Genomic DNA, 68,307 nt, shown 5'->3' on the forward strand with positions numbered 1-68,307 from the left:
ATCATCATCATCAATTTTTTTTTTTTTAAATGACGAATGATAAGCGGCGAGGATTGAACAGCAAAAGGTGAATTGTAGAGGTTGAGACAGTTTAGTGTGGAGAAGGAAGAGACAATAAGTGAAAACGCGAAGACAAATATTTCAACGAGCCGTGCTTAAACCACGGTCTTCAAGAGAAAAGAGCACAACATCGCCTTGATTACATGGCTAGGCTGAATATCACGATCATTTAATATCCCGAGAAACTCGGCAGTAAAGGGGAGGCATAGTAACTGTATAAAGCGATATATTGGGCTGCTGTCCCTTAAACTCTAGGGATTGACTCTCGATTTCGCGGCTACCGACAACGATGTAAGTAGCCGAGACTTTGAGGATATAATGTCAGCAACGGATTGAATAGATGCATCGTGAGGTAGCGTTCAAAAATAGTCCGATTACTGAATTCGCAATTATAATTTCTCGCCACACCACTAAGTGATAGCGGAAACATGATGACAGGGACCGTGGTACGTCGCCGCTAAAAAAGGTGGTTCGAGAGCTGAGGAGAGGAGAACGAACCCATCCGACCATGGTAAATTTCCGGTTCACCATATAATCACCATAGGGTGGTGCGAGTACCCGATGGTTCTTAACGGCGGCGTGGCATACCCCCATTCTTCAAGCTCTGGAGAGCAAGCGATGCGCCGCCCACGGGGCCCCCGATAGGGTTTTCGGTAAGTGTTTTTCGCCGTTTTGTGCTCGTAACTAACCTCGCAATGTTGGCTGTCGGCTCGGGAAGTTTCCTCTTGATCGTCATCGTCCCTGGAACGCTTACCGGAACCGTTCAAACCCGAAGACGGGTAGACAGACGCCGAGTTTGACGAAGCAGAGTAAGTATCTCCCCCAGGACCGTTTGCGGGAGTGCTCCTTGTATCACTGACAACATTATATAGGCTGCTGGGCGGTCCGAGGCGTGGAGTTGAGTAACCGGGTGTCCACTGGCTCTGTGCACTTGGCCTTGAACCTATCCTATCAGTCCCATTTGTGCTGGACGCCGAGTTCGTAATATCGGAGGATAAATGGGTAGGCTCTCCATGCAAATTGCTGCTAGAATGACCAGTGCTGTAATTGTAAGATCCACGATTGCCGCTATAGGGACCGTTGGTGTCGTTGATATATTCACTCTCATGCTCTTGTCCTCCCTCTCCTACTGCTGTACCATGGGTCACTTGCCCATTTCCCTGGCTGTGTAGATATTTGTTAGTATGCCGTAGGTCCGAATCATTTCCGGTAGTCATAGCTCGTTCAAAAGTCGTCGAGCCTTGTCTCACATACCTGGACATATTCTGGGTAGCGGTTGGCTGTTGTGAGGTAAAGGGGGGCTGGCTGGAGGGGCGGAAGGGTAATATGATTTGGAGTCATATGTCTGCTGGCTTTGGTACGATTGCATGCTTTGCAAGTTGGAGCTTGGAGGTGTTGTTGCGGGAGTGGTTGGCATCGACCTCGAATTACCCAATCCCGTCTCAATTGATAACGCATGCGAATTATGGACATTTCCAGCCCAATCATAAGAGCTGCCCTGATTTGTCACGCCCACCAGACTAGAGGCACTCGCAGGAGGAGTCGGAAATGTGTGGGCACGTTCAAAACTTGGTCGACCGGCAGGAATGAGAGCCTGGCTGGAAGGTTGGGTAACTTGTGAAGTAACAGGTTGTGCATGGAGTGATGGTGGTGCACGGTGGTGGTTGCGGTCCTTGGACAGAGCGACTCTGTTGCTGGTTTGCCTCAATCCGTCTTCGTTCAGTGGCTGCAACAATCGAGTTCGGCCTCGTTTGATTCGATGGATGGTACAAAAGACCTCCAATGTTATGAACAAACAGCGGGTAAAGCAAGTCTGTAATTTTCTCTTTATTGGCAAATTCAAGGGCACGCTCAAAGGGAATCCTGAAATTCGATCAGCTAAGTATTCATAAATCGTTGCAATCCCAAGAGACTCACCAGACACCCTTGAGATGCATGGGCCCGATTTTAACCACATGCCGGACCTTTTCACTCTTAAGAATACCATCCCTCCTTCCTCTGGTCATCCCAGCAACATTTAACAATTAGTACCATTGATCATGTGGTTATCTGCGGAGAACATCAGTCAATTCAAATTAAAACTAATTGCAAAAGTTAGCGCGAACGAACCTTCTCTACGAGCGACACAGACGCCCTTCGCTTCCACTTGAAAACATAGAGTACCCTCATCTTCCCAAAGTGTGGCAGTCACTCTTGGTTTCATTCCTGGAGGCGCTACCTGGCCGGTAGTGTCAAAAGTATGAGGCACATTATAAGGCGGAGTATGGGTATTAGATCCAGCATATCCGTGGGGATTTGGAGTAGTCGTCATAGCTATGATATTGATTAGCAAACGGCCCATGCTTTATTCATAGATTCTCCCCGCACTTGAAGATACCTACCAGGTAAAGGTAAATCTGAGCAGGAGCATGTGGAGCGAGGGAATTTGTCACTGGTTGGCTGCTTGACTGAGGGGAGGTAACAGGGTTCGAATAACCATACGGGTATGCGCTGGTCGTTGGTGCATAAGCGGTGGGTCCAGGCTGTAAAAGAGGAGGCTGTTGATACGGATAGTGTGATAGTGTTTCAACAGCCCCGGGTTGGGACGTATATGCCTGCGCCGAAGGTAAATGTGACGAATGTACGTCCATATATGACTGAGTTTGGTTCATGGTTCCCAAATTCGTTGAACTCTGGAGATAACTCTCCCCTGCGCCCACGTAATCTGTCTGGCGCGTGGATTCCAAAGGAGGCCTGTGATTGACCCCTCCAGTCCTCTCAGCCAATGATGACTGAGATACTTTCGGCTCAGATAGAGGCGGAGAGTGGCTTGAAAGCTCAGATCCTGGACCACCAGGATGTGTTGCTGCGGGAATTGACGTAGGTGACCCAGAAACGTCGTGCTTTAAGCCCGAGATTGATGGGTTTCCTCCCAGGACCGTCAGCTGCGGGTCAGGAAGACACAGAGATCGCAACCTGTCAGCACCAAAGAGAGGTCTTTGAGACGCGTGATGATTGTAAAACGGGATATCAACGGGGTTGCGGGTGTGAACTTGGGATATCGACGGCAGCTCCAGCTTTCCGGTCCGAAACGAAATTTTTTTGGACAGAAATTGGTAATGGATAGCAGGTCCTTCAAACGAGCGGTGGTCGCGAAGGAAAAATTAGGGCGAAGCGAGGATCGTATATGGATCGTGAGTCTCGTACGCGTCGAATATCAACTGGCTCTTCAGCAATGCCACTCAAAGTAGCAACGTGTCGCGTTCTTCGGAGCTCATTCAATATAACAGCAACAAAAGTCTAGGTCAAATGATCTAACCCGGCGTCGTCAATAACGTGAAAGCATACACAACGCTCAGAAAAATTCAAATGCAATCGTAGGTAATTGTACACGGAAGCACTTGTTTGGTATCCTTGTCCTTTTTCGTGTCAGAAAACAACGTCCGCAAAAGGAGGTACAACCGGTCAAGGTCAAGAAATGGGGCTGCCCACAGTGGACTGCGAGAACTGCGTCTCGCCGTGGATCACTCGCGGAGCCTGCTCAAGCATGGAAGGGGAGAAATAAATTAAAAGAGAGCAAACCGTACAAGGAGCGGTCAGTCAAGTCGCGTCTTGGTATTTCCCAGAAATGTCAAACGAGACCGGAAGAGCTTTCGATGTTTGGTACTTGGTGGACTGAGTACATTGACTGCGGGTCGAGAGATTAGGCGACGAGAACGCAACAACGCAACCAAGCATGAAATATCATTCGTAGCAGTCGTGACGAGTCGTAGGAGATTCACGCTTTCTTTTTTTTTCCTTTTATTTTACTTCTTTTTGATCTCTTGATTTGCTGTGCTTTTTGGCTGAATCTGAATCGCAAAAGGAACGACGTAGTGACAAGATATCAGTCAAATGTGCGGCGAGTTGGAGGTTGAGAAGCAGCAGAGCCGGAGCATGCAGGAAGTACGAAACGTATGCAAGAAGCAGCAGCAGCAGCAGCGAAAAGGCACAGGAAATGGAAAATGGAGCTAATGTAAAATAGAAAAAAATAAAAATAAAAATCCAAGGGCAGTGGCAAGGGTCATACAATCATAAACAGAATGATTGGGTATATGGGACGAAACCATAAGTGGGGGACGGGAAAAAAAAGGCAAAGGGAGAAGGAAAGTGAGAAATGGGAGAAGGTACAGAAAGAGGATAGTTAAAAAAGAGGGAACAAACAAGAACGAAAGAGATGGTGATCACATTACCTGCGCTGGTCCGATAATACTTTGCTGTAAGTTCAGGCAGCGTGAACGACTGTGGGCTCAAGCAAAAATGTGGAGGCTGGGGGAGGGCGTGTGTGGTGGTGGGTGGGCGGCCGGCGCGGCGGCGGCGGCGGCGGCGGGCGGTGGAGGGAAGGGTGTTGGGATGTTTCCTTTTGGTGCTGGCGAGAAACAGCAAACGCTAGTCAGAGAGCCACTCGCGCCGTTCAACCGTGGAAGATGGCCCGGTGGATACACCTGGGTGACGCTCCCGCACGCACCCTTGGACGCTCTGCGGATTATGATTCGCCTTCTGACCCCTTCTTCTTCAACGGATATTGACTGTCCCTCGCGTCTCGTCAGCCAAGCAGAGTCGACTTTGGCGCGAAAAATAAAATAAGAATATAAATCTAGGAGCGTGGTGTTCAGCGGAGGTGTGAAAGGATCCCTAAATTCTTGCAGACGAGAAGGAATTGACCATGTACCACCGCGTCCAATCCAGGGAGGCTAGCACCAAGCGACAATTTAATCAAGTCGAAGGAGGGTCAGGAACAGCACGCAAGAATGAATCAACACATGGCCCTGCAGTGTGGGTACAACGGCCTTTTTCGATGTCCAAGATTAAGAGCGTACAGTACGGAGTACATACGACCTGACATACATCTAGAGTCCTGCTATTTGTTAGATCGGGTCCGCGGCTGCGCGATATTTATATGTGCCTGTAAAGACGCTCCTTCGCCATGATTTACGTCCGGCGCAAGGAATATACATAGTAAGTATGTATGTCTGTCCATACTTTCGTACCTAAGAAGTGACTTCACAACACGTCTGTGCTCTGGAGCCATAAAGGAACTTGGTCGTCAAAGGCTGTTCCGCTCAAAGAAGTTTAATCGAGAGTCCCAAGGTTTTCTCTGGAGCTCGCTGGGCGAGAAAGTCTCAGCGAAACCCGCTTCTCGATTACTCGCGCCGTCAGGGCGATACAGCCCGAAAGCAACACGGACAAATAACATGTTGGCAATGTTGGTTTTGAGTGTATTTTTCGCCCACTGGCCTAGATCCCGCAAGCCCTGATGACTTGTCCGTACCGATTGGTACTGGGCCGAAACGTATCATACACGAAAAGGTGCGTAAATGACCATACATTACTAGCCCCAGATGACCGCTTCACAACGCCAGCCCTGATCACTGCCTCTCAGCCAATCTGTCGACTAAGCGAATCTCTCTCTCTCTCTCTGTGTTTCGCTCGAATTGGACCCTGATGGCGGAATATCACATCCGAGTAATAATGGATGAATCTTACTCCAGAGTTAGTGACCTCTGCTCTGCCCGTTTGGATTATTATTGACCCTGTCCAAGCTCGAAGCCAGTGTGGATCTTTTGACAACTCAGAACCCAAACGGGATTCGTGGGGTTCAAGCTAGCACAAGGACGAAGCGGTTATGCAATGTGTGATCGACTTCCGTGCAACCTGCCAGAACGATAAGCCCATCGAGAAAGAGAGGCATGGAAAAAAGTACCGTTGGCCTGTACGGAGTACGAATGTTACCACCAGACGCTCTGTCCTGACCAGGTCTTATTGGCCAATAATATGGATAACATCGTCACAAGACGTTCCGACTTCGCATTCTCAAAGCCCGCCTCGCGCTCCAACCTCTCTGTGGATTCCGAACCGACAAGGGTCCCGACGGACTTAAGATCAAAGAAAGTTTAGTTGCCTTTCCTGGCTCCCTCGCCCAATGTGTTGAGGTTTTGAGAACGTGCTCTGCTCAGGGCGAAGCAAGCTCCTGAAATAGCTAATCCGTTTCAGCTGTTGAGCATCGACTGAAAGGTGGAGCAAAAGCTTGATCTGCCATTTTGGCGACCTTCCCAAACGGTCCTTTGGAAACAAAGACATCAACTCTGCGTCACAGGAAGATTCAGGTTGTCCCTTCACAGATCAGCCATCACATCGTGAGCTGCAGGTTGTGATCCACAGGATCTCGTGTGCAGCTCTGGAGTCCTCCTTGTCAGAATCCATTGATGTGCCTCGCCCAACCCCAGCCACATTCCCAGGAATCGGAGATCAAAAGAAGAAACAACCACAGCCCAGCGAAATCACGTTCGAAGAATGGACAATTTGCCTCGCAAAGCTTTGTATTATTCACAATTTGAGGCTTTCACTTGTTGAGTGCTTGGGTTTGCGTCCAGTTGGGAGAACAGAGGATGCGCAATTGGAAACCCCTCTTTCAATTTCTGCATTCGAGGTCGTACCGCCTGAACCTGGTGTATTCTTTCCATCTTTCGAGAAGTCCAAAAGAATATCACAGCCGCGCCATCAACAGCTTTTGGTTCCAAATCGTAAAAATGCATTAATGCAAAGTTTCCTAGCACTCGGAGTAATAGACTCCAGCTGGATGGACTTCTCTTCCAGCCCATACGTCCCTGTCTCTTTCTCGAAGCTCCTTTTTTTGTTATCTATCGCTTCGGTGTAATTCCACACAAATTCGAGAAGGCGCTTCCAAGTCGAGATTTGCAAACACGCTATTGAACAGGGTTTTACGGAGCATACGAGACTCCTCCGTAGAATGATTCTTGTAACGCCGTTATGCACTCCCACAGCACATCCCGGCATACTTCTACCCCCTCCAAAACACAATGTCGACTCTGCTAATTCGAGGTTGCTGCTCGTTGGATCATACATCCAAGTCCTTGTTCGTCGAGAGATGCATCACATCAATCAAGAACTATACCAAAGTATGGTCAAGGGAAACAGCCTCCTTAGCCCTGCGCCTCCTTGCTGTGAAACCCACATATACTCCCCATGCGTGTGCAATATAGCTATCCCAAAGCTCTTTATACGAACACCATCACCTTCTGCAGCCAGGTGAAGCGAGAGCGGCGCAGTTGTTTGTTGGATAAGAGTTTCAAGATGATTTAATCCGCAACCTTGGGGAATTAGCGCGGTTACTGCCCTCTCAAGGTTTTACAGGTGGTTTTACTTACATGACCGAAGGATGTAACATACCCTTTTGTAAAAATACCAAACACCCCAAAAAAAAAAAAAAAAAAGAAAAAGGAAAAAAAGGAAAAAAGGTTTCGCGTGTGACAAGAAAATACGTGCATCTGGATTCTCCTCCTCAGTCTTGCACCAGCGATCCTGGTTGATGATGTGCAGTTGCAGCGGGAAGGAGATGGGTTGGCAAACTAAATTTTTGAAGCCCAAATCAAGCAGCCGTCACTAGCACCCAATCGCGGGGCATTCTTCAAGCGCATTCTCCGTATTCTGGTCGTGGGTTTATCCTCCGTGGGAGAATTCGCCGGTGAATATTCTTGCTTTGACCAAAAAAAGGGAGTCAAGCTCTCTCTGAGGTGGCAATAGTACGGAGCATGTCGTGTGAACATGGCCAATGCATGGCTACACAAAAAGAGAGAGTAGAGAGGCTCCATTCCTGTGGTATTCCCGACATCTCAAAATCTGGGAAGCATTTCATGGGCCTCGGGCGGGAGCGATCTTCTCCAACCCTCAAAAAAGAAAACGGATCGAAAAGAAAAAGAAAAGGAGCTGCTTGCCCGTCTGTCCCATGGTAAACATACAAGTCTAATTTTTTTTTTTTTTTTTTTTTTTTTTTTTTTTCTCCCTTTTTGCCCCTTCTTGTGCATGCCAGGACAAGTCCCATACCGTGGAGCGAAAAGAAAGCCACGAATGGGACAACAAAGTTTCCAAAGCCGAAGCTCAGGGACCGTTCCCTTCCCGGACCCAAAAAAAAAAAAATAGGACATGGGTTGTGCCGACAGGAGAGGCGCAGGTCGTGGAAATATCAGTCCCATAGGAGGATCCCGCTCCTATGATTTGTTGGTTTGATTGGTTGTATGTTTTGAAGGGTGGATAATCTCATTTTTGGGATTCGTTTCCATCCTGGTGGTTTTTCATCCCTTTTTTTTTTTTACTTTTTCTATTTTTTCATTTTCATTTTTTTTTTTTTTTTGGCTCCGTGAGTTATTCACATGGGACGGGCTTTAGTCCCTTGGACCCCATTGATTTCACTCCAAATTCGACGAGCGGAATGATTTGACAAGCCAGCAGGTACGGAGTTATGCATCTTCTCATTATTCCGGACTCCGTCATCTTTTCAAATCCCGAGTTCGGACTTGGGGCCTTGGGGCCTGAGAACGGTTGGCCCATTTCAGGTTTGGAGACCGGTTATGGAGCTTCTGCACTGTCTTCAATTCAGCGAGGGGGGCATACCCTGCATTGCCCTCACGGGTGAGAGATTCCATCAATCTTGGACTTTTCGACAACAAGTTCTAGCAATACGGGCTGAAAAATGCACGATGAGAGAGCCCCTCCTTTTGCGCCAATTATGGAATGTTAACCTCGATGGCTGAGGACCTCTCAATCTCACCAGAGCCAACGAAACAACAACTTGCAATAAAAGGTGCTCCGTGTAGCCCTCGATAAACCTTGTCTCGAAAATGCTTTTTCAGTTCCAAGCCCGGTCAGGAGATACTTCTCTGAAGTTACATGGACTATTATCTCCCCAGCAAGGCAAAACCAGAAAACCACACTGATCCCAGTCGTCTAATCTTTCAGCTTCGAACCAACGGGCCTTGAAACATTAAGATTGACTTATTTCGAGGCGTATTCACGTAACTGACCATTGACGAAGTTATATGGAAATGGAAATTGGATTTCCAGGGACATAACTATTGTCAACGTCGGGAATGATGGCGTATATCGGTGGAGAATATTCGCTGTCGGAGAGGGTGCAAAAAATCAAGGCTTTTATAAATAAATTCTCCAAAGCCTTTCCTCCTCTGGAGTGACGAGTTACAAAACCGAACACGCGGTTATTTGGAGTGGATCGACGGCTCATGCCGGGCTCGTAACCGCTAGAAGCGACGCACATCCGCTTGTACGGGGCAATGGAGATTCATTCAAAATCAACATTTTGGGGTATCGAGTACATGGCTATATTATTATGTCGATCTCCTGGAGTTGCTGCCAGCTCTGCCTCACCACTACCTTATCCACAACCCCATCCAGGCCCGCCCACCCTCCCAGGCTTGCTGCATGTACGGAGTATAATAGGCAGCGTATGTACGGAGTGCCGGGTTCCGTACCTGCGTCAGAGATATTGTCAGGGACATATGTATGATAATTTTTGCGACCACAGAAGCGGGAAGCTACCTCAAGGAAAGAATTGTCTGTCTCAATGCTTTCCTGGGTACTACTGCAAGGCACAAGGTTTAGTGCTCCCGCACACGCACACAAAAGAAACACAAGGCAGGCAAGGACAAGAGCATGTATCTGCAATTATGTATTGAGTATGTGCGTATAGAGAAGCATGCAAGGAATCAATTAACCTCACATTGCATCATCCCATCAAATCCCTTGGGGAGCGATGCCGGCTCGGTCCCTACATGAGGGTACATTATGAAAGATGCATCCCCGTTTCATATGCCTGAGACGTCTCGTGTTTGTGCGATGGATGACATTCCGTTGGGCCTTTGCTCTCCTCTTACATTTCTAAGCAACCTTGAATGAAAATCTCCGGTTATGAAATATTGAACATCGGGGAATTCATCGAGGCGAAAGTCATGAAAACCGCCAGTTTCTCTCGCTGTCCGGTTACCTTGGTTAATTCCACAACTTTCAATTCCACCGCCACGGCTATTCGAAAGTGAGGGATATTATGTATTTCAACCCATCGATGAACATCCAGGAAGACGCAACAGGGATGTGCAAAGATCTCACGGAATGACGGAGGAATTTGCAGGGCTTCGATGGACAGAGCTTTGAATAAAGTTTCGTTCCCCGCCCCCCCTGCGACGGTGGTAATGGCGGCTATTCTTAGCACGGGCCAAATTCGCTTAGTAGTCAGGATTCAATCCACGTCCAGAAGCGATGCGGTTGAAGTGACAATGCTCGAGCACATGAATAGTTCTCATGTTGGCAACCTCAGTGTCGGGGATCTCGCTGCCGTCTTAGTCAAATCGCCGAGCGCAATGGTATGACTCGTAAAGTGAATGCCAAATGTCACCCCATTGAAAAAATATTATGTTTCCTTCATCACCACCTAAAATCGGGAGCTGGCCCCAGCGCAGATTTGATTTACAGGTCAGCGAGGCGCGCCCTGTGATGGAAGTGTAGATCTGCTCGTCAAGCCTGCCTTGCGGGTTCGGCATGCTGATATGTTACTTGGCAAAATGGCAGAGTTCAGACTCCACGTTGTGAATTCAACAAACGGTTCCGAATTATTGTCGTGGTTGAACCGCGAAAAAGTGACACTTTGCTTGACGGCACATCACAGTCTGGCGTCTTTGGATTCCTGTTCAGCAAGCAAATGGGACATTGACAGGCATGGAATTGATAATCCCCCCATCCATCCAGGGTTGCCATGGCGGGGCAGACCCTCCGGATTGACAACGCAGAGGTCGACAAGGGATAGTATGCTTGGCATTAAGCCACCCGCGGTCGATGTAGGACGAGAGAGCAGGGATTGGATGCAACAAAGACGGGGAATTCCGTTCTTTGCACAAAGTGCCACCTTCATCCAGTCATGGGGTTGCGCATCAACCGAATGAAAGTCACGAGCGGGCTGCCTTGACAAACCAGATACCAAGAGACTTTGATGGGGACGTTGCGGGTTTTCGCTGCCTTACGCACGCACTCTTGCTTCACCCATTGATCCCCACCGTGATGGAGCGAGCGAACGACGGATCAGGACAGCAACCCAATCATATGCGAAGTGCTGAGGGCGGTCCAGACTCTTTTACCGCCCTGGCTCTCTCATGGGCTGTGACCACCAGCGATGTGCTACGTGGCTGAGATAGCATTTCCTGGCAGAATCCTTTTTTCCAACTTGCGATCTTTCCGCTCCGCGTCACCCAAAGACTGGGACGATCTGTCCTCGTTGGTCAGATCAGCCTTGGGGACTATCCGGCTGAGATTGAACTCCAAACAAAGGGTGAAAGTCGCAAAATAACGCCACTCACGACACGACTCTTGGAAACCAGAACAGATCAAGGCCGGTGAAATTGAGGCCGAGCAGCCTCATGATGGAGTAAGCAAGCGAATTGACTGGTGGTTGCAGCAGCCACGTATGTAAGGCCAAAACAGACGCCGTCGAAGATCCATGAGCGCCAAGACCCGAGCTTGTGAGCAGATTCGGATGTCGTCGTTTCGAATGACCCTCTCTCCTTTCTTTCTTTCTTTCTCCGCACTCACTCACCCACTCACTGAACCCTCACACCTGCTCTCTGCTTCGTATCTCTCGGCTGGTTTCAATGAGTCGTGGTGATTCATCGGCATGGTAGACAGCGTGGAACTCATTAATGGGCTAAAAACTCTCAACCCCATCGAATGGATCCAAAAAGGGAATATTTCAACGAGGAGAGACTAGGAGGCCAGGGTTACCTCAAAGTCCTTCACAACCTTTCGCCCCCATGAGCTTTCAAAAAACCCCCCGGTTACCTATCCGAGGCTAATGCACTGCCCAAAAGCGAACAGGGTTTAGCCCGTTACCCTTGTCACCTCGTTGACACCCCCTCTGCCATGAGATCTCTGGAGATTGGGACGCGCGCATGCACGGACACGCAGGCTTGTCAGAAATTCTCTGGCTTTCTTGCTGAATTTGGAGCACATACAACCGATCATGGGAATTGTCGACGAAATTCTGAGATGACCAGGGGACGCGTGTGGCCTCCGCAACCTCGCCTAACTTGCCGCTCTGATTGAAGACAACCTTGCATTGCGAAGGTTTCCGCCGTTATCGAACCACTCTCCTCCGTGACCTGGTTGGATTATCTTTCCTTGCGGTGGTTCTCTTCCCATGCGAGTCGCCCTTGGTCAATCAAATAATAGATTGTGGAGCCTCTAGTGTGTGGTCATAGCGGTTTCAGCTGCATCCACCCGTGATTGCATATGCGAGTGTTTGTCGACTTCCGAGAAGATCCATGCCACCCGTTTCTAAAGCTGATCGTTGAAGCTCACACCCAGAAGAGTCTTTTCATTGGATGTTCAGCTGAATAACAAAATAATGCATCTCCAGGCTGGCGAGATTTTGCAAGTGAATTTTGATATTCCTCCTGGTACGGGTAAATTCCATTTTTGTGCGACGAGCAGATTGCAGCCTTTTTCCCAAGGATAATGAGGAACTGTGTTGCCAATTTGGAGCAATCATGATCAAATTCACAAATCACAGCCAAGCACGCAAACCAACGACAAAAGGTAAATTAACTCTTGGCCAGCTTTATCTCCATGTTGCTTTTGGTATTCACAGCATAATAAATGCCGACAGAGAGTTACAAGCACAGTTGGAGAAAAGGAATAGACACTCGCTTCATGCGAAAATAATTTCTAGGCCTAGCTAAATATTGCAGTTAATCTAGCCGCGTTTTTCTTTCAAATACCCTACAGCTGGAGTACAAATTAGGCCTTCTCAAAGACCGTCTAGGTGTTGGTACACTTGGGCTCATTTGGTCTTATTCTGACCGCCAACTTGTCCACACCGACATCAAGCACTTTCGTACTCGTGGCCCTCGGGCCCCGGAAGACTTCGAGGTGTAAGTTGTGACGAACCTAGGAGCCAAGTTATCGACGTAGACGGTCTGAGACACACACACCGAGCATCGACTACGGGCCTGCAGCAGTACCAACCCAACATTGATATAAGTGCGATGTGCACCGTTTTCTGAGCCAAACGTATTTTTTCTACACCGCATACCCGCGCCTTGGCCCTCCAATCTTTCCCGGTCTAATATTTTGAGTTCACTGTTAAGGTTATCAGCCCTACTTTGTCTAACTTGCGATGCTCTTTGAATATGTGGCTTATCTTACAACTTATCATAGTATACCTCCTTTGAACAAGATTAGAGTAGGGAGCTATCCAAAAGCAGCCGGCTGACAATTCTCTTTCTCTAGCTTTAAGTGCGAGTGTGTCCACTCAGATCTCATCATGATCAAAAAAGAACCCTTTCCATCATCCTCTTCCCCCTCCTGGATACACAAGCTCCCACTATTTGTCTTCAGATATGTTACACGTGAACTTGTGTTACCTTTGGTTTCTCCCTCTTCACAACTGTGTGCAACTCTGACAAAGGAGGAAAGAATCTCAATGGCCTTAGGCCATCATTCCTTCGAGCACAGTGAGCTCATTACATTATCGAGGGTGACAATAGACAGAAGGAAGCTTAAGAACGCAGGGACTCTCTGTAGCTTCTTTTTCAGCCATTATATTCGATTTAGAATATTACGTTTCAGGCCAGGGCAATGAGAACGAGGATCTTCTAGGTCTCTGATATCAAGTTGGGAGCAGAGCTGAGGTTGCGGCTTGAATCTTCGTCCGGTAATTGAGTCGAGAGACACTGCTGGAAGCTAGAGGCTCGAGTGACTGTGTCCGGGTACCAAAAGAGATAATTCTTATTTTCTTAGGCTTTGACTGTGTATCACTTGAGACTGCGTCTCTTTGCAGATGCCAAAGGTCCACATGGTTAGAAAATCCCCCTGGCATGGCAGTTTTGACTGGAGCCAGCATCAACCGCACCCATACATTGACGCACGAACATCAAGCCTGTAGAGTGCGAAGAGCCCAGATCAAAAGGGTAAAAGTTGCTTGTACGGAGTCGCATACGTATGTACAACAAGAGTGGTGCCACGTAACACTATTAGTGTTTCATTGGTATGACTACAGAGGACAGGAGAAATAATGAAGCTCTGAAAATGTACTGCTATTCCTCTGGTCTGGTTTTTAATGCCTTGACTTTGCAAACGCTTCTTTGGAAAAAATGGAGCTATTCCGACGATAGAAGCACTTCGAAGTATGAGTACCTCTTCAGGTATAACTAAGCTACACTTGCAATGCCTCGACCCAAGATTCCTCTCTGCATTGACGTTTCTTTAGCTGATGGAAGCTCTTGCTAATCTCTTACCTTCAATCGAAGATGCGTTCTGCAGGCTGTCGCATCGTACACATCTAATTTATGTATAGCTATATTTACGGGACATTTTCCCGCCCTGCAGAACCCACGATCGATACCTTCCAAGAGTGCCTGTTGAATTGACGAGTCCATTGGGACCGCATGTCCCGGAAAATACGTCCCCACCGGGAATGCTTTTCGGGTGTTGGTACGGAGTAAACACACATATCGAATAGAGCGGTGCAACACCCCAAGTGAGACTTCTTTCTGTATGTACCCAGATCGAAAACATGAATCTTAAAATAGCAGGTCAAATGATGAAGGTTCTTTGTGGCACTCAAAGCTACCATTGATCCCGACCGTGACGAGGAATCCATGTCTATCAGGGGCTTCCCCCACCCAGCACAGAGAATGCACACTTTCAAGCTTTGCTTCTTTCATCAAGAAATATGTTGGCCAAGGACAAAGAGCTGGCTGAGACACAAAACTTTCTGCATACATATATATGCAGGTAAGTAGGTTATCATCAGAGCTTTCGGGTTGCAGACATGATGTCATCCAATGAGGAATGAGTTGCTATGACTTATCCCCAGAATTTTACTGCTTTTAACGGGGCTGGTAAAGGGTATATCATAGGGATTTACATGTTGGCATGTCCTTTCTGAATCAATTCCGAAGATTTCTACTCTCTGCGCGGGATTACGCAAAATATCTTGTATTGAAAGAGCTAGCGGTCGATGGTATCACAAAGATGGGGGTGATCCCCTCGCCTGCCAGTCCTCCCTTTGTTGTTACACCTTGGCCCAATAACAGGCAAAAAAGGATGCAATATGTTACCAAGATGCACTTTTGGGACCGTATATTTGGACGTCCATTTGTATCGTATAGACCTATGAATGTTCATACCAAACATACAGTGGGACCAATAATGTATCTTGAAGACTTTGCCCGACTCATTTTGTCAGAGATCGAGGAGTCGCTGCATAATCATGTAAGTCAGGTATGTTTGAGGGGTAAATCTATTTTAACTCAGATGCTGTGCTATTGTACTCCACTTTGCCTCTCTTAACCTGCATGGAGTCCTGTGGAGTACAACGGTAACTCTACCGCGTTTTGAAATGTCCAACAAGCGGAATAGACGAAAGACATGAGTGACTCAGCCGTCGGTATATACGTATGTACTATGCAGTGTTCATACTCCGCGTGTGCGGTACATAACCCTCTAGACGGGAAGAGACACCCATACCTTGCAATAACGTGGAATCTATATGGAGTACCTGTTCTTCAGGGCACGCTGCCGAGGCGTGCCTGCGAGAACTCGACCTGGGACGTGATGGGCAACCCCAATAAGAGGGTGAGTGTCAATAAGTTTGCTAAATTTTTGAACCGGGTTTGATTTGACCTATAGGTCCCGCACCGTAGAATGTATAGTTAAGTCGAGATCGAAATGATTGATTTGGATTTTGGAAAGCCAATATAAGCCCATGTAGCGAGGGAGGTCGCATTAGTCCTTCGAATCATGCAAAGGAGCAGAAAAGAGATTTTGCCAAGTATATTTCATCCCTAATGGAATCACATTTTATCTCAAATCACCAAGAAATGGATGTGGGCTGGACACTAGGGAAGTGAAGCCAAGGAATAGCATATTACCTTCTTTGGCTCTTTTCGCTTCTCTTTTCTTTCTGCTGAATGAACACTTGCTGCAAGATATCAAACCAATCCTTCTGATCGATCGTTAAGTCTTTCTTAGGATTTCGGAAGATCTGGGAAATGATATCTCGAATCCTGGTGCTCAAGGCTTTGAGCGCCATCATCGACTTCCAATCTTTCACCGAGAATCTAATGCGATTACCGTCTATTGACACCACCCCAGAATACATCTGCAAAATAAAGGAAAAATAACAAAGAGTGATCAGCTATATCTCAGTGTGAAAGCTAACATAGCGGACCGTTGTAACACATACCTTGAACTCAACATCACCGCAGAGCAACGCAATGGGAAAGTCCTCGACCGCGCTCGTCTCATGCGCGTTGTAGTTCCGATTTCGTGACTGCATTATATGATAATAGGAGAGCCACTTTGTTGAAAGTTCTGCAGTCTTATTTACTGATGTCGTGTGGAGAACCACTGACTGATTGTTTGAAATGTTCCTCCATCCTTTCCCTTGGCGGGTCAAAATCCTAGGGTAGAAACTCCATGCAATAACAGAGTTTACAACCAGGTCATTGCTGCTATTGACATCCAGTCGTTCGGGCACTGTGAAAAACTGGCGTCTGCGTCCAGAAAATCGTGCCCTTTGGCTCACATTAGCATTAGTTTCAGCTAGTGGTAGGTAGGAAATACTAACCTGCTCAAATCAGCTTCTTCGGAAACATCCAGCTTTACCAGGCCTGTATCAACTAGGGAAACTAGCAATTGAGTTTTGACATCTTCTATGTTTAACAGTGCTTGGGGGCTCAAGCAGTTCTTTCGACAGAACGTGAACTCGTTCATTCTTGGTGTCTCACGGCATTTTTTCCACGCACAGTAAGCGTTGTAGACAGACAACAGATCGGAATTCCCTACATTTTTATAAGCACTTATGGAATAGAACCCACGAGGGAAATATGTTCACTCACCTCGATCAAAAGCACGTTTTGCAGCCTGTGTGGCATTGCTCGATGCGGCTGTATGTACAAAAGGGGATTTGCAGGATAAAATGGCCGCGATGCTCACCGTTGAATCTACACATTGAAACAGAGCACCATACAGGATTAACTTGCCTAAGAACACATCCAGTGGCAGTTGAGCGAGTTGCCTGCCTAAGGGTGTCAACACTTCAGTGTTAGTAAGAGCCTTGACTGCTTTGAGTGCCTCTATCGCCCGACGAATATTCTTGGATGATGGAGGATCGAGTGCTTCAGAGAGAGTTTCCTCAATGTCACCGAGATTGCAGATTTTCACTCGAAGGATTAGGTCTTGAAGAGAGAGACGGAGCATTTCAGGGGTTTGTTGATCTGCCATCTGTGATGCAAATTAGACAAGAATACAAAGTTTATTAGGAAAAGACAATGCATACCAGTTTATCGTGGCGATGTTTGGTAAATAAGTGAAAACAGAGGCCTTCTTGAACTCTTCCAGCTCTGCCACGTCGTTGCTTAGCATTGGCACGGGATATAAACGTTTCAACGAGTCTTGATATCTGACGTCGCTCGTCAAACCTTTGAAGGTGTTAGCAAATGCCCTACAATGACAAAGACGCCAACTTACCGCATAACCTTCTCTTTTCCCGTATCTATTACTGCAGTTATATCCGGAATTGTAATCCCTAGGCTCGTTAGAAAGTGGAAGCCACGAAAAAGGTTATCTTCTGCGCTTATCATACCAGTCTCAGCAATATTTGTTGCGATGACAATTTTTCTTGTTCCCTTTTGAGGGACTAAAAATGCCTTTTCCTGCTCCTCACTGGCTATTGAAGAGTGAAGAGAATGCACTATCCAACCGTTTTCAAAAAATGGCTCTGAAAGTATTCCGTCATGCAGCCTGCGTATTTCCGCTAGCCCAGGCATGAAAACCAAGAATGCCTTGCTATATTTCTCTAGCCCGGGTTTAGTCGCTATAGTAAAAATCAAATCTATGATCAGCTTATAATCAAGGCGATATTCGTCAAAAGAACAAACCGCATCGCAGGTTTGTTTGCTATATGCGGACAATGTGGATCGTAGACTCTCGTCAGTTTGAGCCCGTTCAGTGCTGGAGAAATCGCTTTCGTCTGTATAATCTAGCGACTCCTTTTCGTGTGAACAGTGCCTCGTGACCTCGATCGCATCCTCCAGATAATTGGTTTGCACAGCGAATGTCCGACCAGGAATATTCAGGACTGGTGCGCCATCGAGATATGCAGAAAACATCTGCGCATCGACGGTCGCAGACATGAGGACTAATTTAAGGTCTGCTCGTTGATTCAAAAGTCGACGAAGTATAATCAATAAAAAATCGCTATCAAGCGTGCGCTCGTGAACTTCGTCCAAAACCAAATGAGTTATGTCGTTGAAATCATGCGGCCGCTCTAACATCCTGATTACTACTCCCGTTGTCCTAGCCTAAGGAGTCAGCCTGTACAAATGGGCGAAAATGATACCGGGTCACTTACGCATATATCAATCTACTAGATGCCACTACTTTGCTCTCCAGCCTTATTGCGTATCCCACAAGAGATCTAGCTGTTCCAACGGCGTCCCTACCCTCTCCGAGTTCTTCGCTAACTCTTTTTGCGAGTGATATGGCCGAAATCCTTCGTGGTTCGGTCACGTATATCTTGCAATGACGGCCCGCTGTGAGTTCATTTTCGAGGATAAAAGATGGTATTTGCGTGCTCTTGCCACTTCCGGTTTCGCTACAAATGATAAGCGTTTGGTTTGCTGAAATCATTTCTATTATCTGCTCTTTGAATGGCCATATTGGGAGGTTAGTCCGGGTTTTCATCATTTTTGCGAAAAGGTCGGTGGAAGATCGGTCTTTCCATAGGTTTTGGTAGTATTTTGACGGTTGCGAACTTGAAAATTTCGGTTGCAGATTTTCCTCTTGTCTCGCTCTCGCGTTTCCGTTCCGTCGTTTAAAATTTTCGATCAGCACGACATCCTCGTCGGCTTGACTTTTAACTTGTTGAAAAATATCCTGTAAACCCTTAACAACTTCCTTATCGGCAGCCTCCTCGTGTTCCTTTCTGGAGCTAGACAACTCATCCCACACGTCCTTCCACAGCCCAGGTAATTTCATGTACGCTCTATTTTCCCTCGTCGAAGAAGAGAGAATAAATAAGGCAACAACAGAGACGTAGGATTCTGCTTGCAGTGCAGTTGCCGCACTTATGGAATCCATCGAAACCTGTACGAAATGCGGATTCGAGGTGAAATATATGTCGGGGTACGGAATATCCAGAGGTACGTCCTGGGCTTTGGACCAAGTTATCCGAACACTCTTGCGGTGGGAATAAGACGTAGAATCCAAGTCCCTATAAACTATTTTGAAACCCGGGTCTCTAGATCACCATCAGCGTATTAGTATCAAAATTCAACAATTAAAGGCCCGGCATCCAAACCTCGTTCTGCACGCTTCTTCCAAAACGCGACGGGGATTGATCCCAACCGATTTACCAAAATCTCTGAGCTTAGTTGCCACACGCCCGTCGGTGAAGGCATTCGCAGCCGTTCCTATAGGGGAATCGGACTCAATCGCGAACATGCTTCCTAGGATGTTTTCGTCGTCGTCGCTATCGACTAAGTTCGGCTGCCCACCGGTATCGGTTGGTGGGCCCTTCCCATCTCTTCCTGATGCCATTTCCAGGCTAGGTTCTGTAGGTTTTAGTCGTCCACGTAACGACTCAGCGGTATCAGCACGCAATTCACAGAGCCTTTCTTTCCATTCAGCCTCAGCTTTTTCGGAATCAAATAAGATATCCCTTTCGACCACAGCAAGTTTAGTCTTTATTTTTTCTATCTGGGAATCAATTGCAGGGTCCACTACGCTCACAGCAGCCTTTTTGGACCTTGTCTTGGGATGATTGAAAAAACTTGGTTGAAGGGAATAGATACGTGATCGGAGTTCTAGATAACGCGGGATCAATGCGTCTGGATCCAGATCAATATCGGACATGTCAGGGTCTGAGTCCAACGAAGGGCTTGGGTGCGTAGGGCTTTTTGGCTTCGTTGATATATTGTTAACAGGAGTGGTTGTCCCAGAGTTTGGAGGTGTTGCTTCTATTTCATCTATTAAATTGTTAGCGCCACATTTGGTTTATGGGTTAAGTTCTGAATGCATCCACAGAGCAGACCTTTTTGATCGTCCGGCTTTGCTGGGGGTTTCTGCTGCCCGTATATCGGTAGCTCATCTTCGGAGGAGTGCGATGCCAGCCATTCAAGGACCGGGCCTATACTCGACGTGAAATCCTTGTTTGAGGCTTGATCCTGGGAAGAGTGTAAGAGAATTCCTCTCAACGCTTTATCCACCATGGACTTGGAAAACCCAAGTTTAAGCAGGGTCTCCTTGAGTGTCCACATGTTTATACATCGTTCTTCTTCATTTGCCATGAAATCAGCATTTTCGTCAAACCTACTAAAATAGGACGGTAATTTTTCAATTTCTTTGATTTCTTTTTCAATGATCAGGTTGCAGATATCCGGGCTTAACCAATCTCGAGTATTAATGGTCATCCCTTGAGCACGCAGAGTGCGGCGCTCTGTTTCGAGTCTTCCAGCTTGACGAGAAGCCTCGTTTTTGCATTTTCCTGCATACTTGTCTAACAGACTCTGTAGTTCAGCCTCTTCGAGATGTTTCTCGAGCTCCTCTGGCGGCAGGTTTTCCAAAGAATCCTTGGATTTCTCTGGTTGTCCTGCAGTGGCTGGTTTCTGCTCTTCTTTGGTAACAGATGGTTGTTCTGCCTTTGTTAACACTCCAGAGTTTATGACTTGTGATTTAGATGGGATTGAAGTAGTTGTGAATCCTCTTGCTGGGTTGGAAGCAGGCTTCTTCTTCTTGCGACCTGGTGCCATAGCCAAATCTGGCGTGATAGAGTCTATATAGTTTCAAGGAGGCAGGTGAGCTGGCAGAACAAAAATAAATGACTAAAGGAAAGATTTAAGAAGCTATATGACTGCTGACCGTATGCAAAATAGAAAAAATATTAATGCCTTTATGGCTAGTGATGTCTTATCAAGAACAATCAACTAGGCTTGAGAGTTGAGAGAAGTCTAAAAGTGGGTGCGGAAGATCCACCAGTCTTTGTCACCAAAGTTTCAAGCCACCACAGGGCAAGCACACAACATCAAACCCCACTACTTTCATGCTATAGCATGGAGATGCAAGCATGGATGAAATCAAGTGGAACAATGTGCATGATGGCATGCTAGAGTCATTGAAACCGGTTATTTTTTCTGGTTCAACATCTCGGCGTCGTGCTGGCCTTCATGAACTTCATGAGAAAATCCTATGTAAGTCAGCGACTTTTGGTTAGCCTTGCTCAGCACTTGACTGATTGCTCCTGGAAGCACACGAGTTGCCAAAGGAACTAGATAGGCCTCTCCTAGATTTGCTTTTCGGAACATATCCTATTTACGTTGATCGAGATTCTCGCCGAGATGCGCAGCGATGTATTCGCGATATATTTCAAGCTCCGATAGCGTCCGTTGATCTCAAAGATTTCGCGAATAAGCTCCACAAGGAATGTTATAAGCCAGCAATTGCTGCTGCCAATGCCTTCGTCTTGATCGAGTGGTGCACATTGCTTTTGCAGCACCTAAGCCAACGCGAAGCAGAAAACCCTGAAGATGCACCCCAGCTGGCAGTGAACGTTCTATCTGCAAATTCAAAAGCACTGGAAACGTGTCTTCGGTCATCTAAAAAGGAGGGTCTAAAACACTCTGCTATCATAGTGTCTAGACGCGCTTTGCGAACCGTTCTATCAAAGGAGGAAACCGGCGATGAAGTGGTGCGGCGACTTGTTCGTGTGCTTACCAGCGAGACGGGTTCAGGATTTAGAAACGCTCCCTACCTCGGAGTTCTATCTGGAGTTTGCGCGCGACTTCCCAAAAGAAGAGCTGTTTTAGACGATGTGAAGCCTGCCATTTTTCAATTCTATATCAAAGATATCATTGGGTCTCGAACAGTGGTTCCTAGCCACATCGCTGGAAGTTTAGGCGACTTTTTCATCTCATTTGCCTCCGCGGAGGATCTCCAAAAAGAAATCTGGCCATCACTTGAAAAGGCTATGCTTAGGAGCCCTGAAGTGGTTTTCACCGGCATTATTCCCTCTTTTGTGGCTGCAATTCCACGCGAGATTGAACTGTCCGAAGTGGTTTCCACACGACTTAGTAAACCCCTTCTTTCGAGCTTTAAGTCCGCCAGTCAAACAGTCCGGCAAGGGGCAGTCAAAGCTTTCGAGGCTTTGATTGCTAAATGCAAGGAAGAACAGTGGCTTCTGAAAATCATCGATGAAGTCATTCTCCCTTTGAAAACCTCAAGAATTACAAATGTTGAACATCGCGCGCTCCAGGTACAAGTTCTCAGCATCTTTCATTGTTTTCCAGAGCTGTCCCACAGGGTACTGTCGGGCCTTTCGCCTGCCCTTGCACGTGAGAGTAATGAGGCCGCACTCGAGTCAGAGGTACAGGCGTTTTGTCACCACCTGGCATATCTGATCCGTTCTCAATCCACGATTAGCAAGGAAGATTTCTCTGTTGTGGCCAAAGGCTGCGCTGAGAAACGAAGTGCTTTTCGCAAAATTTGGATTTCTAATGTTGGAGAGGTCATATGGAATCTTGACCGTGATTCCTTGTTCTCTTCATCGAGTGTGAAGACCAATTTCCTGAAACCGGTGGTGGAAAAAATTTCAAGTTCATTTGACGAGATAAACGCCAACCCCCTACCTGCAGTTCAAGGTGGAACTATTTCAATAGCCTATGTTCTTCTGGCCCTCTCATGTCAGAATCTTCAAGGAGGAAAGCTAGACGATGGCAGTTTACTCCTTAATACTGATGTCATTGTCGGCCAATCTCTATCATTATCTCTGAAACAATCTTTCTTACTCAATCCCAGGATCTTCACAAAATTGGCCTCAAAAGACGAGCTTGCATGGAATATTCGCGCGTTATCCGGAGTTTCATCAGAGGCTGCCTTTCAAGCCGTAGACCCAACAGTGAGAGATACTTGGGCACAAGCTTTTATTTATGTAATTTCCTCCGCAGCTACACCTGAGAATTTGCGAGAATCTGCGATTTCCCATCTTCGCAACTGTTATCTCAAGAATCCGCAAGTGGTCGGAATGGCCATCATCAGCGCGATGTGGAAGTGGTTGCTCGCCGTTAATACAGGAGATAAGGATTCTGCTGCTCTCAGTGCAGGGACAGGCGGTGATAAACTCCTCCTTGTTGTCAGAGCTATCACTCCCAGTCCCAATGTTGTGGATTCCCTGGTCCTCGATCGTCAATTAATTGAACTCCTGGTGCTATGCCGCCCAGAACTCATCCCCAGAGCTAATTGGATAGAGATTACGCTGAGAGCTGGTGCGGATCCCGGCAAAATTGCCCAAAGCTATCCAAAAGAATGCATAGCACAGGTGCTTCTCGCTACAGAAGTGAGTCGTAGATTTTGGTATTTCAGCCACGCATCGACCTTGCTAACACGATGTTTAATGCAGGACCCAATTCGATCTAAACTATCCAAAGGAAGGACGGCGGCGTGGAATGCTGCTGCTGACCTTGCTTTCGTGGCGCCCGATGTCATGATGCCTATACTTGTGAAACAAATTCAAGAGGATCTCAACATAGACAGGATTACGAGATTTGGGCCCACTGACATTGCAATTGCGCGACATTCGGGAGAAACGCCCTTCATCGACGTCCTCAGTACCAAGACTAAAAGATTACCTGGCAAAGGAGACAAGGATTACGACACTCTTAAATGGGAAGCAGAACTTCGAGCCGAAATGGCTCAGAAACGTGGTCAACACCAGAAGAAGCTAACACCAGAAGAGCAAGTTAAGGTCAAAGCGCAGTTATTAAAGGAAGCAGAAATTCGAAAAAGTATCCAAATTCAGGAGCAAATAATTAGGAGAGGAGCCGGCATCGTCGAAAGTCTCGCTAGAGGGCCCGCCACTGAAGCTGAAGAATGGATAAACCAAGCGGTTAACTGTCTATGTCGGCTTGTCGAAGTTGACGCGGGTGCTTTAGTCGGCAGTAGTATCTCCGAAGCCTATGTTGCGTGTACCAGCCGAATATCCAGTCGCCTGGAAGAAATTAGGCCGTTTATTGGAATTGCTACCCTTCGGTCTCTGGGCAAAACTTACATGCCTTCTGACCTTGAAGTAGAGCCACTAGGAAGTACGTGTTATTTATGCTAAAGTATTTAGGGGAAAGAAGTCTCTAACTTTCTATGTGCAGCCCTCGTGACTCGAATTCTTTATCGCATCCGACTCGCTTCGGAGCAGCGACCATTCGATGTTGTTTCGTTCGGAATTATGCTTCGGCTAATAATTGTCGTTCTTGAAAAGGATGGCGTTAAGGAGGCCGCAGAAAGCCGAGGGGAACAGATCCTTCTGGCGCTTGAATTTCTCACAATTCACGCAAATCTATGTATTAAGCCTTGGCCTAACGACTATTTGCCATTGCTAACGACTTATCTTAGTTTCCGACAGCAGATTGCCGAGAACTGAAGTCCTACGAACATTGATATCTGCGATGCGAATTCATGCAGAGCATTATAAGTTAATGCGAGATCTTCTGATTGATATTTGCCGTTCTGTAACAGACAATGTCCAACCGGATGAACTCACGATCCTACTTCAAGGAGTGATAGTTCCAGAAACATCAGTTCGGACTGCGGTTCTCCAAGCCATCGAGGCTGAGATTGACCTCACTGATCTTGACTTCTCTGAGTACATCTGGCTCGGATGCCATGATCATGTTTCTGAAAATGCGGAAATATCCAAGGCTATATGGGAAGAGAACGGCCTCGAAGTTGATGCGAACTCGCCCGATTTTATTATGGAGTATCTCGGTACGGCCGATTCGCAACTGCGGGGTGCAGCAGCAGTGGCTCTCGCGCATGCTTGCAAGTTCAGCCCTTCTGTATTTACGACTACTTTGGAGAAGCTTGAGACCAAATACCAGGATGAAATTAAACCAAGGGCTCCAGAAACGGACGCATACGGTATGCCCAAGAAGGTAGATACTCCGGACAATTGGCAGCTTCGAAGCGGAATAGCTTTGGCTCTTAAATCTATGGCCCAGGGTTTTCATGGAGATCAAATCGTTGGTTTCTTACAATTTTTAATCAGCGAAGGCCCACTTGTTGATCAAAATGTGTCAGTCCGACGGCAAATGGCAGAAAGTGGGAGTGCGGTCATAGCTTTGCATGGACAAGATAACGTCGAGGAACTAATGCATCTATTCGAGAAGACATTAGAGACGTCCGACAAAGCGACTGAACAATCAGATTGGCTTAACGAGGCCGTTATAATTCTATACGGCTCCCTCGCGCGCCATCTCAAGAGTGGGGATAAGCGGTTGCAGACGGTCATTAAGAAACTCCTTGCTGCCCTTTCCACTCCATCTGAAAGTGTTCAGTATGCTGTTTCGGAGTGCCTGACACCCCTCATTCGGCTCTCTCCTATAGAGACGTCTGTCTATATAGACGAGTTGGTGGATCAGCTTTTGCACTCGAAAAGATACGCTACAAGACGCGGGGCTGCGTATGGTTTGGCAGGTATTGTGCATGGAAGAGGCATATCTGCTTTGCGTGAATTCCGTATCATGCCACGGCTCAAGGAGGCATCCGAAAATAAGAAAGATCCAAATGAGAGACAAGGGTCACTCCTTGCTTTCGAGCTCCTTTCACTAGTCCTCGGCCGAATGTTTGAGCCTTATATCATTCAAATACTACCCCAATTACTAACTGCTTTCGGCGACCCCAGTGTTGATGTTCGTGATGCATGTTTAGATACTGCCAAAGCGTGCTTCGCTAGCCTAAGCTCTTATGGTGTGAAACAAATTTTACCGACTCTTCTCGAAGGCTTGGATGATCCACAGTGGAGGAGTAAGAAGGGCGCCTGCGACCTTCTAGGAGCTATGGCTTATCTCGATCCTCAGCAACTTGCTGTCAGCCTTCCCGACATCATCCCTCCTCTCACCGTCGTCCTCAATGACAGTCATAAGGAGGTTCGCAATTCCGCGAATAGGAGTCTTCAACGTTTTGGAGACGTCATAAGCAATCCTGAAGTAAAAGGTCTTGTTAATATTTTACTAAAGGCCCTTAGCGACCCCACGAAGTATACAGACGAGGCTCTGGATGCTCTGATTAAAATATCATTTATTCACTACCTAGATGCGCCTTCGCTGGCACTCATTGTGAGAATCCTCGAAAGAGGACTTGGTGATCGATCTACAACAAAACGGAAAGCTGCTCAGATCATCGGCAGTCTGGCTCATCTAACCGAACGCAAAGACCTTACCTCGCATCTCCCGATCCTTGTTGCCGGCCTCAAAATCGCAATCGTCGATCCTGTGCCTACTACTCGTGCAACAGCTTCGAAGGCTCTTGGTTCTCTCATTGAGAAACTAGGAGAGGAAGCATTGCCGGACTTGATCCCAAGCTTAATGACTACTCTCAAATCAGATACCGGAGCGGGAGATCGGCTGGGCTCTGCTCAGGCCCTCTCCGAAGTTCTTGCCGGGCTGGGGACATCTCGACTCGAAGAAACCTTGCCATCAATCTTACAAAACGTATCAAGTGCCAAGTCTGCAGTTCGAGAAGGATTCATGTCTTTGTTTATCTTTCTTCCTGCTTGCTTCGGGAATAGCTTTGCTTCATACCTCAACAGAATCATTCCTCCCATATTATCCGGTTTGGCGGATGATGTGGAGGCAATACGAGAGACTTCCCTTCGGGCCGGTCGCTTGTTAGTTAAGAATTTTGCTACTAAATCGATCGATCTCCTGTTGCCTGAGCTTGAACGAGGCCTTGCAGATGATAGCCACCGTATTCGACTTAGCTCTGTTGAATTAGTAGGAGACCTCTTGTTCAACCTCACCGGCATTAATACCAAGGCAGATATAGAAGAAGAGGATGATACCGCCGCTCAAGCTGGCCAATCTTTGCTTGAGGTGCTTGGTGAAGATAAGCGGAATAAGGTCTTGTCTGCACTTTACATATGTCGCTGTGATACCTCAGGGCTTGTTCGAAGTGCTGCAATAAATGTATGGAAGGCTTTGGTTGCCAGCCCTCGAACTCTCAAAGAACTGGTGCCGACATTGACCCAACTCATCATCCGTCGCTTGGGGAGCGCAAATATGGAACAAAAGGTTATTGCTGGAAATGCATTGGGCGAATTGATCAAGAAAGCGGGCGAAGGCGTTCTCTCAACCCTGTTGCCATCACTTGAAGAAGGGCTCCTGGCGTCCACTGAGGTTGACGCAAGGCAGGGAATCTGTATCGCTCTCCGTGAGCTCGTCATCTCCTCTTCTGGGGAATCTCTCGAGGTGTATGAGAAGATTCTTATTTCTACTGTTCGGACAGCGTTGCTTGATTCAAATCAAGATGTCCGCGAAGCAGCCGCAGAGGCTTTCGATGCGCTTCAGCAGGCCCTAGGAAGGCGTATTGTTGATCGCGTATTGCCGGATCTTCTTAATTTGTTGCACACAGACGCAGAGGCAGATCGGGCTCTCGCTGCTCTTCTTACGCTCCTGACTGAAACTACGCGCGCGAACATAATTCTTCCTAATCTTATTCCGAGTCTTCTTGCTAGTCCCATGACGAGCTTCAACGCAAAGGCACTAGCATCGCTGGCTGAAGTCACCGGTGGCGCGCTCACTCGAAGGCTTCCAAATATTCTCAACACCCTCATAGACAATTCTCTTTCGACAAAGAACGAAAAGCTCCGGCCCGAGATTAACAGCGCCTTTGACACAGTCCTTAATTCAGTCGATGAGTGTGATGGATTGAATGCGGCGATGAATGTCATGATTACACTCATGAAACACGAAGACCACCACAAGCGTGCAGCTGCCGCAAACCGCTTGTCATCGTTCTTCGGGAAAACAACTCTCGACATATCTCGTTATTACCCTGAGTTAGTTCGGGTATGCCTTATATCGTTTGATGACTATGATACGAATGTGGTGGCCGCAGCCTGGGAAGCTCTTAGCCAATTAACGTCACATATGCGGAAAGAAGAAATGGAAGTATTGGTGATTCCAACGAGACAAGTCCTCCGGCAGGTCGGCGTTGCAGGTGCCAATCTTCCAGGATTTTGTAGGCCCAAGGGAATCAGCGCAGTCTTCCCCATTTTCCTTCAGGGTTTGCTGAATGGAACTGTTGAGCAACGGGTGCAGTCCGCTTTAGCTATCGGAGATATCATAGATAGGACCAGCACCGAAGCTCTAAAACCGTTTGTGACACAGATCACTGGTCCATTGATCAGAGTGGTTTCAGAACGTTCAGTTGAGATCAAATGTATGGTCCCACTGCCCATATGTGATGAACTACAAATCTAATCGCTAAACATAGGCGCGGTCTTTTTGGCTATCAACAAGTTGCTGGAGAAAATTCCACTCTTCATCAAACCATTCCTCCCTCAGTTGCAAAGAATTTTTGCTCGAGGCCTGGCAGACTCTAGCAGCGAGACATTGCGGTCAAGAGCGGCTAAAGGGTTGGGAATTCTTATCACTTTGACGCCTAGGGTCGATCCCCTTATTTCAGGTAAGAAAGCTTGTAATCTGCTCAATATCACAAAGTCTAACATCTTTATAGAACTGGTCGCTGGTTCCAAAACGTCGGACTCTGGTGTGAAGAGTGCTATGCTCCGCGCCTTGCATGAGGTGGTCGCTAAGGCTGGCAAAAATGAGCGACGCATCCAAACAAGCCATCCTTGAGCTCATTGATGATGAATCGGCTGATCGTGATGGTATGCCTTACCTCAGTTCCATAAAAATGGTGTAGCTAACTCAGTGCAGAGGCAACGAACATCGCCAATGCCCAGCTCGTCGGAGCCCTTATCAAGTCACTTCCAGAGGCTACGGCCGTGCCACTGATTAAGTATGTTCTCTCTAGTACAATTGTTGGATATTGGTGCTAATAATTGGACAGGAACCGCGTTCTCACATCTCACTACACACACCTCTCTGTCCTCGCACTTAATTCTATTTTGGCTGAATCCCCGAGGTCTATAACTGACACATTTCCCGATGAAACCCTATCGACTATATGCGAAGGTATCAAGCATAAGGATGTAAGTGCATGCTTTCTCTCCACGGAGTTGTTTAGAATATTAACTTTGATAATAGGTGTTTATTGCCGACAACAGTGTCCTGGCTGCCGGCAAGTATTTATTAACAACAGATATTGATCGGGATGCCGAAACAGATAGAGTTGTGCTTGAGGCTTTGACATCAGTGATACCACCCGGCAACCCGGCTGATACGCGTCGTGTGGCTTTAGTAGTGCTTCGCACAGTCAGCCGCTTAGAGCCCGGTCTTGTTGGACCACACCTTTCTCTACTCATACCACCCGTATTCTCTAGCGTCAGGGACCTAGTCATCCCCATCAAGCTTGGTGCTGAGGCAACATTCCTCGCCTTACTGCAGGTGGTGGATGCCGGAAGCGTCATTTTGATACATACCTCCAGGGACCGGGGGCGGGCCTCCCAATGACAACAAAGCGAAGCATGCAAGACTATTTTAAGCGCGTTGCTCTGCGTCTTGCAACCCAAGCTCGCGAACGAAGGGATGCAGAAGGCGGTGCTGGAGGCCTCGACTTAGCGAGCGACGAGGCTGACGATGAAAAGGAGCTTTGGAGCGTGGGAAAGGTGGATCTGGGCGATTTCTCTGAGGATTAAGGCAGCTACCTAAGATGTGGCTCAGATGGTAGCTATTAGTATCTAAAAACAATCTGTACACAATCCCTCGTGCTATTTTGCTCCATCCCAACGGACCTTGTCCTCGCCTTGAGGATTGGCGGTAGTTTAGATTTCCTGTTTGGGTAAAGTCGCGCGAAGCCCTAAGTTGTGGAATTTCGTCTCGCTTAGCACATAGTCGCTTAGTAATCGCCTATGACAAACCTTGTTCCACCCACATCCTCACGCACTGCTGTCGACGTCGAGATTCGAACAACCATCCATCGACAAACTCGGCTATCGAATTCAACGGCATCAAGATGTAAGTTAATTATTGTCCCTGCGATAATACCACACCACTCGTCTGCATATTTTACGTGTCCCCCGATGTACCCGAAGTTTTTGGCGTCAACATGAAATTTGAAAGGGATTAGAGCACTACGCAAGGCGAAATTCACGAGTTTTGGCTGACGTTTTGATCTCGTTTTCTGCCAAATAGGGTCAACCTTCGCACTCAGAAGCGCCTGGCCGCTGCTGTTGTCGGCTGCGGCCAGCGCAAGATCTGGCTTGATCCCAACGAAGTCAACGAGATCTCCACCGCCAACTCCCGCCAGACCATCCGGAAACTCATCAGCGATGGCCTGATTATCCACAAACCAGTCACGATGCACTCGCGTGCGAGAGCTCGTGAGCTCGCAGAGGCCCGCAAGATCGGTAGACACCGAGGCTTCGGTAAGCGAAAGGGTACAAAAGATGCTAGAATGCCCAGGTACGTTGCGATCTACCTGATATTCGCCGCATCGCGATGATGTAGCAGCAAGCTCGATGGAGTCCCTTGGTCGGTTGTTGTTACCTTTCTCTATTAACACAATATGTTTCGTTACAGCCAAGTCCTTTGGATGCGCCGGCTGCGTGTCCTTCGCCGTCTCCTCGCCAAGTACCGTGCCTCCGGCAAGATTGACAAGCACCTTTACCACGAGCTGTACCATCTGAGCAAGGGTAACACCTTCAAGCACAAGCGTGCCCTCGTCGAACACGTACGTCCTATAATTCCATTTGACCAAAGTCTACACTATCGCAAAGTTTATGCATCCTTTTCCATTTATACTCTTCTCGCCCCCCGCTTCACCCAAGAAATCGCTTTGGAAATGAATGAACATGCTAATAAATATCTCTATAGATTCACAAGGCCAAAGCCGAGAAACAACGTGAGCGTATGCTTAAGGAAGAGATGGACGCCAAACGTGCCAAGACCAAGGCTGCCCGCGAGCGACGACAAGAGCGTATCGCCGCCAAGAGAAACGCTCTTGCTGGAGAGACTGAGGAGGCCTAATAAATTCATTGTCTTTGATTTAATTTTTCCTTATCAAACATTATGGGTCAATGGCAAGGTTTTTATTTTGATGATTACACAAAAACGAAACATATTATGCATGAAGCATCTGTCTTTTTTTTTTTTTCCATCCATCTCCAGCCATTTTGTCCATCACCCCCCTTATATTTTATTTTTAAGCCGCTTTTCACTTTTGTGCCATATCCCATTCGTATGTGCTATTCCCTCTACACCCATATTCTAGGATATGGCACAAAAGTGAAAAGCGGCTTAGGGGAAAATACCGATAAGGAATTATGAATGAAAAGACTTTGAAATCAATTCTTGCTTTGTTCCTGCCGTTCTTTGCGCTGTGGCGAGTATGGTGATAGGGTTCAAGCCATATGGTTTTGCCCGTCTCGCCTTTCCATTTGGTCCCATGATTGGGATCGCTGGCTGGACTAATTATCACACGAGTCTCCCTGCTCACGGAGCCGTAAGACGGCCAATGGGATAGAAGCGGGGAGGAAGCATCATGGCAGTGTAGACTAAGTGTTTCGATGTGGAATGAAGAGACAGGTTCTGAGCCCGAAGTGTCGTCAATCATGGTACAGTAACTTTGTGCAAGCCATTGCCTCATCCCGACCCGAGCCTTATCGCTAGTCTCTCTTCGCTGGCGTAGGTGATGTTTAAATACTATCTCAAGACGAAAGGCAACAAATCTATATTGAAGTTGGCCTGATTGTAGGAAAGTAAATAATGAATAGTAGTAGAAAATATTCTGACTATATTTCTAGTCAGTATAGAAAAGTAGCTAGAATATATTTTTTTTTCTTGTCAGCAAATCTAGGAAAATTACATCAAATTTTGAAAGAGAATTGGTGTTACATGAAGGATATAGTTCGAACACGTTGGACAATCAGAAACGGTCTTCAATTTGATAGGCATATACATTTTCGGGTATCAAAGTGGCAATATTTCGTAATCTCACAATCCCACACATCTCATCATATAGAGTCCCATCCCCAGCGAGATCAGGTATTGGCCGAATATGATCACACAGATCACTTCCTCGATCTGCGGTCAATTCGACCAGTGTGACGCGCGTTTTTTCCATCGGGATAGCACCGATATTGTGATCTGTAGTGAAGTCTTGGAGGAAAGAATATTGCTCGCACCCTGACCACGAAGTATAATAACACTACTGCTGCAACTCCGCGTGTGTCTAGGATTGTAGCGTGGCGGACTATAAGCAGGACTTTCCAATCCGAACCATCAGGACGATCAAGCGTACCATTTAATACAGATCTATTAATTCTGGGGAGGTAGCCGGAAGAGGATTGGCGAGACTCGGAGGAAGAGGCTTTGAGAAGCTCAGGGAACGCAGTATCAGGGAGGGTGCTACGTGCTTATCTGCGGCGGAGAACTTGGTTAGTTACATTGATCCTGTCAATGGTGCCAAGTACAGAAATGGTGGCAGCGTTCCATGTTCCTCAAAACGGTGCGTAGAGCTTTTCTATGCCATCGAGTTGACTAGGCGCCGATTTTCCCTATGAACCCGCGTGCCGTCGCTCAACAAGGCGCCTGGCAGCTCAACCACTCTGGATCTTAAATAACTTTTTCTTGATGGGAATGAACTCGAATTAAGACCAAAGAGGAGCTCTATCGATGCCTTGTTGCGGGATAATCACTGGTTGTAAATTTTCGGTACATTGTGCATTGAAAATAAGCTCTTCCTCTTTTTTTTGTTTTTTTTTGGCTTTATCCAACTAAGTAAAGTTGGGCCAAGTTGGGGTTCGCAGGCAATCTCGTAAAGATTTCCCAGATACGTCCCCAATGTGGTAGTGTCTACCACTGCTGAAACCTGATTTGCAACTCTATTCTGTTGAGAGAGGATACACAATCCTGGGACAAGAGAGCCCAAAGCGAAAGCTCCAACTGCTACGACAACTCTTAGTGCTAAGCGTTGATTAAATTCTTGCTTTGCAGGAATACTTCTAGCCTCCTGGCGCGGAGAGGAATTGCAAATGAACGCAGGGATAGTCATGGCAGGCACGAAACGGATTTAGTAGACCAAGTGAGAGGCCGTAGATAGTGACGACACAAGTTGTCATATCCCAAAGGATAAGAAATTTTCCGTGGGCCTGGCAGTAAATAAGTAATTCTTGCCTTCCAGGGAGGTCCAGAGATCTTGGGCTCAGAACAAAGGCTCATCGGGTATATTACCAGGGAGATAAAAGTCTGAGATGCTGAAAATCCCAGCGCGGAAGAGAAGCCGTTAAGTGTGAGCATCACGGAGTCATATAAATATCTTATAACGAAAGTTGATGCCCATTGGGATGATGAATGACACGGACAGGCGCAGATCAGCTCCCCCGGGTCTGAAGGGTGAAACACTGGCATCAATGGATGATTCCAGAGTGGTTTTTGCCAAGTAGACCATGCAAAAAAAAAAGCTAGAAAGATGCAATGGCCGTTGGAATAATTCTAACTGGCTCAGGGCCGGATGCAGGAAACATAGGGATCCCTCCCCAAAGTCCAGCTGATGGTCTCGCGGATCAGAAAGTATCTTTATGACGAAAATTTCAGAGGAAAAAAAGGAAAGAAAGGAAGTGAGGAGGGTTGAGGGAGTTAACTCCCACAAAAGAAGTATACAGTTACCCGCACGGCAGCGCGAAATCCGCATAGGTTTTGAATGTGGGCGCGATGATCCCAAAAAAAAAAAAAAAAAAAAAAAAAAAAAAAAAAGGTATCACGGGGGGGAGACCCATCACTAGCTTCCGAAGTGAAAGACCTTCGAGCTTCATATCACCACCCAACAATCATCGAATAACATTCTGGGAAGATTGGGAGCTGAAGAGAGGTTTGCGGCTGCGTTGATTTTCCGGGTCACTGCACTGAATGCTGGCAAACGCCATACTCCGTATATGTACTCCGTACGGAGTAGTTAAATTGTAAGGATGCAGGAAAAGAGCACACGGCGTAGTCAGGCCAAACGCCAGGACGGTTCCGGAAACAGGATGGACTGTCGACCTGTCCGCCACGGGTTTCCCGCCGGCGATACTGGCGTGGCCCGCATCAAACGGCGGATAACCTGGCATTAGTTATGGAGTTAAGCGTGTAGTTAATACCATGATCTGCTGGTGGGTGGGTGTGCGAGGGCTAAATCCTATTCCGCTCGTGAGCACGGCCATCTCACTGACACATGCCAGGAGGCTTCACGTCGTCGCAGCCGTGCCGCTGTTTGCTGGAGGCGCTGAGGCGACGTTCGAAGCGACGAAGTCGATACATACGGCGCAGCACAGCAGCCGGTATGGCACCGGCAAGTAGCTTGCCGGAAGCGGAAAGTGGGTTTGGTTTCTGGCTAGCCTATTCCGGCAAGGCGCGGGGCGGAGTTTCCGGTCCGGATTTAGTCAGCTGGCGCTAGCGCGGTAACTAGTTAGCTTCCCCACGATTACCAATATTTCCAATGATACGCAGCCTGACTGGACAATGGCGGTCGCCAGGACTGTCCAACGGTTCGCTGGCCGTTGTAATTTTACAGCAAGCCCAAGGCGTCACGGCGTCACGGCGGCGCAGCGGGCGAGTTGGTGAGCTCTCCGCTCAATCGACAGCTCATCCGCCATCTGGGAGACTGTGAATGGCCCGGGCTTCGCACAATTCTCGACTGTCAGGTTCACGATCTCGCTCCCATCTCGCTCCCTCCCATTGACCAAGCTACCTGGGAAGCTCTATCAAACCCTCTTCTTCCCGTAAAGTTTGTGGAGCAACCCATAACCTGTTCCGTTCTCGCCCATCCTTGTATCTTAACACGCATCCCACACACCAGCTCCCTTCATCTTGAGAAGCTGTCGGGCCGTCAGTTGGACTCATCCTCTCCCCTCCCTCTGCTCTCTCCCTGCGGCACCGTCTTTCAGGCCCAGGATCACGCCCTTTCTACCGCATTGAACCCACGTTACGCCCAGTGTTTGGTTCTCGCTCCCTTTTCCCATACTCCAGCTTCAGGTGAAACGCTGTTTTGAATATAGCCCCGCCGAATACCAAATCTGGCTTTGGGTTGCTAAGGTATCCGCCTTGGATCTCAACCGAAATTCTAATACCTGCCCGTAACGAGCTCTGTCGTCTGGGAGCTGTGTGTCGATCTATTTCTGTGCAAGTCTTGTGGTGTCTTGTTCCCCCGCAGGTTCTCGCGGGGTTAGGTTCTCTCTCGCAACCGCCATCATGTTTGCATGGGGAGGTGGCATTGGTAAGCCGAACCCTTTCAGTCCAACTCGCGAGATCGCTGGCCCTTGTCAATGCTCTCCGAGGTGCAAATTGCTGCCCATACCCTCATGTCAACCTCTCTACTCCCCGCTATGTGACTCGCTTTGTGCAAAGGTAGTGGCTGCTTCGCCACGCCTAATCGTGTCTTGGCGCCCGCCCATCAAAGTTAGGTTCAGCTAGGCTGGTATTCGGGACCGGGACAGGATCCCATTTCCCATTGAACCTGGTCCCGGTCCCGAATTTAGAAACAGCCGGGATCCCAAATATGAAATCTCAGTCCCATGTCCCATCCCACTCAAGAGCTTGAGGTCCCGTTCCCATCCCTATCCCAGAAATTATTTCCCGGTCCCATCCTCAAATAGAAAATTATGTCCCACATCCCATCCCAGCAGAGATGGTAGACTCCCATTTCCCATCCCGGCCGGGTCCATAGTGGGACCGGGATGGGACCAGGATTCCCGGTCCCATCGTGTCAAATTCATAGGGAAGAGTCAAACTGATCAAATTTTGTGTGGACCGTTACCAAATTTCGTTACTTTTTTGATGAAGGCGGAACCCATAGAAAAATCAATTTGATTGTCAAAAGAAACAAAGTATTAAAACTAACTAATGGCCGAAGCCAGCAAACAAACAGGAACTGCCTAAATGGCAAGTTAATCATCATCGTCATCATCTTCATCATCATCATCGTCCTCCTCCTCCCCCTCCTCCTCCTCCTCCCACTCCTCCTCCTCCTCCTCCTCCTCCTCCTCCTCCTCCTCCTCCTGCTCCTCCAGAACCGGCTTTGTGAACCGGACAGGGGCTCTAATACCCGCCATTTGACGGGCGGAGACCCTGACGGCGCCGGGGGGAGGCAGGGAGGCGGTGGTGGGCGGTGGCGGTGGTGGTGGAGCGGCGGCAGCGGTAGTTGGCGGGGCGGGGGCAGCACGCAGGCGGCGGGTGGTGGCGGCAGGGGCGGGGCGATCAGGCGCATCAATCGGGCCGAAATAGTTCGACCCGATTTTGGCACCGATGCCAAGAACGAGCTTCATATCGTCGGCGTTGACCGTAACGCGCTTACGGTGCGCCATTGCCATAACAGAGCCTATATTACTCAGTATAATTGTTGGTGCCATTGCTAAGGGTGACTTACACTCAAACAGAGCGCACAAGGTTGCTTCAGCCGCCTCCTGAAGTGACTCAATGGCAGTACGTTGCCAGCGATATTCATGTCCTTGGTGACAGGACAAAGTAATTTCCCGAACCAATCGCTGGAACGGGGCCACCGGCAAGATTAGCTCGGTAGAGCTCTGGAAGTGGCGGATTTCCTTGATGGCACCTATTTTCACCAATTAGCATCAAGACCGTTACCAAAAATCGTTACTTTTTGACATACGAGTGCCGGCCTTCCAATTTTGAACGGGGGGGCGGGGGCGGGATTCTCCTGGTCAAAGTTGGCCAGGTCAACATCTTTATTGGCTTTACGCCAATTGCCCTTCTTCAGGGCCCATTCTTTCAATGCGGCCTTGTGCCGCTCCTCTCCAGCTGTGCGAAATGGACGTGCACGGGGAAAACTAACATCTTGTCAGTAAACAATGTGCGCCAGAGCAGTATTCTGCAAGCACTCACCTCTTAACGCGACCCATTTTGTCGCAGTATATGTTCGTTGTACGCGCGGACGTCGAAGCGCAGTAAATAAAAAGGTGGTTGGGGGGAAGGGGGGGAATCGTCAACGTTAGCCCTGAAGAGAAAGAAGAAGAAGAGGAAGAGGAAGAGAAGAGAAGAGAGACTGACCTGATGTTATTATCCTGTAGCCAGCATAGCAACAATGTGTTGATCTTGCCCATAGCAACATGCCTGTAGAATGTAAACAATGTGTATAGTAACCATCCTACAGTACTTGGTCAATACACTCTATAATCCCATTATCCTGTAGCCAGCATAGCAACAACGCGTTGAGCTTGCCCATAGCAACGTGCCTGTAGAATGTAAACAATGAGTATAGTAACCATCCTATGCAAGTACTTGGTCAATATACTCTATAATCTCATTATCCTGTAGCCAGCAATTCAACTCATCGCATACGATCGTGAAGATGGGGCCAAAACAATATTCAATGAGAGAGAAGACCCGTGCGGCACGGGAGCACCGCCAGGCCTTGGAAGGCCATCAAAAAGACATATTCAAGGCAGGAGAGGCGGATCGCAAGGCACGCCATGACGTGCTGAAGAGGATCCGAGCAAAACATGAGTGGTATGCACCCTCAGTGGTTTGCGTTGAATCATATTGACATCCATTGCAGGCAGAATAGCAGCGAGGAGGATCGCAAGATGATTGAAGATAAAGCCATTGAAGAGTTGATGGCCAAGCGATTTGCCAAGGGCAAGTCAAAGGAGTACCATGAGCACCAGCTCATGGTCTCTCAGCAAAAGGAGAGGGAGGAAGAGAAGAAGCGTCGCCGAGAAGAGGCCACAGAGGCCGAGAATGAAGCTCGGCAGAAAAAGAAGGTAGGATCCAAAAGTAACGAAATTTGGTAACGGTCCTGACATATTTAGGCCAAAACAAGCCAGGCGCAGCATCCTATTGCTGCACGTAGGGAGGCCCGATTCTGCCAAATGATAGCCAGGCTTGAGGCCAAGGTCATGGCCCATGGTCATGATTGTCTTGCTGCGGTCGGTGTGTCGAGAGAGGGGGTTGAGGAGGAGATGAGGGGATTCCTGGGCCAATTACAGGGTCCGAGTGAAGACAACAACAGCCCACCTGCCCCAGAGGAGGTGGAGGAAGATGATTTTGAGGTTGTGGTGTCCTCTGATGAGGATGATGAGGAGGACAATGAGGCGGAGGATGATTGGATTATTGATGCCTAGGGGAGGAAGTTAGGTTTTTAGTTCTTTTTTCATATTAATTTGAGAATGGGGTGCCATTAAATTGGCAAAATGTTTTATTTTCCTGAAGAAGAATGTTCCATTTTGTAGAAGAAGAAGATTTTGTAGTTGGTTGCTGTACTTACAGAGTAAAATGAGGCTAACTACCTAGAGATTGTCAAATTTTGCGTGGGCTCTGACCACATTTTGTTACTTTTTTGACTAAGGCAGAACTTAGAGAAAAATCAATTTGATTGTGAAAAAAAAAAAAAAAAAGAAAAACCTAATGGCTGAAGCCAGCAAACAAGCAAAATCTACAGAGGTTCCTTCAGAATTGACCATAGTTCAACATGGAAAAAAACAATTTGTATTGTGGAAGGAGCTGCATCATAAGTTGTTTGTTACTTGGTGGTTGACTACTGAAGCTGCTCAGTTGGTTAATGATAAGAAGCGTGGTGACCCCAACTGGAAGGCAAAGCAACGCCATTCTGATTTTTGGTCAAAATTTGATCAGGTGGCAGAGCATTCTAAGGGCACTCCAGGGGTGATTTGCAAGCATTGCCAAACCTTTCTCAGCCATCCAAGCTTTTCTCGAAACGGTACAAGTGGTCTGAAGAAGCATTTAACGAGCAAAGATTGTACAAAAACTGGTGACGGACAGGGTAACACTCTGGTTAACATGATGGTAGGTCATGGATCCTAATTTCCCAAATGTAACGAATTTTAGTAACGGTCCTGGTGTCTTAGCAACAGTTTCCGAAGCGTCCTCGAACAGATTCAGATCTGCCTGTTCCTGAATGCAATCGAGACAATTTCCTCCGGCAGCTTGTGCAAACATTAATATCCTTGAATCTCTCATTTCGTGCTATTGAGAATCCAGCATTCCGCACATTAATAACCATGCTCAACCCTGCAATGGCTTTACAGATACCCACACGAGGAACATTATATCAGGTCATGAATGATATGTACAATCAGCTATTCCGAAATCTTCTCTTTGACCATGACCCAACAACCAAGGTATCTCTGGCAGTGGATAATTGGACAAGTCCCAATAACCTTGCCTTTATGGCAATTAATGGTTATTACATTACAAAGGATTGGGAGTACCGTGAGCATTTACTGGGTTTTGAAAGTTTAGAGGGTGCTCATACTGGCAAGAATATGGCAGAGATTCTCCAACAATCACTAGCAGCATGGAGGCTTGAGAGCAATCTTCTTGCAATTACAAGTGACAATGCATCAAACAATGGTACCATGCGAGCACATCTTACACATCAGTTGAGGCCAGCATTGCAGCAGTTGAACAAGACAACTGATTGGGATGCAGAGAGTGGGACAATACCCTGTCTTGCTCATGTGATTCAACTTGTGGTTCGAGAGCTGGTTTGCAATCTCAAGATTCAGCCAGACAATGATGCTCTACCCACTACCTTTGATGAGAGCTCAATTACTGATGACCTAGCATCAACAGACACATTTGCAAATACTCTTAGAAAGGTAACGAAATTTGGTAACGGTCTTGATATACTTGAGTTGATTTACTAATCTTTGCTTGACAATAGATTCGTCTTGTTGCCAATGCAACCAATGCCTCCCCCCAACTCGCTGCACGTTTCCGAGAATATCAACAAGAGAACCAGCGCAAGATGATCCAAGATGTTCGCACAAGATGGAATTCCACCTATGAGATGTGTGTTCGTGCCTTGTTGCTTCGACAAGCTGTGGACTTATGGATCCAGGACTCATCACCAAAATACCAAAGGCTTCGCTTATTGGACCATGACTGGAAGCAGCTAGAGTATATGGTTGGACTGTTGCAGCCATTCAGTCGATTTACCAAGGTACTGTCCAAAACAACAGGCCCAACAATTCATCTGGTATGGGCAACGTACAATCATCTTTTCCAGCATTTAGAAAGAGAGGAGGACAAGGCCCAACAGTTGACAACAAGAGAGAACATTCAAGAAGCTATCAAAGCTGCCAACTTGAAATTCCAGAAATACTATGGTGATACTGAGCATCCAAAGGGTGAGCTGCTAGCTGTAGCTGCTGCCCTCCATCCATCACGCCGCATGAGAGCATATGATTCAGAGGATTGGACCAGTGATGAGCGTGAAACATACCGACAATATATTTTGAGGTTTTACAAAAAGCATTATGAGAAATATGAACAGCCAAGAGAAGTAATACTTGATGTGAATGATGTATGTTTGTTATAAGTATTATTCTGATTTCTTCTCTGCTAACTTCTCTAGGATATTGAGCAAATGATTTTTGAGAGACCCCATCAAAGACGAGCAAATTTCCAAAATGAAATGGAGCGATATTTAAATGACGAGAATTTGACATCACCTCGAGCTCCAATTCTGGAACAGTGGAGGATGCTAGAGCCTGATTTTCCAACTGTTGCTCGGATGGCAAGGGACATTCTGGCTATACCTTTGACAGGGGTTGGGGTAGAACGGGTTTTCAATGTTGCTCGGGATACATGTCATTATCGACGATCGCGGCTCCATGCATCTACAATCAAGAAGATCATGCTGCTTAAACATGGAGATAAGGTGCATATGCTGGATGAAGCACTCATATCGCATGAGGAGTTGGCCAAGGAAGTCATCCAAGACAATCAAGATGATCAAGATACCCCAGAGATTGTACGGGAAGAGATTGCAAGCCTGCTAAATCCACTACTCAATCCAGATGAGGAACAGGAAATACGTCAACGTTATCAATAGATGATAGACTCAAGTAGCTAATAGCTTGCAATATGATCCAATTATGCAAAGAGCATTACCAAATTTCGGTACTTTTCCGAAGTTGAATAAATTGATAAAATTATGTTAGGACCGTTACCAAATTTCGTTACTTTTTGACAACACAAATGGACCGGGGTTCCCGGTCCCATCCTACACTTTACTGGTCCCGTCCCATATACAATATTGAAATCCCGGTCCTATCCCATTTTGTCATGTCAGGTCCCGGGCCCGTCCTACTAGCTAGATTTTGATCCCGGTCCCAATGCCATCCCAATCCCAATTCCCACGGAACTGTCCCAATATGCTGTTAAACAACCCGGTCCCATCCCATTAAGCTGAGCTTCAACCTGATCCCGTCCTCGGGACGGGAATTGGGACGGGAATCTGGGACCGGGACGGGAAATCCCGGAACCGGATACCACTCTAGGTTCAGCCTTTTCCCGTGGTTTGGTCTGAAGTCATCGCAATCACTGTTTGCTTTGCTCAAAACAACACCTGCATACATCCCGTTTATCTTGGGCAGTTTCTCGATCAACCATCCAATGACAAAAGCTCCCTTTTTGCTTGATTCAAAATGCGGCTGACTGACTGGCGAATTAGCGGTTCCGACCCTTACTGTCGACACTGAAAAGGAACGAGCTCCTCCTCCTCCTGCCACTCCGCTTGATTTCCCATCCTACGTTCCAGATCTCGAGTCTTGGCCTGAAGACGGACCGACATGTGACAAGCTTCACCAGTTGCTATCCCGACTCAAGAAGCCACAAGACATATCAGCCGAATTCCTCCAGGCCCTGAATCTCAAAGTTGAACCAGACGTTGCTCCTACCGATCTGATCGCCGGAGACACCCTCAAGTCTCTACCTCCGTTCCAATGGCCGGAGAAATCCGAGCAGTCCGAGACCTCGGCAAGCACCCCTGCTGCCGCCGCCAAAAAGCTAATGAGCAATGGCTTCCCCTTTCCCGACAAAGAAAAGTACGACTTGCTACGAGAAGAACTGCTCTTTGACAACGACGATGCTTTTCGAACGCTCTCTCGGCTATCTCCCTTGCCAGGGCGCCAGAAAATACGTCTCACTCATTCTCGCAAGTTTTGGACTGGTTTAGAACACATATCTCAGTACTGGGATACAAGCTTAGACCAATACATTGAGCGTTCAGAGCCTGAGCCCGAGCCCGGGCCCGCCAACGTTGCGGAGACATCCCACGACCAGACTCCAATGAAAGACGATGTGCCTAAAACCCCACCCGGGGATAAAATGGACATTGATAGTGGTAATGTGGATAAAGACGTGGACATGACAAAGTCCGAATCCCAGACAACGTATAAGGGGCGACGTATCGGTACCGGGAAAGATATGCCAGAGTCCATGAGGGAGGACACAATGCGCGGTTTTCTCGAAATGATCGCGTGGTCATTTGGGTGCCAACCTTCGGTGCCAGTCCTACCGCCACGTCTCTTCGTAAAAGGTCTACTCTTTCCGGTACGCCAGAATTTTACGATATCACGTGCCCCCCAGGATAGACAGATTGCAAGAAAAGGCATCCTTGAAGGCCCAATATTGTTTGCCCAGTGTCGCGGTGATACAGAGTTTCATGGCCCGAATGGTAATCCCCAAAGCAGATACGCTGAGATCTGTGACCTTCTTCGGGAAACTGCGGCAATGCTTCTGCTCGCACAAGAGAGAAGCAGAGAGGGAAATACGGAAACTAAGCCTGGAGATGGGAAGTGGTGGGCAACAGAGCCCAGATGGGGTGGTGCCCCAAATGATGGGCCTGTTGGAGACCCAGAAAATAATCAATCGGAAGATAAGGAAAAAGGTTCCGCTCCGGATGCAGACGCGGAGAAAAACGACAACAAACGGCCTAGACATGATCGTTACCCTCTTTCACTGCGCCGCGCGGGACTTGGCCATTCCAAGAAGCGGAGCATGAGCGAGCAATGGAAAATAGTCCAGCCCGGCCCGAGCCTATGGGACAGGAAGATGAGATATATGCAAATAGGAAAACCGAGGGATAGTCCTTTCGACGATGTAGGCTATACCAAACTCCAGTCTAACTTATTTCCCCTGTGGATGCTTTTGTTCTAATGCACAGATCTAGGTCTTCATGGTTTCGTCAATCAATCACCACTTCGCGATACTACGCCTCCGCGTGCATGCCAATTATATAGAGTGGCTCAAAACCGGGAAAACGAACTTCCCAGTTGAAGATGCTGAACAACCTTGGCATAGAATCGTATTACGCCGGACTCGGTGGTTTGACTTCTTCAATCCTGAAGACCGCGTGGCAGGTCTTGATGCGCTGTGGACAATCTTCTCGTACATGATGAGGCCCGAAAACTAGTGCAGTGCATTGCGGTGGATATAAGCCGACAAAATCCATATTCCTTCAGAGAGATAAAAATACACTTGAGAGTTTGACGTCTAGCTGACCATCATTGTTCAACGGGTATCCAATCTTCTACAAGCTCTTTATTTCCTTTCTTGATGCTTTTCATGGATTGGTTTATTTCTTTTTAAGACCCATCATTTCTACATTACTTGAATTTTTTTCTTTTCTCCTTTTCTCTCTTATTTTATATTTGAACCCCCTTTTCAAATGATGATGCGATTTCAGTTTACTTTAAGCTTGGGTTTTGGAAATGACTGGCATACACAATCTACTTCACACGTTTGATGACATGCTTACCAAGCCAGTGGATTTAGAAGAATGACATCCTCCTTTCTCTGTTCAAAAATAGACAACTTTTCAACCTAAGCTAGCTCTCTTATTAAAGGAAGTTTCTACTACTACAGGGAGGAGTTCTATCTCTCGAGCTCTGGCTGGCTTTTCTAGGAATTATACACTATCTAACAAAGTAACATGCAGGCTGCAACCCCCCTTTTTTACTTCATGTGAAGTCCTGAAAAAGAGCCATGATACCAGTCTCCTCCATTTTTGGGGGGGGGGGGGGGTCAAGGCAGATCAAACACTGCAGAGTATGGGAAATTCCAATCGCAGCTCAGTTTGACAGTGACACATGTGTACACCAGTTATTGATGTAGGCTTATGGATTTGAAAAACCATTACCAAGGCCTATCCGATAATCTGCAAGAGGTTTGGTGATGAGGAATTCCCAACCACTCCCCCTCTCTGGGGGATGTGTCCATTGCTCTGAATATCCCGTAACGAATTTTTCTCTCGTAAAAACTCCCTAACCTTTATCCATCTTTCTGGGTCAAAAAACAAACAAGAGGGAAAGAGGGAAAAAAGAAAAAATAAAGATAAAAGAGAGAAGAAGAGAGAGGGGGAAAAGGGGGGGTTAGGAGCTGTCACAAATGAACTTTTGATTGGCCCCATTTTGCAACGCAATAGCCGTGATGAGCATATCATTGTTAGAAGGGCTGGTGGGAGATGTGTCCTGCAGGACACCATGCACGTAAATCCTTCAGCGTCAGAGCACCTTCGGATCAAGGCCGAGAGCACCAGCAGAGACTTGTATGATGTACATCCAATACAATGCGTGCTAAATTTGTTCTTTTGTTGATGAATTCTAAGTTCTCTTTGGAAGGAGGCGCCTCACGATGAGCTTGGACGCGCGACCAGTCCGGGCCCTGATCCCTACCACGAGGGGGTTATGGGAATGTTTGAGGGCAGGGGACATGTGCTGCAAAAAAAAAATGCAATCGTTCTGCCACCTCCGAACATTTGAAAGGGAGAAAAAACGGGATGATGTTTGGAGATAAAATAGAAAAGAATGGAATGGAATGTTTGAGAAGGGCTGAATTGGGTTGAAATTTCTCTTTTGTTGAGATACGGAGTCGATCATAGTCAAAGATACGCATGCAGAACCGGGGCCTTGCATGGGTCAAGAAATCCACACACCAGGGTCGTGGAATCCACATTTCCCTGCTCCTCTCCACGGTCAAGAGACAGTATGCAGACTTGACATTGCCTTGAAATGCAGGTGCTGCAAGGGTTCGGTTATTTCTTGTCCCAGTGGTACTATTCGGAAAATCGACAGGCCCTGACAAGTATAATGGACGCAATAAGAAGCTGCAGACCAGGAGCAATCTGTAATTATTAAGGTCCCTGGATCAGGGGCAGAGAGAATATATCCATACTTGGACAAGGTCCCAGGACGCTTTTGACAGTTTGCCGTGGCATCCAAAGCCGCAATCATTATAGCGTAGCACACTCCGCGAGTTCTCACTGCGCAATGTCTCCCTCGAGCTTTTGAGTCTACTCCTGTGGTAGGAGCAACAGCCTTTTTTTGGGGGGAAATAGACCTCAAGCTTAAATCCGGGGAGCAATGAAGGGCAACTCCGGACCCAGAGAGCCGGAGCTAGGCCTGCGGTCCTTCAGAGATCCACTTTGGGGGGGGGGGAGGAATTCGACCTGCATCGGGGCACCGAGAGTGCGGGCAGCTATCGCCACAGGTCTATGCGGATCGGATACGGAGTATATACATGGGTGAATGACCATGTCCTCCGTATGTTTGTGCGCATCTTTCCTCGGGATTCTGTGACGGTACGCCGAGACAGTCGACGAAGCTTCACCCGGATTGGGTAACAGAACAGGGTGATTGAGAAGCAATTGTTGAGGTAGAGAGCATGCTTCAAGACATTCATCTTGTGAAGGTGAGACGGATTTTCGCGAGGATGTGCAGGATACGGAGACAGTGGGGAATGGAGTATACGTGCTCCGCGAGGACAAGCATGAGCAGGGAGAGGAATTCATCGGCAAGACAAGGAAGTGTGACAATGGCTCCAGTACTTAACTTTAGGTGAAAGCTTAGAATCCAACTCCAAAAAATAAAAGGAAAAGGAAAAGGAAAAAACAGAAAGAGAAAAAAGTAAAGCCGAAGAGAATGTCAGTGTAAAGGGATTCCTTGTTTTTTCAAATCCCGGATTCTTCAGCGGAGGTTGAAGATGTCGCACAAAACACAAGCAATGTGGATAAAATCAACCCTGCGGGCACTGCAGTGACAATAGTGCTTTTTCTTTTGTTATCTTTTCTCTTTCTTTCTTCCTTTTTTTTTTTTTTTTTTTTTTTTTTTTTTTTTTTCCCTGTAAAACTTGGTTAGTTAATCACCTCACTTTGCCCCAATCCAAACATCCCAAACAGCCCCAGAACAGTGACTATTTTCCACCTTGATGGCCAGAGCTCCATTGTCATCAGACGCGCATCAGACTCGGTGCCGACTGCACAATCTACCTGACGAATCACCTATCCTGGTGCCCTGCAGGGAGGTCATGTGCTGAGTTTTGACCAGGACATATCTTGTTCATGAAACGATTCTGCTGCACTGCTTGACGCTCGACCCGTGTACGTCAAATGGGTAAATATCAATGGTATTGATATCCCGCTTGTCCTGCGTTCAGAGGTCGCCGAAGTCCAGAATGCCACTGCGGTAGTTGTGGATACACATCTACGCCTCATTCTCGCAGCCAACGAAGATCAGAGGCTTTCTGGATATCTTCAATACTAACTTTAACCCTGGAATTGCACGATTCATTCAATTCCCGCCCCCTGGTTTTGCTACCAAATATATCGAACCTCTTTACTTTTGTTTTCCCGCTCGCCTAACCCCTGCGTTTGCCTATCGCAGTTATGGCGATCGGCCCTACCCTTGTTCATGAGGCGCCTATGCCATGAAGTATGTCTTGAAGTATGGGAAATCTCCAAGGAACAATACTCAGCACAACCACGCTGCAGGGGAGCATCATGAGGCGCTTGAGCAGGGAGAACCCATTCATTCAACCTGGAAGAGCTGCTTCGGCGGGCACTACTACTGCACGGGATTCATCTGTCCCGTTCCTGCATGAGTAAATATCACAAGGGAATTCCACTCGCTCCACTGCTAATTTTGTGCGTGCGTGTGTGTGTGTGTGAGATTGAGTGAGATAGAGACAGTGAGAAAATGGGACGGGTATATTTCCAGGTTCCTCACCCGCGCCCACCTCCTGACCTTCATGCTCCGTACGGAAGATGTGCAGTCTTACTGGGGGACGGGATGCAAGGGTGGCTTTCGTACTCCGTCTACTTCAGACCTTAGCTAGTCAAGAAGCTAGTGGCCGTCCCGACGCCGTCTTACTGAGAAATTATGATGTTCGGCGAGGGTACTGCCAGCCTCGCGCGTCCCCATAACCGGGGGCGTGGGACATGTATGTGGTTAAGCAGGATGTATAACCTTATATTCTTCTCTCTTCGAGTCTTGACGTTTCGGATGATTTGGCCCGAGAAGGTACAATCAGTATATTGCACATGCACGGAGTACGGAGTATGTAGTGCAGCTCTGTCTTGGACATTTTCGAAGTCTCGATTCATGGGACGAGGTACTGTACATTCCTCATCTCATCATCTTCTCGCCGAACGGCATCGAGAACCATCAAGCGGTGAATTGGCGAAGAATGCGGATCCTTTTTTCTTTTCCTTTCTTTTTTTACTTTTTTGTTTCTCTTCTTCACTGATCCCTCTTTCTTATTGCTTTTTTTCCTCTTATCTTGCTTGATCCCAAACTAACCCCCACGGAGCAGGAAAGAGTGGCAAAGGCGGCGCCAAAGAGCAGAGGAATAATACGTACATACATCCTCCCGTATAAAAGTTCAGCAAATGGTTTCAGTGACCCTTGGCAGAAATCTTCCCCTCCCCATCTCACACAGCCCACAGCCCACAGCCATTTTGAGGAGAATTTTTTTTTTTTTTTTTGGGTGACCCGTGAGGCAGATGGGATTTGCAAGTGGAGCGGTCGTTCAACTAGCGCGTCCATGTCCAACGGTCGGGACGAAGGTTGTGGAGAAGGTTAGTTCTGGAGTCGGTTAACCAACTTAAAGCCAAACTCTCATTCAGTGGCCTTTTGCCAAGGCTAATGCCTGTGGAGTTGACTAACTGCGACTCGAAAAGGAGAGAGGTTGGGGCCGAAGTTTAGGGTGAGTGTCGGCTACGATACCGGGTATTTGTATTGGTGCATGTTTACGCGTGGTGTGTGTGTGTGTGAGAGATAGACGAATGGTGAAAAACTTCCAAGTCGAAGAGAAAAAGAGGACGGCCAGTTTGACTAACTACTCCGTATGTACGTTTGAACTGCTCAAACCTCTCCCGGCAACCCCGTCGCTATCCTCCAGGATGCTGCCCATAAATACATACATGTGGACGTGCCGGACTGTCCTCGGTCCTATATGGCTGAGATGCTGTTTGGGCGAGTGACTCCTTCGCATTAAGACAAGGGCCCCTGTCGTAACTATGGATTGGCAGGCAAAAGCCTGAGCGTGGGTGGACAGGATTATCCAATGCCCGTGTTTCTGGGAGCTTCAGAGCTCTGTACGATGCGATTTTGTGTCAAAATCTGAGGGGTTCCGCCTCGCGCCGCCCTCTTGGCCTTCCGCCGGTTCAAAAGTTAAAAACAAGAAATAAATGAAAATGGAAATGTACATTTTAATGCGCAATACTATTATTAAAATAATAATTAAAAAAAAAAAAAAAAAAAAAAAAAAAAGAAGAAGAAGAGAGGGCCCTTGTTCATTGTCTCAGTCTGTAACAGGTGAAATAACATATCTTCACTGAGATCAACCTCGCGGGGGAGATATATCACAGGTCGAGAGGTGGGTGTGGAAGTGGTCATGGACGCCGAGGTGCGATTGGGCATGGTCTGCGCCGGGGTTGTGGGGTGCAGATACGGAGGAAGTGAGAGAGTGAGAAGCACAGACGCCGACAGAGGGACAGGGGGGGGAGAGAGAGAGAGAGTGTGTGTGTGTGTGTGTGTAACCCGACACTCGACGGTTGGTGGTTCTTCGGCGCAGCCATATTGCTAGACTAGCATTATTAGAGGACAGACGGCCTGCGAGATATTAATACTGGAAACGGTTGGCTAGTAATTAACATCAGAGGGAGTGCTTGGTGGAGAGGTCTCGGACGGGGTTGCAAGCTGGTCGAGAACCGAGGGAGCGGATGGCGCCTCGTCTTCTGCACTCTGGCCTGGGAGTGACAGAGGTTCTCATTGGCCATTTTGGTGCGTGATTCATCATATTGGGCGGAATTATCGACCCTTTTTCGACTGGCCTCCTCGTAAAGCCCGAGAGGTTGCAAGCGGGGTACACGCGCCTTGTCCTTGCTCGCTGGCAGCAAGACGATGGCTGGCTCTGACCGCCAGTTCCATTTACGCAGAGTACGGAGTATGTTCGGAGTACAAAATACATATGTACGGAGTATGTGGTATGATGCTGCTGATGATGATGATGGACGGGATACTCCGAATGCACTTGCAGGCTGTATTCCGTCCCGGTCTACCCACTAGTAACCCCAAGGGCCTGGAGTTACCGAGAGCTAGCCCTAGTGCTCCGGTTTCTAGAAGAAAAGCGTTCGACGGTGAAGGAAGGGAAAAACAAAAAAAAAAAAAAAAAAGGAGGGCGGAGGAACGACCACTAGCTGGCCTGGCTGGCTGGCTGGCTGGCTGGTGAGTTACATGTTACCTTGCCGTGCGAGCCGTGGAGAAGAGAGTAGAGGAGAGGCCCAACCGGCAGCCACGGCGTCCAGACAGGAGGACAGAAACCGTCCATAGCGGGCGGGCCTAACGTTGTTTCGGGCAGTTGCTCGTGGGATCAACTTGGCTTGCTCCGAAGGAATGGTCGCGCCGCTGGGTTGCTGCTGTTCTGCATGGAAGTCTGAAGATGCGCCAGCTGCCCCCGTCTCTCCGATCGAAGCTCTGTGCAGGAGTCGGGCAGTCGGGTATGTAGTGAAGATGGTCAGAGAGTTAGTTGAAGTCGGATACAGCCAGGATGTTCGCCACGGCCTTGGATAAGCGCCCTCTCCGTGCTGTCTGTGCTGTCGTTCGGGGGCTTTTTATTATTTTGTTTTATTTTATTTTAATTTGTAACTGATCAGAAAATCGTCGATGATTCTAGCTGCTCTCCCTTTTGCTTGGTCAGCGGTAGCGAATAGAACACATAGACTCCGGATTTTTTTTCGTGTGTTCTGATCGACCAGCTGCAGCTCCGTTGATCTGACGAGAGAGAGAGTGAGAGCTGTCGGGTTGAACGGCGAATCTGAGTTAGCTAACTAGTCAACAGCACTACATAGTCAATGGTGAATGGATCTGCTCGGCTTCGTATGCCATTCGCTCCCCCTCCCCAGTCACACCACGACAATAGCTTTCTCATATCACCATCACCATCACCATCACCACCACCAGCATCATTGGCTTTTATCATCAGCAGGATAGACTCGATGGAGTAATATGAAACGCGACAAATCCTAGCCAGTACGGAGTAGAGGTGATCATTACACTGTAGTCGGGGAAAAAAGAAAGAAAAAAAAAAAAAAAAAAAGAAAAAGGTAAACAGGTAAAGAAAAAGAAATGCAGAAAGTAAAAATGGCCGAAGCAGAAAAAGTGACGAGTTTGACGCCATTATTTGTCAGAACGCGAGGTGAATGGGCCGAACAAGTTTGGTCTCTACAGCTGAGTTAGGTTTGGGCTAGTCGGCGTTCAGATTGACATCGAAGCCAGCTGTTGTCGCCGTTGTCGTCGTCGTTGGAGTCGTTGGAGTCGTTGGAGACGGTGACGTGACGGGGGGCGGCGACGGGTGATGGATCGTGAAGCTGCCCTTTGCGCACCCTTGCAGCAGATGAAGCAATTGACAGGCGGGTTTTCCAGCAGCGATCGCTTCAGCTGGAGGATTCGGACTGTGGATGGGAACGACGAGCTGCTGCTGCTGGTGGTTATTTTTTTCCCGGCGCAGTCAGGCCAGGCCAGGGTGCCATTCCTGATCAATGCGAGAGTTCGTTGATCTTAGTTCGGTGGATCTCTTCGTAACGGGATTGTCTGAACTCTCTTTTCCGCTCTCTCTCTCTCTCTCTCTCTCTCTCTCGCTCGCTCTCTCACTCCTCTCGTCTCGCCAGAGCCTCTCTCTCACCCTCTCCTTTCCACCACCACCACCTCACTCCTCTGCCTGCTCGCTGGCTGATCTCCCTCTCGTCCGCTGCTCTTCTCTCGCCTCCCGCTCTTCCCCCTCCCTCCCTCCATCCCATCCCCGACTGCAAGGTTTATCCCCGCGAGCGCTCCCCTTGTCCTCCAACCTAATCCGGCGCGCACCGAAACCGCTGGCTCGCGTAAGACCCCTTCAGTTTTCTCTTGGTGTTGCCATCCATCCATCCACCCATACATACATACATACGTACATACATCCACTGCTCGCCAGCAAGCTTTCCGTGTCCTGAAGGATCCCCAGCTGCGGGTGGCCGCATTCCTGGGTCCCACGCACGGAAATCTTAACCCTCTTTTTTTCTTTTTTGCCACTCGTCCCAAGGCCTGGTTCTGGTTGCTTTTTGTTTTTTTGTTGCCATCCCCCGGAAAACTCTCCTGCGGTGCCTGAGCTTGTGTATACCGGGTACCTGACTGCTCCTTTTTTTTTTCCCACCCCCCCCAATATTTTAAAAAAAAAAAAAGAAAAAAGAAAAGAAAAGAAAAGAAAAGAGGAAAATCACCATTGAGTTCAATTCGCCGCAGACCGCCCTGCCGCGTTTGCTTTCGCCCGTTTGTCCCTCCAATCCGGCCGCCACTGCGTGCTCACTCACTCCTTCGACCCTCTCTGGCCTGAGCGGTCGCTCGTCCCATTCGGCCATGATATCGTTGTCGAGGCCCGTCTGCTCCAGGTTCTCGTAGCTGGAACCCCGTCTCCTCTAAACCCACACAACACCCCTTTTTCCCTGACCCGAGGAAATATAATTTTTCAAGCCCGTAACATACATTCTTGTCTTGCTGATGGCCCAACGTGTTTCATCCAATGAAGACGATGGAATCAGCTGCCACGGATGAGAAGCCCAAACAGATAGCTTCGTTCTCTGCTCCACCACCACCACCACCACCACAACCGCCCCCTCCCTCCCAACAACAGAACCAACATCCACAACAGCCTCCGCCGCTGCAACAACCGCAGCAGCAGCAGCAACAACCTCCGGGACCCTCTCGCCCATTGCCTCCGCCGGAGCACTCCCACACCCTCCCGCCTCCCCGCTCCCAGTTTGAGCCTTGGAGCCGTCCGTATCCTCCTTTCGAAGGCGCAAATGCTGATCAGCGCGGCCATCCCGCATTCAACGGTCCACCCCGAGAAGGATCGCATCACCCGCAGGATATGTATTCCCGCCCCCCCAGTATATCTGGGCCCCAAGAACCCACTCCGATCCCTCATTTCGCCCTATAAACGGCAATTCCCACGAGCCTTCTTCCTCCAGTCTCCCGCCCACTCCCACCACCGAATATCGCCCTTCCTTCCCCTATGGCCCTCCCAGCGACGGTCATGGAAACGCCGAGCCACCTCGCGGCCTACAGATGATGCCTCCTCCCCCGCCGACTCCGGACGGTATTCCAATACATCGACCCTACGGGTCTGGCGCGCACATGCCTCCCGGTGCCGCTGCGTACGATGCAGGCTATTACTTCGCGCAGGCCAATGTTCCTTATAGCCAGCGGCAGCGGAGAACTACCAGAGCACAACAGGTTCAGTAATACCCTTAACTTGAAAATTTAGAATCAAAAACCTTTTTTTTTTTTTAAAAAAAAAAAAAAAAAAAAAATTCGTCCTACGGCCATTTTCTAATTCGATCTTAGGCTTGCGATCAATGTCGAGCGCGAAAAGCCAAGTGTGACGAAGGTCGGCCTTCCTGTGGGCATTGTAAAGATAGTAATGTTCAGTGTGTCTATAAAGATGTTCCTCCCATAAGTAAGTGCCATACCTACCGAGACATTGTCGCACGCGGGGAAGACAAACCTGACCAAGTTTTGCTTTTTTTTGCTCTTCCCGTTCACGATGAAGGCACGAGAGATCGACTCAGATATTACTCGAGAGGCTTCAACAGATCGACGATCGATTCGACAAATTTGAGAACATTGAGAAGATCGACGAGGTCGTAAAGCTGCTCAAGGCTCATACCGACAAGCTAGACGCTCTCCTAGGAAGGGCGAACCGAACAAAGCCTTCAAGTTCAATCTCTGATCCGGAGCTGAAACAGCCGGTTCAAAATGCCGCTACTCCTCAGCAGGGAAAGGGTGCCGAGATGGAACCCGTGAAGCTATCCGAAAGCTGGCTAGCGACGCTGTCAAGCAGGAGCAAGGGGACATCCAAGTTGAGGCTGACGACGACGAACTCTCCATCCCGATCGAGCACACAACCGCAGCGCACAAACTGCTTCTGTGGCCATCAATACAGAAGCTTATTCCCGACAGGATCGATGACGACTATGTTATGCGACTGGAGGAGTCGCGCGGTCCCATTCGACCCTATGGTCGCGGCGAGGGAGGCGGCAGCGTTCGCACCAGTGTATATCCCCTCAGCCCCATCGTCAGCTCGTCGAGTCCACGCGATGAAGATATGTTTCAGTTTTGCGGCTCGGGGTGGGGAACAGGCTTTGAGATATTCCAAGGGAACAGTGTGTCCAAGATTCCTAAGGAGCGCCAGATCGGAGGACTCAACAGTGCCGGCGCACTCGATCTCGATGTGGATGGTGTACGCATATCACAAGAGTTATATGGAAAACATGCACATCCTCCATCCGTTCCTCAGGTCCACCGATCTCGCAATCATGGTCAAAGATTTTGTCAATGCATACAGTCCTCCCAAAAGGGGCCATTTTGCTGCTCCTCCCTTCGGCCACATCGTAGCCAACGATTCGATGAACACTTTGAACAGATCTCAAAAACGGAAACGATCTGTCGATGTCGCGTCCGGCTATACCGAACTCGAATCCCCAGGCTCTGACCACAGTATGGGCGCCAGTTGTCCTCCGATTCAACGATCTATGGACAATGCGATTGTCCTTCTCGTCTTGGCCCTCGGTGCCATATGCTCGTGGAAAACGGAGCTGCCAGGTCCCATCCCGGACCCGCCAAGTAAATTACCATACGTGACCTCCGCCGTGTCGCCTGTCACCATGGATTCGGCCATGCCTTCAACAAACGCATTCCGTTCTCCCACGAGTCGCTCTCCGAACAATATCCAGGGCTGGAAACGATCCGGGAGCTATTCCGGCAGCGATCATTCCGACCCTAACCTCAAGAACATGGATGTTATTCCAGGAATGGCATATTATGCTCTTGCGTCTGATATTTTGGGTAACCTCCAGGGTGGAAATGACCTTGCACACGCGCAGGGATGTCTTCTTGCTGCGCTGTACACAGGGCAACTCGCTCACCCTTTTGCCAGCCACGGGTGGATTAGTCAAGCAGCTCGAGCCTGTCAAGTTTTGGTTCGAGCGTGAGTAATAGCTTTTCTTCTGTAACCCTTCCGGAGCTTCGAATAACATTTACTGACTCATTGTGTCAAGGCGGAGCTTTGAGGTGATGCCCGATGGCCCACGGAAGGACTTGATCACTTTTGCGTTCTGGACGTGTCTGCAACTTGAAAGGTAAACACCTCCCAGCCTTTCTTCAGCTAAAGGTCTCTACCTTTTACTCACCGAAACTCCAGTGATATCCTCGCTGAGCTTGACCTCCCTGCCAGTGGCATCAGCCGATTGGAAGGCCGCATGGAGTTTCCCAAGGCAGTCTTCGCCCACTCGATCCCGAATGAGATCGAGGCACCAGATACGCTGATGATGATGTATTACTCGGCCCAGATTCATTTAAGAAAGGTCTTGAATCGTGTGCATACGAATTTGTATAAAACCGAGAGTAAGTTTGTTTTATATATATTATATATATATTATATCTAAATTTCATAATTCTTATTTTGCGGGCAATTGGAGCTCCAATCGAAAACAAACTAACATACACGTCCGTCTAGAAACAGCCAACGGCGAAAAGAGGACGCGATGGACAACTACGATTCAAGAAGCTTTGAGCGACATGCTGGAATATTGGCGGAGTGGTTTGCCAAAAGCCATGCAATGGGACGACTCAGACCCACCAGCGAGGGATATTAATATAGCTCGGATGCGCGGTAAATACTATGGAGCCAGATACATCATTCATCGACCACTGTTGCATCATGCTCTGCACCCCATGATAGCGAAGACCCACAGCACCGGCCCAGCGGAATCGCCTGCGCCCTCAGTCGTGTCGAGCGCAAATTCGCAAATCTCGCCCGCCCTGGCGCATGTGCAACAAGTTGAAAATATCGATCGCTGGTCCGGGGAGATGCCTCCACCACCCCGGATAACCTCCAGCCAGGATCCTCCGCAACCTCCGTTCGAGAAAGATTTGGATCCTAAACTACATGCTGCTTGCGTAGCGTGCATTGAGGCTGCGATGCATAGCACCGTCGCTTTTGATAATGTTGAAGGACGACCTATCGTGACGAATATTTTTGGAACTGCTCACGCGTAAGTCGTACGTGTCATACCATCAAATTTGGCGACATAACTAACTGTTCTTTTTTCCCTTAAAAGGCAATTCGGAAATATTCTCGTCCTTGCCGCAACGTATACATCTCGACTTTCAAATTTGTCGATCGAAAGAGACTCGGCGAACTCATCGATCGGACAATCAAATTTCTTCTTCATAGCAGACACATATCTCCCAGTCTCCGGAAAGACGCAGAGATCCTCACTCAGATCCGCCAGAAGCTCTTCGAACAACACGGCGTCAACAACACCAGCTTTTCATCTAGTGACGGATGAACTATGAACTCATCTTCATTTATCCTTTCTATACTTACCAGTGAACCCCCCCTGGAGAATCTCTATTTGTCCTTTTCCCGTTTGTTTTTTTTTTCCCCTTGCTATTTTTATTTTGTTCGAAGCGTGGCATGCTTTGTATATACTGGCTTCCTCCTCTATCGTCCTGCATATGATACTCACTTGGTCATGCTAGCACCCCTCCAGATGGTAATTTGCATGGGCGGCAATTTGTGAAATTTTCAGAAACCTTTTCTCCATTGAGCCTTGATTTTCTCTTATGCAGAGGCTTTCCATGGCGGCTTTCTTGTTAATTTAATCTCCTTTTTCTTGTTGGTTGTTAGCTTGTGTGGGAGGAAGGGGAGGTTTACTACTCTGGCCCCTTCGATCTATTTTGCATGTATCAAAGCAATGAACTTTTCCCTTCTTTTTTTTTTAGTATGTTTTTCATTCCATTTTCGTTTCTTGTTTCCTTCCTGGGCTTTGCTGTTGGAATTCCCCCAAAGCCCCCAGGAGATAAAACATGGACATAGGCGCCCTGTCGCTTTTTTTTTTAATTTGGTTTGATATATGGACATATATATACACACATATACACTACCTTTCTTTTTCTTTTTTTTTTTTTTTTTTTTTTTTTTAATCTCTGTCTGATTACTTCTTTTTGGAAGTATTTTGATTCCCTTTGGATCTTCAAAGGATTAGCGAGAAGATTTGGGTGTTTTTAAACAGGCCATGTTTAGTTCAAGTCCTGAATTGCATGCCTGAGAGGCTGTTATTGAAGGTAACACATGGAACTGACCCTGTGCATCCCCGTGTGGCTTGGTTCAACAGCTCTGTGTGAGGAGAATTTATGGGGCGAGGACGGAGTATTTGTTTATGGGAAAGTTGCCCAGAGGTACGCAGTACACAATGTATTCACTGGATGATCAATCTCTGCTGCAGTGGTATTTAGATTTTCAACAAAAGCACCAAACCAATTTTAACAGATAATGAAAGCAGCCCATTTTGTAGTGTTTCGCCCGAAAAAAAAAAAAAAAAGGCATAAGCTCCCTATTATTTCTAGTCCAACCCCTCACCAATTTAGTCCACATGTAAAATCTTCACGTAGTTTGAAATTTTAATCTCAACGTATTAGAAATCAATAAATTCCTCTCAAAGTGGATTTAAATCGTGAAGTTAATATTTCTCTTGCTATTGAAGCTCTTGAATCTAGTCAAATTAAATCAGAACGAGCCGCCGCGGCCGTGTATGGCATTCCTCGAAGTACGATCCGCAGTCGAAGAGCAGGACACACAAATCATCAAAAAAAGAGCATCAACGTTCCTGAACAAGAGCAAATTCTAGTTGAATGGATAATGGAGCAGGACCTTCAAGGGTTTCTCTCTCACCCCCGGAGTCCATGGACTGTCAAGCCGAATCCTTCGAATGAACAATATAACAATCCACCGGGTAAAGATTGGGTTAAGAAATTCCTGAAAAAGAAATCTCCGGATATCTTCGGTTGTTGGGAGGCGAATAGAGTCCAAAGAACCCGAGAATACTGAGTGCTCAGCCTGATTTAATACAACAAGTCTCTGACTTTCTTTAGCAAGTGATTTGAATCTGCGATGATTTCTACGTGTGGACCAAATTGCACCGGAAATAGGGTACCGAACTTTATCGCAATATTATTATTTAGACCCTTCTTTGTAACCGCTATGCATGCATGTATGGATGTACAGCACATGTACGAGGTACCTACCTACAACAATCAATATAACATGCTTCTCCCAGAGCATATCAGATATTAATAGTTAATGCATATAAACATTCAGTTTTGGAAAACTACGAGCTATTTAGATGAAAGCCACTCCGTTGCTTGACGACAAACTCGTGGGGCCACGGTTTCTCGAGCCCGCTCGATCTCTATCATCATGGTCTTCGAGAATTTCCTCTTCTACACTGTCCATGTCAGAAGAGATGGACGGCGGAGCGGAGGGAATGGAACGAGGATCAGGCGGCAGTGGAGGAATTGAAATGTTCGGGTTTGTAGTGTAAACATTTGTGGAGGGTCAAAGAGGGATGTTCCATCGGATCGGGTAGTTTCGACGGGTATCGGTGGTAGATCTCGGCCTTGGACGAGTGGTCGCTGGTAGGAGGCGGGCGGGTGAGCGACGTTATCAGTTCCAGCCGTTAAGGAGCGTTCATTGTCCGGATTATGGAGGACGCGTAGTTCAGATATTCCGGCGGGGTTATCTTGGTCTGTAGCTGAGAAAGGATCGGGTGCGGAGGTACGCACGACATTATACAGATGATCGTCTCCTTTAACATATGATGGAATACGGTCGGATGAACGGTGATATTCTGAAGATGACGACGACGACGTAGACGAGGAGCGGCGCGATCGGCTAGGATAGGACATACTACTTTCACCAAACGGCTTCTCATTCATTGATTCAAGGATGGATGGTGTTGGCGATGGGGTACGACTCCGATCATGACGGATCTCCGTGTCCATGGCCCCATCTCTGACAAGTCCAAGTACTTCTTCTTCGGTTGCGTTTTTGTAACTCGTCGCTGCTGTGGAGGCTGACGGTGGGCCCTGAAATTCGAAAACCCAAGAAATCTGTTGTCTCGGCTAGGAGACATTTCGCTGGAGATATCAGCACGAGCGGAAGACCCTTCGCGGTGGAAAAGTCTCTGGAAAGAGAATTGGCGATGTGCTGGCGGGGTGGGTGGCGATCTGCTCCTTTGTCTCTGAGGGCTATCATCGATGGTCTTCACGTCATCCGCAAACCTGACAGATCCTACAGTGCCGCTTCGCATTCGCTTTTGACTCTCGTACTGGAATGGTTCTAAAAGAGTAGTGGCAGGGTAATTTTGACTTCGGTGTATCTATGCTGACCATCGACGTTCTTCCGGGAACGGTCGTGAATCGATTCTAATTCGATAGAGCACATTCGAGTTTCGGTGCTTTGCGAATCCTCGCTCGGCTTCCTCGAAGAGCGACCGCTTGATGTGCGGCTCCGAAAACTGTCCAGAAAACCACCTCCCAGTTCTTGATTTGGGCTCTGAATCTTCGTCGTCTTCTGGAAATCGCGACATCCCCAGAGGTGGACGAGGCGTTTTTGTCCGCCGCGGTGTGGCAGTTGGTCCGGCACTGAGAACGGTTCTTCTTCTTCTGAGGCCATCCCATTCAATTATTTCATTTTCTCCAGGTGACCATGACTCATCGAGCTTCCGTTCGCTTTGATATCGCAGTGCTTCATCCCTTTCCATCTTCTGTCTCGGTGTTGATATGCGGCGGATAATCGCAGCAGTACCTCGAATAGCATCTGCTTTCGGCTCTGACTCGGGTTGCTCCTGCTCAGCAACTTCTCGAACTTGATCCAAGTCGCCTTGAATATGGCGGCATCTGGCACATCTTTGGCAGATTTTGACAGCTGCAGCAACACGACTCCCGTACATATTTGGAGAAAGCCCATGACGACAGTGGTTATACTTATCGGAGAGCCTTTGAAACCTTGGAATAGAACGGCGGATGTAATAATTGTGGCGCTGGTAAATATAACATAGTAAGTCGGAGTAACCAGTGCGGCATTAAAAACATTCAAAGCTTTCTAGTTCGAACGGTCAGTCATTAACTAACGGCCACTGACAAATAGTAGCAGTATTTCCGAGACAGAGCCTTACATTTAAATAGATGATCTCGGTCAATAGGGTTATTATCACAAAACCTAACAGAACGTAAAGGAACCACTCCTTAAATTGCTGCTGTCCAGATATCTGGGCAATAATGGCTGCACCCAAACCTGAGTAGCAACAACACTCAATGCACCAATTAGACTGCAAATAGACAGATACACGAACATGCTTCTTTTCCGTAGCGGGGACCAGCCCAAATCGCCACGACAGTACAGCCAACGATGATGACTCCGGCATAGGTAAGAAATACGGGCCGAATAACGTAGCGTTTCATATCCTGGATGTTTGAAACCGACGACTGCTGTGGTGCATTCATTGCAATCACCACCGATCCGATGATACAGTTGAAACAGCCGACTTTTCCACAAAGCTTAATCGCTCCTTGAGAAAGATAGCTGATAGAATCGTCGTCACCACCACAGACAATGCACCCAATGGTGTCACCAAAATGGCATCCACGAATGCATACGCCACAAAATTGCATATTTCTCCCAGTATCATCAGCGTCATGCCAGCCCACCAGTAAAAATCTTGAGATATCCATAACCCTCCCCGGCCTCCTCATTGTATTTGACATTTGCCCTGAGTAAGCCGACCTTTTTCAGGACGAATGAGACGCCAATAAATAGGCCCGATGCCACGGCCAAGGAGATGCCAACGGCTTTGAAAACGGGTGGTCGACTCCCGACATCGCCTGCCAAACCCCCGGACCGCGCAGCCAGGGATATAGCATCCAACAGCTGCTCAGGCATCGTTGCGCTGGAATTTGGCGCCGGCGGCCTGATCGTAGGCCGTGGCGGCCGTTAGGACGCCGATATACGTTAGAGGGTTCGCCGTGTTCAAACGTTGGATAAGAGGGAGAAGGATAGATATCTCGTCTCAGACGGTGGCTTGTTGGGAGAAATTTTGCGGAGCAAGCAGATCGACAACCTAATCTCATCTCATAGCGGTAACATAAGAATCATATAACTCGTTCTACAGACATCGTGGCTGAAGCAGAAAAACGCTGCGTCCAGCGCTGTCAACATCAGAGAGTTTCTTAAGTAATCCATCTTATCTTATCTAGGTGGCTGGTAGTGGGTCCGGTTGCTATTTTGGGGTGGCTAGGTAGCTCTAGACCACCAGCCACAAGCGCTTGGTCGGTGAAAACAGAAAAACAAAAGAAATGACCAACACGATATGAAAAGGAGGGAGATGATAATATCAAACTCAAGGATAGCGATTCGTACTAATCTCACTGCTAGTTATCAAATCCGACTTTCCCAGGGCTTCAAGCTCACAAGGGCAAAGAAGCCGCTGTCATGTCGGTCGTTTCAGACACCTGGGAAACACTGAATTGATTTTGTGCCTTGCGATGGGCCTTGGGAGACACCTAACTCATTGGGGCGCAAGGCATATCTTACTTCGCTCTACAGATACCAGCTGCTTAGCAGGTTCCGTTCATGATGTTGCCAGTGCTCTATGCTAATTTGTTGAGGTTCAACGCAAATAAAGGGAAAGGGTGTGCAACGACTGCGCTGACAATCCTTGATCTCCTGGCCCCTGGATTGGTCATGTATGCTGTAAAATCGCCCTAGAGAAATGGACATATATCAAACTGCACTGCAGCATCCTTCACAAGGTGTGACAAGAGTGTGGAAGTTCTCAGCTTGCACTCTGCTATCATGCTCGGCGTCGCATAATGAGTTCCCATGGTGATGTCGTCCTTTCACCCCCGCCTGCTTATGTCGTCAACTTCTTTCATTCTCTTTTTTCTCTCCTGCTGTTTTCACTTTTCTAAGTTCTTTCATTCTGCTATGAGCTTGCATGGCAGAGGTTTCCTCATTGCTGCTTGCACATTTGTGATTTTCGTCTCATATACTGCCCTTGTTCAACTCCTGCACTTCAGCTGTTGACATTCTCTATTTCCTCCTGAGGTCCCGATCTTTAGGGCCTTTTTCACTTCATCCAGGTGAGTGAAGATGGATGATGAAACTGAACAAAAGCAAGCTCTTGCCAGGGACATCAACCATTTGGTGACTTTAGCAAGCACTACCAATGTGGAACCACTGAGTGAACGCCATCGGGCTTTTGCCAACTGTCCTGCCGACAAATTTGCAGAAAAGTTCACAGTCCAGGATGCCGTGGCAACAATTTACTGGATGGTCGTCCTGGAGAACTTTATGCAGTTGGTATCCAGCTTGACCAAGATCCCGATGCTTCGAAGCGCGCGGGGTCATATACATATCGACAAACCAGAAAGTCACAGCTTCCAAAACCATCTTTCTCGAGGATATTTGGAACCTCCTGCAAAAACGGGCTAAAGATTATGAGCTCTTCGACATTGAAAAGGAGGAATTTGAGCGTGAACACCCGAGGGAGAGCCGGATGCTCAAAAGGCCAGGCCACCCACCATGCCACAAGACACCTATCATAGTCTGATGCGACTTGTTTACCGTCAGTGTTTCAAGCGGTGGCTTAAGTGGATCCATCAGTCCTACGACGACATGTCGCGGTTTAAGGCTATCATGGTGGACACAGTCGGAGACGAGCTCGAGGACTTCAATCCAAAATTCCACTGGTGGCTTGAGCCTTTGACTTATCTTATCGAGCAATACGACTGGGTGTGCGATTCTGCGAACTTGTTGACCAAGCAAGGCCGTGACCCCGCAAGCATTGTGTTACACCCAGACTTTCCAGCCAAGATGGATCGCTTGGAATCTGCATATCGCGTTTTGAACAAGGGGACGACGCCTTGAAAATAATTGAAGACTGGGGCGCGATGATCCCTGACAAGGTATGTGGTGCTTCCAAGCAATGCGCAGGAAAGAGCCCAACAACTCACACTCCTCTCAATTCACAGAGGAGCCTATTCTCTCGCATCTCCGACACTTCGTCGAGCTCCATATTGCGATCAATACTCTGGAGCGCGTTGCTCAGTCTGGAAAGGCACCTCAGATTTTCAGCAACAAGTCTCTTGAAGTTGTGTACGTTGACGACTTCAACCCGCAGCCCATCCCAACCGCGCTGCCGATCGACACCAATGGCTGGGAGGCCGTCCTCACTCAGGGCCTTGCATACCGCAACTTCGCGATCAAGCCGGAATACGAAGCCGGTGTTCAAGCTCACTTCACTGCTCTGGGCGAAATATCATCCAAGCGAAACAACACTTGTCGGGTCACCCTGCACCCCCCATTCAGCTGCTCCAATTTTTCACGACCCATCGCATCCATCCACACCGTTTACATGTATCGGTTCCTCCCAGCCCATTTGCGCTGCATGTTCCGCCGTCTTCGCAGCCTGGAACACCCTCTACGAATATCCAAGCTTCATTTCGCGCCGGTCAAGCGGAATTTCCCGTTTCGTGGAACGTTCCAACTGAATGGGTCGGTGCAAGGGTTACTAGCGATGTTGAAATCCTAGACGCGATCTACAGAAAAATCGCGGAGAGATTTGGCAGTGCGCTGTTTGAGGCCGGCATGGCTCTTTGGGGGGAAGCAGGATCATCGGCTTCGGGAGAAGTTCTATATGACCGAGACGCGGGACAGGAGGGACACCGAGAAGTCGATGGACAAGAGGCACAGGAGATGAAGAATAGTCCGAATGAACAGGGTTGCCACCAAGTTCAAGAGTTCCTGGAATGCCAGCAATATAAAGGGGGAAACAAGGGCAACGCAGTCGAGAATCGCGCTTGTGACCAGCGGCAGGACTGCCAAGAAGAGCAAATCAATGGCCAGGAACATGAGGGACAGACTAGGGCGAAAGCGGAGAGGAACCAAAGAATTAATATGGATTCATCGAAGGACAACTTCTGAATATGCGCCGCAACGTCTGTTTGCGAGGTGCTTATTCTGAGAGTGATAAAAGTCTAAAACTCAAGGGCGCATATGCGAGGACTTTAGATATGGCGATTTCGAGACCTAGCAAGCACATGATCCGTTCGCCGGGATAACAAAAGAGCCATTAAAAAAAAAGGAGCAAAACACTGACGAAAGAGAAAAAAAAGGGGGGAATGCTTAACATAGATCTGTACAATTTGAGCTTCATTAGGGAGTTCTGAAATTTGAACAGACGAAATTAGCATTATGCAACATAACTCCATAATACCCCAGAGCGCACAGCATGCTCATCTTTTCGAAAGCATTATGGCCTCCCCCGTAAAAAGGAAAAAAAAAAAAAAAAAAAAGAAAAAAGGCAAAAAGAATGAAAAAGGGAATAAAGCCAAAACATCCCATGCTATTCATGCTGTAAAACAAAAATTCATAATATTCCACCTGAAATCAGAAGGAAAGGAGCCATTGCAAGGTGCTAACTCGGTATTTACAACATAAACACTTTGTGTCTTCATGACATTAAACAACCCTGAGTACTGCGTAGGTGGAAAACCAAAAAGAAGTGAAACTATAAAACCGTAGAAAGTCATTAACCTCGTGAATTAGACGTTGGCTTGCGAAACTTATTCACCGGCGGAGGCGGCCCATCGTCGGGTACGGTGGCTTCCATTTATTCGAGTTAGGAGCCGTCGTGCCGATTGGTCTGCTTGCGCCTTGTGTTGGTGAAGGCATAGAGATAATCACGTTCTCGATATATCGTTATTAGGCGTGGTATTATTGACAGTATTTACTGGCCTTGCTGCTTGTGGCATTGGCGTCTTCGGCGGGCGTGGTGGAGCAGCGTCGGAGATAAAGGTATCGCTGCTTACGCGTGGAGAGCTTGTGTGAGATTGATCCATGCTATGTCTACTGCCTGGTGGTGAGACGCTAATGTGGGAGAGGCGCGAGGGATTTTTGGGCTGGCTCGGAGGTGCTGTGAACTGTGAAATGGGAGTTGGATCCGCAGGGAGTTCTATCGCCGGGAGTTCGTAGACCGGCTGTGTATGAGAAGGGTGAGAAGGCCGACGCAACGTTGTGGGTGACTGATTCGGGGAAATTTGCGGAGGATGGGATGGAATTGGAGGAATCGGTCGCTGGGGCGGTGGTGGAGGAGGAGGTAAAGGACGCATCATCAAGGTAGTTTCGCGGGCTTCTGCTGCGGCGATTGCAGCTGCATGGGCCTCAATGCGACGGTGTGTTCGATGTATTCTGGCTAATTTGACCGCTGCATCATGGGTCATCCTCTGAACTTCGTTCTTCGCCAGGTATATTCGCGTATTGGTGCTGATTTCTGCCAGGCGATTCCACTCATTCATTCCGTATTCTCCAACACCGATCTCGACATTTAGACGGCAGTAGTTTTCTTTCGGTACATTTCTTTTCGCGAGATGCTCTTTTAGCATGTATGGTGGATCGTCTCACATCCTTCGATTTTGGAAATCAGGTTTCGCCGCGCTTCTGCAAACTCTACGAAGACATCTTTCCACCACTCATGCGTCCTATTACTTGTCCCGGAAGGCCGTTTGCCCGTACCAACGCTCACAAAAATGCCGACGTCTCGTCCCGGCCATTCATTGACAGTTGCTTCGTCGAGTATTTGCGGGGATGGGTTGAATTTTCCGCCTCCTTCATCAAGGAAGACCTGCTGTCCTATCTGAATAGGTTTGAAATGATGAAGCATTGCGCCCGTCGCACGCCCTGCTTGCCATATCGTACAGTTGAAGTCGGGAGGAGGCTCCTTTCTCGAATCATACGAACGTAGAAGTGTCGCGGGTCCATTTCTGGGTGTTCCTTTGAAATACGCAGTTATAGCTCTGTCAAAAAAAAAAGGGAATCAGTAAAATAAAACAAAACTGACATAATCGACGCTCAAGATCCACAAAAAAGTCTCGCCCATCAATCCCTTTATGACTATTGGGATGGAAAGCTCAAGTCTGGATACTGATAATGGAACGGGGCCACTCACGTTTTCGTCCGATTTTCTCTATTGTCATATAATAAAGCGTCAGGATTTCCCCATCTTGATGACTCATTCATGGTGGAATAAGGCGACCGACTCGTCATGGTCGGCGACAAGAGCGGCGGCGAAGGTGACAGCTGCCCACTACTGGTACTCAAAGTGCGAGATAGATGTGCGCTGGATCGGCTCAGCCGTTTTGGTGGGAGGGCGGATGCGACGCTGGTGGACGACGGGCACGACAAAGCGGTATCCATGTAATTGCTTCCTGAAAGTGACGGCGAGCTTCCATCATTTCCTTCTGATTCAGAGACTGTGTATTCCCGAACGCACTGACGGATTGCTTGTTCCAGCCTTGATGCCTTGAACAATGTTGATCGATACGGAATGCCGGCAATTGTCTTGTCCGTCTCAAAGACATATTTCGTCAGGCGAGGATAGATATTCTTGCATGTTTCTATGTCAAGCCGCAGACGGCCCAGCATCAAAGCGATGAGCCCGCCGGTTCCGGCTCCAGCGATGAGATCGAAGTGGTCGCATGGTTTAGGTATTTGATCACGTCGCGGTGCGGTTCCCTCCGACTCTACGTATGCTCGGTACATCAACTCTTGGAGGATGATTAGCATCGAATATCCACGCACTCCGCCGCCATCTAAAATCGAAGCGCACAGCACACATTAGTTTAGGTTTCTGGCATTGGCAAGCGCAGGAGTCTGGATGTTGCGCCACCTTTGCGGAGCGAATTAACAAGAACGACTCACCGAGGCACAGTATCCGCAGCGGCGGGCCCTTCGTGGTGTCTTTTCGACGTACCGTCGTCGCCGTGACGTTCTCCATGGTGGAAGAGCGAAATGGATGTCAATGTGTGGAAATGAAGCGCTGACCGTCTTTTCAGCCTTACGCCGCTCCTTAGATAAGCTTCCCCACAGTCCGATGGCCGACCTGAGCACAAAAATCTATGACTCTTGTGTCTCTCCTCTCGAACAGGGGTGATAAAGGCTTTGCAGGAAACAGAGAGTTGAAATTCAAGGAAACGGGCTGGAGGGCGGTGGATAAGAATGACAACGAGATTCTAGAAGGAGGGCGAAGTCTGATTTATTTTATTTTGGTAATGGAACGATCTCGTTGGTTGAACGAAAGACGATGGTGGGAGGGAGCCTGCGAAAGGCGAATCACAACACGAAGAAATGGCCTGCATGCAAGCCCAGGAACAAGGTCGGTCGTGACAGGGCGCTTCCAAGCGACGAGGCCGTTACAGCCCAAAACCCTGCCTACATGCCAACGCCATCAAACCACCGGTCAACGACGCGAAGCTTTGATGATATTTGTACATGGAGAATGCTCAAGAACAGCAGGAGCACATACACCGATGATTCATGCAAAAAGCCGGCTAACGGTTAAAGGCGTCCACGGTTTTGGCTGCGCTATGGTTAACCTTGGAAATCTAAACGCAAAAATGCCTGGTGTTTTTGGAAAGGGATACATTGTTCCCTAGAGCTACCACAATCCGCATTGGAAATCAGCTGTCGACACGTATCTTCTTAGTGGAGAGGCAGACCTTCTTTTTTTTCTCCCCTAAAGGCCGAGCAGAACGGTTACCAGCTGCTGCAACTCAAGAGCATGCAGCATCAACATCATGCCGCCTTTTCACTCGCACCAACAATCATGCAAATCAGCCCCGGTTTGTGTGGAAATGCAGTGGATGATGTCATCATGTGGCAGCCTTCATGTTCCAGCCACACACACAGCCATGTGGCGCAGTCATCTGGCCACAACGAGATCACGTGGAGATAAACGTGTGCTGAGTCAGCATTCCCCTGACAGCCAAAGCGACCGGGGAGCGACCCGGTTTCCTAAAAGGGCAATTCAATCCGGAGTTGTCCAGGTCGGGTATTGTGAGGCTGACAAAGCAGCCGATACCCCAGAGCCGCCCTGTCCGGGGCTAGTCGGCCCTGTTGTACCGTGAGCGTTGGCAAAGGTGGGACAGCCCTATATGAAGGCCCCTCTTCGCCCATCAGCCCAACGTCGCCTGATCACAACCCTTGGGTCTCTAAGAACTTACAGCACCCAAAGTATATAGCTCTTAAGTACGCCGCAAGTATGAAGATAAGCCAGGTAAGTAGAATATCATAGCTCCTTGATGTGCCGTTCACACCAATTCTATCTGAATTTACGATCCAATCTATCAATCCCATGTCTAGTAGTTAGGTAGCTGGATGGTCTTGCTTAGATTATGCTCTCCTCCTTCTATAGCTCTACGTCTATCCCATCAAGTCCCTCCGGCCAACTGCCCTCTCCGAATCTGAGCTGACAATTCATGGATTTCCTCACGACCGCCATTTTATGCTCCTTAAAGTGGAAGAGGACGGCCGCCTGGTCAACATGCACGTCCCGAATTTCCCCCGAATGGCGCTGTTTTTAACGGACATTGTCTTCCCCGACGATGCCCAAGGCCAGGATGGAAAGATCATCGTAACATATCGGCAACCCATGAGTCAGAATGACAAGGATTGCATTAAGACGTTGGATATACCCTTGAAGCCTCGTATTGACAACCTGAAAACCTTCAAAGTTGTTATGCACCAAAGTCCGACACATGCCTATGATATGGGAGAGCAATATAACTCTTGGTTCTCTGACTGCTTCGGCTTCAACGTCATCCTTGCCTACATCGGCGACAACAGGAGAACCGTTCTGGGGAATATGTCCCAAATGCGGAACAAGAGAAAACCAGAGTGGCTGGTTATCGCGTGTGGCCGAGAACGTCACTTCTCTTGGTGGTTGGGTCGGAAAAGATACAAATGATCCAGACAGTATCACATTTGCGGATGTGGCACCATATCTCGTGGTCTCCGAGTCCTCTTTGGACAATGTGTCGGCCAGACTGCCGGAAAAAATGGACATAACCAAATTCCGGCCCAATATCGTTATTTCAGGTGCGCCTAAGGAGTTTGAAGAAGATTATTGGCGCGAACTCAAGGTGAAAGATGATATACATTGGTTTTGACGAATAACTGTGCGAGATGTATTAGCATCAACATTGACTTTGACACTGGAGCCCTGGGACTGGAGAGATGGGTGCCGTCTTGAAGAAGCTCATGAAGGATAGGAGGATCGATCAGGGGACAAAATACAGCCCTATATTTGGACGCTACGGATTTCTAGGCAGAGGCTGCGAAGGTTCCCATATCAAAATTGGTGATGAAGTCGAAGTCTCAAAAACAAATTCGGAGCACACCAAACTCGGTGAGTTGACTATAAAAGCTTCTCTTTTGCTACAGCCAGCTAATAAAAGCGTCAGAGTGGCCAGGGTTGACGAATAATAATATCACTATAGTTTAATAATGATGTTTGGAGATACCTCAATTAAACGGAAAAAAAATACTCATCCTTTACATTCCAATCAGCTACGGATCCGTATCCACCTTTTTATCTGTTGCCTTAATGGCTTTTGTTGCTTGCAAAGCGCTGTCCCTTCCCAAAAATACCTACTCTGCTGCAAACGATCCACTAACTCAATCTCCTCCA

The 68,307-nt window shown here is 48.0% G+C and overlaps 16 protein-coding genes across 16 annotated transcripts; 7 read left to right on the top strand and 9 right to left on the bottom strand.

Moving 5' to 3' along the window:
• Positions 1–382: 382 nt before the first annotated feature.
• Positions 383–1,322, bottom strand: D8B26_008395 (uncharacterized protein; the record flags this gene model as incomplete). The annotated part of the gene is made up of 1 exon (XM_066125843.1): positions 383–1,322. The coding sequence occupies one exon, from the start codon at positions 1,320–1,322 to the stop codon at positions 585–587; it is 738 nt and encodes a 245-aa protein (XP_065981927.1). The 3' UTR covers positions 383–584.
• Positions 1,323–1,622: 300 nt separating this feature from the next.
• On the bottom strand, positions 1,623–2,066 carry D8B26_008396 (uncharacterized protein; the record flags this gene model as incomplete). The annotated part of the gene is made up of 2 exons (XM_066125844.1): positions 1,623–1,923; positions 1,978–2,066. 2 exons carry the CDS (start codon positions 2,064–2,066, stop codon positions 1,623–1,625), a joined length of 390 nt encoding a protein of 129 aa, XP_065981928.1.
• An 11-nt stretch (positions 2,067–2,077) lies between these two features.
• D8B26_008397 (uncharacterized protein) lies at positions 2,078–2,711 on the bottom strand (the record flags this gene model as incomplete). The annotated part of the gene is made up of 3 exons (XM_066125845.1): positions 2,078–2,109; positions 2,170–2,373; positions 2,438–2,711. 3 exons carry the CDS (start codon positions 2,709–2,711, stop codon positions 2,078–2,080), a joined length of 510 nt encoding a protein of 169 aa, XP_065981929.1.
• A 12,935-nt stretch (positions 2,712–15,646) lies between these two features.
• On the bottom strand, positions 15,647–20,693 carry D8B26_008398 (uncharacterized protein; the record flags this gene model as incomplete). Its single annotated transcript, XM_066125846.1, has 9 exons — positions 15,647–16,042; positions 16,127–16,457; positions 16,511–16,724; positions 16,782–17,166; positions 17,222–17,363; positions 17,413–18,240; positions 18,296–19,183; positions 19,244–19,910; positions 19,976–20,693. The coding sequence occupies 9 exons, from the start codon at positions 20,691–20,693 to the stop codon at positions 15,809–15,811; spliced, it is 4,407 nt and encodes a 1,468-aa protein (XP_065981930.1). The 3' UTR covers positions 15,647–15,808.
• Positions 20,694–21,007: 314 nt separating this feature from the next.
• Positions 21,008–31,441, top strand: D8B26_008399 (uncharacterized protein; the record flags this gene model as incomplete). The annotated part of the gene is made up of 16 exons (XM_066125847.1): positions 21,008–21,131; positions 21,189–23,272; positions 23,336–24,017; positions 24,078–24,269; positions 24,322–28,146; positions 28,201–28,392; positions 28,444–28,476; positions 28,556–28,597; positions 28,647–28,728; positions 28,780–28,921; positions 28,977–29,294; positions 29,351–29,497; positions 29,677–29,846; positions 30,024–30,293; positions 30,411–30,561; positions 30,705–31,441. The coding sequence occupies 16 exons, from the start codon at positions 21,008–21,010 to the stop codon at positions 30,855–30,857; spliced, it is 8,607 nt and encodes a 2,868-aa protein (XP_065981931.1). The 3' UTR covers positions 30,858–31,441.
• A 9,838-nt stretch (positions 31,442–41,279) lies between these two features.
• Positions 41,280–43,457, top strand: D8B26_008400 (uncharacterized protein). Its single transcript, XM_066125848.1, has 2 exons — positions 41,280–42,731; positions 42,802–43,457. Exons 1-2 carry the CDS (start codon positions 41,640–41,642, stop codon positions 43,042–43,044), a joined length of 1,335 nt encoding a protein of 444 aa, XP_065981932.1. The 5' UTR covers positions 41,280–41,639; the 3' UTR covers positions 43,045–43,457.
• Positions 43,458–51,470: 8,013 nt separating this feature from the next.
• Positions 51,471–55,297, top strand: D8B26_008401 (uncharacterized protein; the record flags this gene model as incomplete). The annotated part of the gene is made up of 8 exons (XM_066125849.1): positions 51,471–51,811; positions 51,847–52,179; positions 52,286–52,349; positions 52,534–53,927; positions 53,998–54,078; positions 54,141–54,343; positions 54,456–54,993; positions 55,060–55,297. The coding sequence occupies 8 exons, from the start codon at positions 51,471–51,473 to the stop codon at positions 55,295–55,297; spliced, it is 3,192 nt and encodes a 1,063-aa protein (XP_065981933.1).
• Positions 55,298–57,223: 1,926 nt separating this feature from the next.
• On the bottom strand, positions 57,224–57,718 carry D8B26_008402 (uncharacterized protein; the record flags this gene model as incomplete). Its single annotated transcript, XM_066125850.1, has 1 exon — positions 57,224–57,718. The coding sequence occupies one exon, from the start codon at positions 57,716–57,718 to the stop codon at positions 57,224–57,226; it is 495 nt and encodes a 164-aa protein (XP_065981934.1).
• Positions 57,719–58,161: 443 nt separating this feature from the next.
• D8B26_008403 (uncharacterized protein) lies at positions 58,162–59,287 on the bottom strand (the record flags this gene model as incomplete). The annotated part of the gene is made up of 4 exons (XM_066125851.1): positions 58,162–58,664; positions 58,733–58,886; positions 58,960–59,078; positions 59,137–59,287. 4 exons carry the CDS (start codon positions 59,285–59,287, stop codon positions 58,162–58,164), a joined length of 927 nt encoding a protein of 308 aa, XP_065981935.1.
• Positions 59,288–59,477: 190 nt separating this feature from the next.
• On the bottom strand, positions 59,478–59,723 carry D8B26_008404 (uncharacterized protein; the record flags this gene model as incomplete). Its single annotated transcript, XM_066125852.1, has 1 exon — positions 59,478–59,723. One exon carries the CDS (start codon positions 59,721–59,723, stop codon positions 59,478–59,480), a length of 246 nt encoding a protein of 81 aa, XP_065981936.1.
• A 1,209-nt stretch (positions 59,724–60,932) lies between these two features.
• D8B26_008405 (uncharacterized protein) lies at positions 60,933–61,709 on the top strand (the record flags this gene model as incomplete). Its single annotated transcript, XM_066125853.1, has 3 exons — positions 60,933–61,142; positions 61,210–61,386; positions 61,446–61,709. 3 exons carry the CDS (start codon positions 60,933–60,935, stop codon positions 61,707–61,709), a joined length of 651 nt encoding a protein of 216 aa, XP_065981937.1.
• Positions 61,710–61,767: 58 nt separating this feature from the next.
• Positions 61,768–62,765, top strand: D8B26_008406 (uncharacterized protein; the record flags this gene model as incomplete). The annotated part of the gene is made up of 2 exons (XM_066125854.1): positions 61,768–62,067; positions 62,151–62,765. The coding sequence occupies 2 exons, from the start codon at positions 61,768–61,770 to the stop codon at positions 62,763–62,765; spliced, it is 915 nt and encodes a 304-aa protein (XP_065981938.1).
• A 758-nt stretch (positions 62,766–63,523) lies between these two features.
• Positions 63,524–64,063, bottom strand: D8B26_008407 (uncharacterized protein; the record flags this gene model as incomplete). Its single annotated transcript, XM_066125855.1, has 1 exon — positions 63,524–64,063. The coding sequence occupies one exon, from the start codon at positions 64,061–64,063 to the stop codon at positions 63,524–63,526; it is 540 nt and encodes a 179-aa protein (XP_065981939.1).
• A 155-nt stretch (positions 64,064–64,218) lies between these two features.
• On the bottom strand, positions 64,219–65,616 carry D8B26_008408 (uncharacterized protein; the record flags this gene model as incomplete). Its single annotated transcript, XM_066125856.1, has 3 exons — positions 64,219–64,636; positions 64,789–65,431; positions 65,541–65,616. 3 exons carry the CDS (start codon positions 65,614–65,616, stop codon positions 64,219–64,221), a joined length of 1,137 nt encoding a protein of 378 aa, XP_065981940.1.
• A 1,263-nt stretch (positions 65,617–66,879) lies between these two features.
• D8B26_008409 (uncharacterized protein) lies at positions 66,880–67,773 on the top strand (the record flags this gene model as incomplete). The annotated part of the gene is made up of 2 exons (XM_066125857.1): positions 66,880–66,894; positions 67,033–67,773. The coding sequence occupies 2 exons, from the start codon at positions 66,880–66,882 to the stop codon at positions 67,582–67,584; spliced, it is 567 nt and encodes a 188-aa protein (XP_065981941.1). The 3' UTR covers positions 67,585–67,773.
• An 80-nt stretch (positions 67,774–67,853) lies between these two features.
• On the top strand, positions 67,854–68,121 carry D8B26_008410 (uncharacterized protein; the record flags this gene model as incomplete). The annotated part of the gene is made up of 2 exons (XM_066125858.1): positions 67,854–68,025; positions 68,081–68,121. The coding sequence occupies 2 exons, from the start codon at positions 67,854–67,856 to the stop codon at positions 68,119–68,121; spliced, it is 213 nt and encodes a 70-aa protein (XP_065981942.1).
• Positions 68,122–68,307: the final 186 nt, after the last annotated feature.

This window comes from Coccidioides posadasii, chromosome 7 (genome assembly GCF_018416015.2).
Source record: "Coccidioides posadasii str. Silveira chromosome 7, complete sequence".
NCBI classification, from domain to species: domain Eukaryota; kingdom Fungi; phylum Ascomycota; class Eurotiomycetes; order Onygenales; family Onygenaceae; genus Coccidioides; species Coccidioides posadasii.

Excerpts from the sequence above, each read along its gene's own strand:
- D8B26_008400 (XM_066125848.1), top strand. The coding sequence starts at position 41,640 with ATGAGCAATGGCTTCCCCTTTCCCGACAAAGAAAAGTACGACTTGCTA. Across the intron at positions 42,732-42,801 it reads GGGATAGTCCTTTCGACGAT|GTCTTCATGGTTTCGTCAAT; the intron begins GTAGGCTATACC and ends GCACAGATCTAG.